At 46.3% G+C, this 72,089-nt stretch overlaps 5 protein-coding genes across 5 annotated transcripts; 3 read left to right on the top strand and 2 right to left on the bottom strand.

Moving 5' to 3' along the window:
• The first annotated feature begins 3,491 nt into the window (after window positions 1-3,491).
• On the top strand, window positions 3,492-3,884 carry LOC142663036 (histone H2A type 1-like). The gene has a single exon (XM_075841333.1). The coding sequence runs from the start codon at window positions 3,492-3,494 to the stop codon at window positions 3,882-3,884; it is 393 nt and encodes a 130-aa protein (XP_075697448.1).
• Window positions 3,885-28,855: 24,971 nt separating this feature from the next.
• On the bottom strand, window positions 28,856-29,275 carry LOC142663035 (histone H3-like; the record flags this gene model as incomplete). Its single annotated transcript, XM_075841332.1, has 1 exon — window positions 28,856-29,275. A coding segment is annotated over one exon (420 nt), but the record flags the coding sequence as incomplete, so codon positions are not given.
• Window positions 29,276-30,153: 878 nt separating this feature from the next.
• LOC142663034 (histone H1A-like) lies at window positions 30,154-30,806 on the bottom strand. Its single transcript, XM_075841331.1, has one exon. It carries the CDS (start codon window positions 30,804-30,806, stop codon window positions 30,174-30,176), a length of 633 nt encoding a protein of 210 aa, XP_075697446.1. The 3' UTR covers window positions 30,154-30,173.
• A 10,315-nt stretch (window positions 30,807-41,121) lies between these two features.
• On the top strand, window positions 41,122-41,502 carry LOC142663033 (histone H2B 1.1). The gene has a single exon (XM_075841329.1). The coding sequence runs from the start codon at window positions 41,122-41,124 to the stop codon at window positions 41,500-41,502; it is 381 nt and encodes a 126-aa protein (XP_075697444.1).
• A 1,480-nt stretch (window positions 41,503-42,982) lies between these two features.
• Window positions 42,983-43,375, top strand: LOC142663032 (histone H2A type 1-like). Its single transcript, XM_075841328.1, has one exon. It carries the CDS (start codon window positions 42,983-42,985, stop codon window positions 43,373-43,375), a length of 393 nt encoding a protein of 130 aa, XP_075697443.1.
• Window positions 43,376-72,089: the final 28,714 nt, after the last annotated feature.

The raw sequence follows: 72,089 nt of genomic DNA, 5'->3' as shown, positions 1-72,089 counted from the left end.
CCTGCCTATTCTTGTTAGAGGCTCGGAGCCGTGGGCCCCATAGTAGCAGCACTACCGCTGTACTAGCTATAATGGCTGCTAGCGGCGCCACCGAGCATATGGGGGGAGCGTGTCAGCTGGCGGCACTGGCCCCAACAAGCCGCGGGCCCCGTAGGTAGCAGCTGCTGTAGTTACGCCAAAGAGTCTGCTGCTACTCTTCTACAACAAACCAGCACAGACGAGACACCACAGTCTGCTAATCATGTGTAACAATAAGGATATGTTCACACGCAAAATACGTCTGAAATTACGGAGCTGTTTTCAGGCGAAAACAGCTCCTGAATTTCAGACGTAATTGCAAGTACTTGCGTTTTTCGCGGCGTCCTTTACAGATGTAATTGGAGCTGTTCTTCATTGGAGTCAATGAATAATGACTCCAAAAACGTCCCAAGAAGTGTCCTGCACTTGTTTGACGCGGGCGTATTTTTACGTGCCGTTTTTTGACAGCGACGTGTAAAATTACAGCTTGTCTGAACAGAACATCGTAAAACTCATTGCAAGCAACGGGCAGATGTTTGCAGACGTAATGGAGACGTCTTTTCAGGCTTAATTCGAGGCGTAATACGCCTGAATTACGTCTGAAAATAGGTCGTGTGACACCAGAGTCTGCTCCACTTGTATTACAATACCTGGCACAGAGGAGACACCAGAGTCTGCTCCACTTGTATTATAATACCCGGCACAGAGGAGACACCAGAGTCTGCTCCACTTGTATTACAATACCCGGCACAGACGAGACACCAGAGTCTGCTCCGCCTGTATTACAATACCCGGCACAGAGAAGACACCAGAGTCTGCTCCACTTGTATTACAACACCCGGCACAGAGGAGACACCAGAGTCTGCTCCACTTGTATTACAACACCCGGCACAGAGGAGACACCAGAGTCTGCTCCACTTGTATTACAACACCCGGCACAGACGAGACACCAGAGTCTGCTCCGCCTGTATTACAATACCCGGCACAGAGAAGACACCAGAGTCTGCTCCACTTGTATTACAACACCCGGCACAGACGAGACACCAGAGTCTGCTCCGCCTGTATTACAACACCCGGCACAGACGAGACACCAGAGTCTGCTCCACTTTTATTACAATACCCGGCACAGAGGAGACACCAGAGTCTGCTCCACTTGTATTACAACACCCGGCACAGACGAGACACCAGAGTCTGCTCCGCCTGTATTACAACATCCGGCACAGACGAGACACCAGAGTCTGCTCCGCCTGTATTACAATAACCAGTCAACCAGAGTTTGAGGCTACAAACAAGAACATAACTCCGGTAATATGAAGGAACAGGGACATAATGCCTGTAAGATGAGGTAGCAGGGACATAATGCCGGTAATATGAAGGAACAGGGACATAATGCCGGTAATATGAAGGAACAGGGACATAATGCCGGTAATATGAAGGAACAGGGACATAATGCCTGTAATAAGAAGAAACAGGGAAAAATGCCGGTAATATGAAGGAACAGGGACGTAATGGCAGTAATAGGAAGGAACAAGGACATAATGCCTGTCCCCGTTTGAAGGGCCCCGTTTGAAGCATTCATATTCTTCTACAATAAAGGATACACAAACAAAATTCAATGTATCATTATAAATTTTCCTTCGTACTTACCTATAAAACGAATGTTTACGATGTTTCCAGGGAGACATACTGGACTCGGGTGACGGCCCATCCGGCCTTCGTTGTCATGTGACACCTCCAAATAAAAAACTGAAATGAAAAAATATACCAATTAAAACATACAAACATATCAATCTATTTCAAACACACATCAAGGTACCATATAAACCACCCAATCCAAGAAAAAACAGCCCTTTAACAAGATCAATACTCACTCGCAAGTCCTTACAATCATAACACAGGACCGGACTACTACTTCCGGCTTGCGTTCCAACATACCACAACGATGATACGCACAGAACAATCATCTGACCACACTGACTCAGTACATAACCTGACAGCGCGCGCTATTCAAAATCATTACAGCCAAGTTTAAGGACGCGGCAGTCGTCCGAAACGCGTAGGCCCCGAGGACATTACCTACACTTCTTACCTACCCAGGACTATCCACAACTGGACTTCCTTTTAACATTATGTCATTAAACTTGGAACAGAAAATCCATTTTAAACATTGACTCAGCGCTGGATCCTACTCCTTCCCTTGTTTTTACATAATGCCGGTAATATGTTGGAACAGGGACATAATGCCTGTAATAAGAAGAAACAGGGACAAAATGCCTGTTATATGAAGGAACAGGGACATAATGCCTGTAATATGAAGGAACAGGGACATAATGCCGGTAATATGAAGGAACAGGGACATAATGCCGGTAATATGTAGGAACAGGGACATAATGCCTGTAATAAGAAAAAACAGGGACAAAATGCCGGTAATTTGAAGGAAGAGGGACATAATGCCTGTAAGATGAGGGAGCAGGGACATAATGCCGCTAATATGAAGGAACAGGGACATAATGCCTGTAATATGAAGGAACAGGGACGTAATGCCGGTAATATGAGGGAACAGGGACATAAAGCCAGTAATATGAAGGAACAGGGACATAATGTCTGGAAGATGAGGGAACAGGGACATAAAGCCGGTAATATGAAGGAACAGGGACAATGTCTGGAAGATGAGGGAACAGGGACATGTTACCGGCATTGTGTCCCTGTACCCTCCTACATAGGACATGCCGGTCACATGAGAGGACAGGGACATAATGCCGGTAATATGAGGGAACAGGGACATAATGCCGGTCACATGAGAGGACAGGGACATAATGCCGGTAATTCGGGAACGATACGGATGTAATAAAGACGTGTTACATGTTTGTACGTCACCCCCTTTATACTGGAGATTGGTACATTGGAATTGTGCGTTTCACGGTATCGTTGGATAGAGAAGAATCAGCCCGTGCAGCCCGCAGATAACAAGCCCCTAATGCAGCAGCAGCTCTGCGCTATCACACCCGGGAATGTCCCCCCATATCCTGCAGCATGAAGGAGCGGCTGCACGGACTGAACGACTCTTCCAGACATGGGAGACCAGCGGGAATAAAGACATGCGCACGAATAAGCACAAGATGGAGGCGGCAGCTCTGTTGTAGACTTGGTGGGGGGCTCTTAGAAGAGCCTTTGGGTCCTTCCTGCAGGGACGGGGCACATTACTTGGCGCCTAATGAGAAGAAGCCGCCGCTGCTGATTTATTCCTGCTCCATTCGAGTTCAGGCGGGAGATGTTCCTATTGGTAGAGACAGAGGAGGGGGCGTGGTGTTATCTGCGAGTCTATAGAAATATTCTACTTCCTCATTGGCTACAGTGTCTGGCGTTGAATACAAGTTTTAGATGCGGCCAATCAGAGAAGAAGCTCTCTGCTCCATCCGGGTATAAGAAGTGACGGTGGGAGCGCAGCCGTTAGATCTGATCAGATAATAGACATGTCTGGAAGAGGAAAGCAAGGAGGCAAAGTGCGGGCTAAAGCCAAGACCCGCTCATCCCGGGCAGGACTTCAGTTCCCTGTCGGTCGTGTGCACAGACTTCTCCGCAAGGGCAACTACGCTCAGAGGGTGGGTGCCGGCGCTCCGGTTTACATGGCCGCTGTGCTGGAATATCTGACCGCTGAGATCCTGGAACTGGCCAGAAATGCCGCCCGGGACAACAAGAAGACCCGAATCATCCCCCGTCACCTGCAGCTGGCCGTGCGCAATGACGAGGAGCTCAACAAGCTGCTGGGTGGTGTGACCATCGCTCAGGGAGGCGTCCTGCCCAACATCCAGGCCGTTCTGCTGCCCAAGAAGACCGAGAGCAGCAAAAGCGCCAAGAGCAAGTGAGCGCCGCTTATCCCACATTTAACCACAAAGGCTCTTTTAAGAGCCGCCCACATGGTCCATAGAACAGAGCTCACCGCTGATCTCCGATATGTAAACGTTCTGCGCCAGATAAGTGGCTCTGCTTGTACAGAGATCTACCCATATGAATTCATATACCGCGGGGATAAACATTGAAGAGGAAGCCGTACGGTGGGTGGGTGTAGAACTTCTGCGTTACTCATGACCTATACATTCACTACTGCCTCGTGCAGATGGTGGCGCTGTCCTCATTGGTGCACTAACTATACTGTACAGAACACATTAATAGTACAACTACTCCAGTGATTCATGTTCACGATCTACAACCCGCCCCCGACTACATAGTGTCTTAAATTATATCTTCCAGTCTCACTGGATTCTTCGAATGCGTCTCAGTAAATGTTACTCTGCAGCAACTTCATGCGTTAGTGGGATGAGGGGAGTCCTAAGTATAGACAACGCACAGTGTTAGTACGAAGTAGAAATAGGTGCATTCTGTTTCCTGTCATTGTAATGCCAGCAGCTCGATTATACCAGCAGTCTGGCAAAGTGACATACAAGACAATGCAAGTCCATACTTATGTGGAACTTGGTGCTGCAAATTGGTAGTTTGTTTTGAAAATCTCGTAACATTTGTAGCAATGAGAGCAGCTTGGAAAACACGGCCCCTCCAACATTGGGTTTTACTCTTGTAAAATGTCGTATCAGCTGCATCAGTTTCTTATGAAAAGTTCGGTTCGGCAGGTTCGCCGAATTTCATGAAAAAGTTTGATTCGGACCGAACCTGTAATACAAGAAAGCCCCTAAAAATTGTGTATAACACTGTTTTAAAGCCCTAGAAGCCCTGTATAACACTCTTAGGTCACCCATGAGTGTATCCAAGTACTTTTGAGCTGTCTTTAAGGTGTCAAAGTTACGCCAACATGTATGGCTCTAGGAAAACGGATGGGACACGGTGATAACTAACAGAAACCACTGCACTGGTGCATGTTGTATGCTTAATGCATTGTTAAAAAAGGTACACAAATTAACCATTTTAGGCGGCTGATGCCTGCCAGGGTTCATACCTATAAGGTGGTAAAAGAAGAAGCAATGGCTTTTGACAAGCCCTCCAAAAATTGACCCATTTTCTTGGCAGATGCGGCTTGCTCTCTGAGGAGAGAGGAGGTGCTTACTTTGGGTGTGGTGTTTTTTGCATACCTTCCCAGGGACTCTGCTCTGTTATCTGCCCAGGTATAGTACATCTGCCTGGGCTAGCAGTGTGCCCCGAGGGGGGCTCCATCTGGAGATGGAGTCCCGGGCCTCCACCCTCCGGAGCAGACCGGTGGGGGGTGGAGGGACATCCCAGTCGGCTGGGAAAGCTGAGCCAGCCCCAGGGGAGAGGAGGACATCGCGGGGCTGCATCAATGTGGCCTCACCCCCCCAGGCGGCTGGGGCATCGCAGCATGCCGCCAGGAGAGCAGAGGCAATGGAGCAAGGAGAAGCAGGACCGGAACACCATGGCTGCAGGGACCTCGTGGAGTGGGGGTCACTGAGGCCGGGAGAGGAGGCCACTACTTTTGGCTCCCGCCTGGTGGCCCACCTCGAGGAATATAAAGACCTGGGGAAGTCCCTGCAGCGGCTCCGAGGAGAAGTGACGGCGGCCCGGCAGAGAGCGGCAAAATCCTCCGGCAGCAGGCGGGCCAAATACTCGGCACAGGTCCGCTCCCTGCTGCTGGAGGTAAATGAGGTGGAAGACAGGAGAGACGTAATTCTGGAAAGGGGAGGAGCCTTCACAGAGAAATTACGTAACGACGACAGGTTCCAGCAAATGGAAGGATTAAACCAAAATGAAAACAAAGAAAAAAAAAACTGACAGCAAGCAAGGTGACAGCAAGCAGAGGAACTGCGGACGAGGAAAACCCTGGCAAGTCAGTACCGGTTCCTGTGCAGGAGGATTCGGGTCAGTCAGTTCTGGCGAGTTCTATCTTGCCAGGTGCAGCACAGCTGCCAGATTCGGGGAGCAGCTCCGTGTCCGAGGGGGAGCACCCCCCCCCCGGTATGATGACCCAGATACGTGACCAGGAATCCCCAGTATCGCTGGAGGGGTTCAGCTTCGGCACGGAGCTGCCCCCGGAGGAAGGTGAGAGAAGTACAGCAGCAGAGCGGAGGAGATGCAAAAAGCTGAGGAGACAGATGGAAGAAAGAAGAGAGGTGAGACTTGTATATGTGCACGGGTCTCCCCTGCACTCCGGGCCAGAAGAGATTCTGGTCCGACGTGCAGGACCCGCAAACCCCCCAGCCCCGGCTTCTGCAGTGGAGTCTGGGCGGGAAAGCGGGGAGATAGCATCGAGGGCGGGCAAGATGGCGCCGGAAGCCGCTCACTGTGAAGTGGGCGACGCTGGCTGTCAGAGCGCTGCAGGGGGCGTGGCCCCAGTCCCGGCTGATGGCGAGCCCCGGAGACCGGTGTGCGGTGTGAGCCGCATACCGGAGGAGGGGGCGGACCGGAAGTCGAGGGCACCGCTGTCCCGCGGGTCGGGTGCCTGCAACGAGGCCGGTCCGGTCGCACCGGGACCGGCCAGTGTGATAGGCCAGCGGGCTCCCGACGCCTCGGACAAGGGCGTAGCCAAAGCCTCTGCTGGAGGCGGAGCCGGCCACTCCAGAGTGGAGGAGGGGAGAGGCCTGGCTGGTAAACACGCGGAGCGGCCGCTGCTGTGCAGCCTGGCAGGTGAAAGGGGCGGAGCCGGACACTCCAGAGCGGAGGAGGGGAGTGGCCCGGCTGGCATATGCACAGAGCGGCCACTGCAAAGCAGCTCATCATGCGAAATGCTTATAGAAGCAGAAAGCAACATGATAAAGAATAGAGAAGCCAATAATACAGTGAATACAGTAAATACAGTGGAAAAAAAAAATATGAATAAAAATATGAATAAAAATGCAAATATGAATAAAAATGCAAATGTGAATAAAAATGCAAATGTGAATAAAAATGCAAATGTGAATAAAAATGTTAATGTAAATGCTAATGTAAATATAAATGAAGAAGTGCCTCTCCCTGCCCTGGCAAGTGACATGGACACCAATGATGCGGAGGGTTGCGTTGAGGTGCCGCTTATGTCCCCTCCATAGTTGCGCCTGATGATGCAGAGGTGGGGGTGGGGGTCAGGGCAGGGAAGGCTAAGGAAAAACGTAACAATGTGGAACCTCGCTTGGCCAAAAGGGTGTTAGGATCACGGGAGGATGTTTCAGCCGGAAGTGTGGGGGGACCTGGCGCTCCCCTTCCCAGCGCCCCAAGCAGGACTTATGCCGGGGTAGTGGGGGGGGGGACCGCCGGCCCGCCCACCCTCGTCCTCGGGCCCTGGCGAGGGTCACTTGCAACAGCGCCACCTGCAGGCCTTAAGGGAGGGGAAGCAGTCCCTAACCATAGAGGGTGTGCAGAGGGATCTATCCTTCTGGATAGATAGGTACGGGTTAGAGGCCTTCCGAGAGAAAAGAGGAGATCAGTGGTCGCTCCCGACAACCGGGCAGGCTGTGGTCAGGAGGAATGTGGTCCGTCTCCGGTGGCGTGGCAATGAAATCTGTCCCCCCAGAAAAACGGTGGTGGAGCTGCTTCTGGGGATGGGCTTCAGGGCGCGTGACAACTTCGCCCTGATACATCCTCATGGCTCAGCTGAGTTCGACATCAGCTTTGTTCAACCGGGAGGCCTAGAGGTCTTCTGGGGGAATTATGAGCTGGTGAAGGACGAGCCCGGCTGGCGGGATTTTGCTGCACAAGCAATATCCCGTCAGAATGGTCTCAAGAAGGTGACCGTTCTCACCCGTAACGAGTCACTTTCTTGCGTTGACATCATGACCTGGCTAAGTCGGTATGGGGAAGTAGCGGAGATGCCCAGGAAGAACCTGGACGAGTTTGGCATCTGGTCGGGGGCCTGGACGTTTATGGTGAAACTTAAACGTCTGGGGCAAACTGTGTCCCACATCCCATCCTCTGCTTTCCTTGGGAGGGATCGTATCCTGGTCTTCTACCAGGGGCAACCAAGGCTGTGTCACCGGTGCGGCGACCCCTCGCATTTGAGTGCAGCTTGCACAGTACAGAAGTGCGCTCATTGTGGGGGGATAGGTCATCTAGCTGCATCGTGTGACCAGATTAGGTGTCACCTGTGTGGTGACTTAGGTCACCCATTCAGTAGGTGTCCCCGCTCCGTGGTCAATGCCGTCGCCAAGCCTGCAGGAGGAGAGAGTGGGGTGGCTCCTGTGGGTGGGGAGGCGTGCAGAGAGGGCGGAGCAAAAGGGCAAGTGAAGACATCAAGGAAAGGGCTCCAGCCTTCCTACCATCGAAGGCTGGAGAAGAGGCAAAAGGAGAGGGAGCTGAGGGAAACCCAGGCAACTGGGCGGACCTCTGGCCTGAACCCGGAGCCTGCCCTGGAGACGGATGCCCTTGGGGACGCTGAATTGGATGAGGAGGTCAGGAGGATCCAGAGGGAGCAAGTGGCTGAGGACTCTCAATCCTCCCAATATGAAAGTGTTGGTGAGGAAGAGAGGGTACAGCCTAAAAAATCACCTGGGACACAGGGCAAGATCCTGAGCGGGCCAAAGTCATCTGGCCAAGCCCCGGCCACGGAAGGCAACATCTGCACCCCTCTGGTGCTCTCCCCCAACCGCTACCAAGTCCTCCATGGATTTTCCGGCTCTTCAGCAAAGTGAAGAGGAGGGTGAGGTAGGGGTCTCAGAGGGTGCTGGACCCCTTCCCCCGAGAGGTACAAAGGCCTCTGGGGCAGGGGTCAACCTGGGGCAGGGGGACGAGGATGGGAGTGTGAGTGAGGGGGGGGGAGGTCCGCCAGGAGGGAATGGACTCCACCACCTCAAAAAAACGTGTCAAGAAAGGAAGAGAGTCTGGGGGGTCCTCCTCAGACCATGACAGGGGTAGGAAGAAGAAAGCCATCTAATTTTATCATCCAGGATGGCGGTACCCATACCGTTGACGCTGGCTTCCATTAATGTCGCCAGCATTAAGTCAGATATGGCTAAATTTGCGGCCTTTGATTTTCTCAGCCGAGTTGAAGCTGACATTTTGTTTTTGTAGGAGACCAGGCTGTCACTTTTGGCAGACGTCGTAAAAGCCAGGAGGGATTGGCGACGCGGGCCCTCCTACTGGTCTCTTGCGGCCGAGCCATATAGCGGTGTGGCGGTTCTTTTCACCGCAGCGGTGAAATGCCGACGGATGATAGAATTAGAAATGGGGAGGTGCCTGATTTTAGATGTTCTCATAAAGGGACAAGAATTGTGATTAATCAACATCTATGGTCCCCAAACTAAGTGGGATCGAAAAAATCTCTTCATGAGGATTAAGCCTTTCCTTTTTTCTAGTCGACAGGTCATCTTTGGAGGGGATTTTAACACTGTCGTTAGACCCCGCGATAGAGGAGGTTCCATAGACAGACTGGCCCACGATAGTGTAGCCTTAAATAGCATAGCTAGCGAAGCTCGCCTGGTGGATATCCACATCAGGCATACCCCAGGTCACCCCGGGTTCACCTATCAAAGAGGAAGCTGTAGGTCTAGGATAGATAGTTTTTTTTTGAAGGAGGAAGCCATCTCTTCACCAGTGTCCGTTGTTGAGGTGGAATTCTCCGACCACTGTATGATTTTGTTTTCTCTGAACATTGCAGAATCCCTTCGGATGGGTCGAGGTATATGGAGGCTGAATTCCACTCTCCTGGAAGAAGCAGAAATAAGACAGGCCTTTGAAGATTTTCTCCAGGACCAGGTACCTTTGTTGGATCTAGGTGGCACTAAGTCTGAGTGGTGGGAGTTGATTAAATATCGGGTAGCAGGATTTTTCCGCCAGCTTTCAGGCCTCAGGTCCATGAGCAGGTACCGCCTGTATCAGGAACTGAGGAGGAAACTCGAACGTCTGGTCTCGGACGGAGGTAGTCAGGAGGAGATCTTCGGGGTGAAAGCGCTGCTCAAAAGGTGTCAGTATGATTGGCACGCATCTTTGGTTCTTGAGAGGGATTTCGGGAGGTACCGCTCGCCCGACCCCTACAGGAACTGTAAGATGTCAGTGAGTCGTAAAATAGTGACAGGACTAATAGACAGTACAGGGTCCCTGAGGAGATCCAAGTCAGGGATCCTGGAGGTCGTTAGATCCTTCTACTCTCACCTTTTGGGTAGGCAGGATCCAGACCGAGAGGAGATGTCGACTTTCCTGGCTGAAACTATCCCTGAGCCAGGAGAGGATTCCTCCCTTAATGTCTTGATAGATCCAATCAAAGAAGAGGAAGTAATGCTGGCGATTGACGGACTAGGTCTGAAAAAATCGCCAGGGCCGGGTGGCTTAACATCCGAGTTCTACAAGACCTTTAAAGGAACCCTAGTTCCTCTATTGACATCTGTATTTAATGAGTGTCTATCCTCGGGCACTCTGCCGAGGTCAATGAGGAGGTCAGCTTTGATTGTTCTATCAAAAGGTAAGGATTCGACTCGTATTGAGAATTGGCGTCCCATAGCGCTCCACAATACGGACAGAAAGGTTCTCGCAAAGGTGCTGTTTAATCGGTTGGTGAAATTTGCACCCCGGCTTCTTTCGCTGGTCCAGCATTGTTCCGTTCCAGGCCGCAGCACTTTTAGTGCTGTCCTCAGTGTCAGAGAGGCAGTGGAACGGGGAAATTCTGGCCAGTGGAAGGGGTACGTTCTGTCCTTGGACCAGGCCAAAGTGTTTGACCGAGTGAATCACAAGTATCTATGGTCGGTCCTTCTGAGGTATGGTCTGCCGGGAGGGTTTGTCAATTGGCTCCAGACCTTATACGCTGGGGCAGAGACTTTCGCACTGGTTAACGGTTGGGTTGGAACCCCCTTTGAGGTTGGGTCTGGTGTCCGCCAGGGCTGTCCTTTGAGTCCCCTGCTATATGTGTTTGCGATTGACCCTTTTTTAAGAAGGGTTGACCGTGGACCATTGGCGGGGATCGGGGTCGGCTTGGAAGGGCCGGAAGCCACTCAGAGGGTGGTTGCATACGCGGATGACATCTCCATTTTCGTCTCCTCGCAAGGGGAGGCGGAGTGGGTGATGTCAGAAGTGGAATGTTACTCACGGGCATCTGGATTCAGGGTTAACCGTGACAAGTGCGTAAGTCTCTGGCTAGTTTTGGTCTCCTGGGCACCCTTCCAGAACCTCAGGGGTCTGCAAAGATCTTAGGAGTGGAATTTGGCCCGGGTGATTATCCCAAGAAAAACTGGGATGACAGGCTAAAGTTAGTTGCCCAGAAGGTCGGCCAATGGAAGGGTTGGTCCTTAACCCTTAGAGAAAGGGTTCACTTGGCCAAAGCTTACCTGGTGCCCATGTTGCTATACCTCGGCAGTGTGTGCATCTTGCCAGAACCTCTCTGGGCTCGGGTCTATAGCCTGTTCTTCCAACTGTTATGGGGGAACAGGCTCAACCTAATTAAGAGAGAAGTTACGCATCTACCAAGGAAACTAGGAGGGTTAGGTATGGTTAACCCAGTGGTGTTCCTAGTGAACACCTTTGTTAAGATCAATATGGCAAACCTCTGGCAAGAGAGGGCTCCTTGGTGGATTCTCTCCTACAGGGAGTGGTTTCAGCCCTTCTTCCAGGAATGGGAGAGAGGAGGCCAAGTGAAAGACCTGCGTACACCCCATGGACATCTCCCGGCTTATGCCGCCCTGGTCTTGAAGATGGTACGCCGGTGGGGTCTCGAGGTGTGGGAGATCAGGACCATGCCGAGGAAATTCCTCGACAGAAGGGTTCTGATGACCCACTTCCGGAAGCCCCTGGCTCTCAAAGACTGCCCAAGTAGTGACCTCGGGGAGGGATTAAAACTTTTAAATTCAGTGAGGATTCCCCAGAAGTTTTGGGATCTGGCTTGGCGCTGCTTCCACGGGAGACTGTACGTAAGGGGCAATTTGAAGTACAGAAACACTGATGACAGAGGATGTCCTCGGGAGGAGTGTAGCGATACACTAGAGAGTATGGAGCATTTCCTGCTTCATTGCTCCTTTAATGCAGAGGTGTACAAAAGGGTGGGTGCCTCCATCGGCTGGCTCGGCTTAGCCAACCTCTCCTAGGCCGGGTGGGCTCATGGGATGTTCGGAGACCTAGGTGGTAGGGACCGTAACACTTCTTTTTTTAGTTAGCATAGTGGTTAGGCACTTTACCTGGAACGCATGGTGTTTAGTATCTACGCAGAGCAAAATCCTTCTGGTGGAAGAAGTTGTAGGGAACATCATCGGTGGCTTGGTGAAGGTACGTTCTTTGGAGGTTGATAGACTGGGAGCATCCAAAGCCTCTCGCCTATGGAGGGGCTTTTCTTTTGGGGTGCCTTAGGGTATTGACCTTAGGGGGGGGCTCATCTGGCTCATCTGGGGGGGGTCCGCCCTCGCTTAGGCACTAAAAAATTAAGCGATAGGGAAAACAATAGGGAAAGGAGGGCGAGTTTAGGGCTAGATCAAACAGAGGGTAAGAGAAGGGACAGCTTTAGGGGAAAGCGATAGGGGAAGCGATAGGGAAGGTGTCGGCGTGGGTGGATCCTATCCCTGGGGGGGTCGGGTGGGTCTCTTTCTCCTCTTTCTGGTGGTAGGCTGGGATTGTGCACGGCAGAGTTTTTTGTTTTCAGTACATAAAGGCAGAATAAAGGCTTACAGGAACCGAACTTGGTGCTTTCGGGTTGTGTTTTTTTGTTGTTATGTATATGCGAGGAAGCGTGACAGGGGTTTAGATAGGTTGGGTGGGGGAATGGGGGGGTGTGGGGAGGATTATATTGTTTTCAATTTTTTTCTCCCGCTCGGGCCCGGACTATGCAGAACATGAGAGGACATGGGGCGAGGGTCTGAGTGGGAGGTCTACGGTGTGGTGGCGGAGGCCAGCATCAGGACTAAGCGGACATGAGGCGGGGTGTTGGCCTGGTGTGGTGAAGGGTTAGGTTAGTTAGAGTTAGGCCTCATGCACACGACCGTGGTGTTTTTCTGGTCCGCAAATTCCAGGACCGTGTTCCGTGGAATGTCATCCGCAGTTCATCCGTATGTAATCCGCAGTTCATCCGTATGTAATCCGCAAAAATGCGGATGAAAAAAAAAAAAAGGACTTTTAAACAGGATGCCAAAAGCTTGGTCAAACCCCCTTTAGAAGGTCACATGATCGCTCTGGAGCCATTTCCTGCTGCATTTTTCCTGAACTTTGCTTTGTGCGAGTTCAGTGAGATTGCGCTGCTGATATAGCTGTGGTTTTTGTCAGTTACTCACTGCGAACATGTCTTCTGATAATGTGGATGATGTACTCCTGCACTGGCTCCTCTCCAGGCGATTTGGACAGCAACCACCAATGCTGGACGAAGAACCGAGGAGGAGGAGATATTGGGTTCACCCCATTATCTCACAACGGCTTAGGAAGGGGCATTTTAACATGCTGTACTCAGACCTGCGGCAGCACCCGGACAAGTTCCTCAGCTACTGCCGTATGTCCGTGCAAACTTTTGACTGTCTGCTGGCGGACCTTCGTCCTGGACTGATCTTCCAGGACACCACCATGAGACGTTGCATTTCTCCAGAGGAACGCCTGATCGTCACTCTGAGGTAAGAAAACCTAAATCCCCTTCTACGACATGTCTCTACCCTGCAAACAATATTAGTATACTTGTCCCCTGTGCATATTGCCGCCTTGCCACCGTGCTGCAGATATTTTTCCTGTATGTGCATATTTTGTTATATATGTTTTTTTTTTTTTACAGATTTCTTGCTACCGGCAACTCCTTTGCATCGCTACATTTCCAGTTTCTGCTGGGGTGCTCCACTATTTCGAAGATTGTCAAGCTTACCTGCGAAGTCATCTGGCAGCAACTTCGAGCAGCAGTTATGCCAAAGCCCAAGCCAGAGGACTGGATTCGGATTGCCGATGGCTTCTTCCAATCAGCACAGTTTCCCAACTGTGTTGGTGCGCTAGATGGTAAGCACATCCGCGTAAAAAAGCCTGCTCACTCAGGGTCTCAGTATTTCAATTATAAGCAGTTTTTCTCGGTGGTGCTGTTGGCCTTGGCTGACAGTGACTATCGGTTTATAATTGTCGATATTGGGGCCTATGGAAGCTCTGCGGATGCTGGCATCTTCAGGGCTTCCAGAATGGGTGAACGTCTAGCATCTAACCAGCTCGACCTTCCGGAACCTAGACAGCTTCCAGGATCTACAGGACCACCAGCACCCTTTGTCATTGTGGGTGATGAAGGTTTCGGACTGTCCCCTCACCTGATGCGTCCATTCCCTAGGCGTGGCTTAGATGAACAGAGGCGCATTTTTAACTACCGCCTTACACGTGCAAGACGGTATGTGGAGTGCGCCTTCGGAATTCTAAGCAGCAAGTGGCGTGTGTTCCAGAGCTCCATTCAGATGAATCCTGAAAATGTGACAAAGGTTATCCAAGCCTGTGTTGTCCTCCACAATTTTATGAGGATTCATGAGTCGGCAGTGGACGCAGAGCTGAACCATTTCTCTACTAATTACATCCCTTTGGACTACACACCACATGGAAGACCTGGAGTGTCTGGACTGGCAGTCCGTAATTTGCATACAGACTATTTTGTATCACCTGAGGGAGCAGTTCCTTGGCAAAGGGATGTGCTTCGTCTGCCAAATTAAAATTTTAGAGGGACTGTTGTATTTCCGGTTTATGTTACAAATGTTAGTAGTTAAAGTTGCAGTAGTAGAGTAGGGACTCGCAAGAGAATGAGGACCCTTGACGCGGGTTGCGAGCTAATAATCGCTTTTTTTTTTTTTTTAATTAATTAATAAAGAATTAAAAAAAAAAAAACAGAAATACATTTGCATTTGGCAGAAATGCAAACCAATACCTCATTATGTTTTGCAATAATAATAAAGACAAACACATAATTAACTATAAACTTATTTTATTTCTTGCATAAAATAGTGTCAACAAACATAAACAAAACTATGTTATATAACTAAATTATAAATTGTAAAAGGATTGCGAAGGTGCAGGTTCATGATGTGGTCGTGGAACTGCCTCCCCCTGCTGCATTTGCCCATACTGTTGTTGAGAAGGTCCTGGCATGCCATAAACTGAACGATCGTCACTGAATAGCGGCATTGAGTCTACATATGACGGATGCTGGATGCCTTGGGCGGTTGCTGCAGGTGCTGGAGGGACAGAGTTGAAGGTGCTTGCATCACACCCCCGTCTATGAAACTCGATGGCCTGATGCATTGCACGTGGGTCAGGATGTGTCGCAAATATTTCCACGACTTCCATTAGTGCTGTTTGGCACCTTATCTGTCTGGAAATTGGCACTCTTTTAAGAATATTAGAGAGAGCGCGACAGAAGGTGCCCTCTTCAGTTTCAGTAGCTCTTTTCTCCAAGTGCTCTAATACACGCAAGTCGACTTCCTGCCTTGGCTCTGTACGTGTTGGACCTTTGGCAGAACGTCGACGTTTACCTCGGGGTATAATTTCTTCGTCCGCGGCACAGACTGGATTATCCACTGTTGTTGGTTCCGCTGTCACAGGAGTGGAAGTGGACCTAGCAGTCCCCAAAGCTACGTCAGGCTCTTCAATTTGAGTCTCATCAGAGTCTTCTTCTTCCTCCAGATTATCCTTGGTTCTGTTTGAAAATGAAAACATAATGTTAGGGAATTTTTGTAGTAATTTAACGTCATGTCTACAGCTGGGCAAATACACTATGTATGCATCACTACATGCAGAGCCCTAACGCCATACAGGCCCCCCTCCCCGCCCCCCGGACAAATGCCACCTATAGTGTGTCCTACAAATACATGCGTTATCGCTGGCAGCGATAGGGTGAAGGGGGGACTGAAAGTCCCCTTAATTTCTGCCGTCTGCACAGCTCCAAAAAATTGAAAGGAGCGCTGGTTATGTATGCGCACAAGCACGACTTTGGCTCCATTCATTTTTACGGAGCTGGCGAAAGTACGAGGTTTGGGATGGAGAAGTTCAGGGTACTTTCTGTCCCCCGTTCTCCCTGTCAATGCCAGCGATCACACATGTATCCCCTATTCAGTGGTTAGGGGATACATGTCTGTTGTTTAATGTCAGAGCGGAGAGATACCTCCCTGCTCAGCCGTAGTGTTCAGTTGCGTCCCGCTGTAGCCGTCATAGCGGCTGCTAGCGGAGCCTCCGGACATGGTGGAGTCCCCTCATGCCGCGGTCCCCGTAGCAGTCGCTACGGCTGCTACAGCGGTACTTACACAACTGGCTACATGGGCAGACTACAATGATCAAAGTATATAAGCAATACTTACGGGCCAACCTGCATTACATCAAGAAGAAACGAAAGTTGTTTGGTGTACATGTATGGCTTTTTTTTCAGACGTCCGTCTCCGCTCTTCCCCTTGTCATTCATCTCACGCTTTAATTGGTCTCGGCACGTGTTCCAGCGTGTTTTGACGTTTTCGACTATGATATAAAATAAACCAATCACAGATCAACATTTTAGAAGAGTACATTACTAGATATTAGGAAATGTTGTTTATTATATGAAAATGATGCTGCAAATTTTTGTTGTTTACGCAACAAATCTGCACCTACATTTGCATATTTGACAGGTAATTCCGACGTTGCAGAAACTACAGCAGACTTGCCACGTTTTCCATGTGCCCACACGACAGCGTCCGTAACGGCTGAAATGACGTTGCTGGTTTCAGGAGAAAACATCACCCGTAATTTCAGCCGTAAAGGCATGTGCTGGCGCTTTAACGCAGCGTCCTTTACGGACGTAATTGATTTTCATAGGAGCCCATGAATAACGGCTCCAATTATGACACAAGAAGTGACAGGTCACTTCTTTGACGCGGGCGTCTATTGACGCGTAAATATACACGGCGCTTGAACACACAAACGTCAGCCCATTGCTTTCACTGGGCAGATGTTTGTCAACGCTATTGCGGCGTATTTAGCGTGCGTAATAGAGGTCAAACACCCCCGAATTACGTCCGTAATTAGTGTGTGGGAACATACCCTCATAGTGACATGTCACGTTTTGATCGGTGCTGTTCAGAGCCATGAGACCCCCACAATCTCACGTGCACTTCTGCAGCTTCATTTCAGCGATTGGTGGGTGTTTCAGTGATCCAACCGCCAACAATCAAAACGTCAGGCATGTCATTATGACATGACAGGAGTACTCAGAAACCGCATCAAGGTGTGAAACTTACCCATGCGCTTCTTTTGCACTTTAGTTGCCTTCTCCCACTCGGTAAGATGCACCTCACTGCAGACCTCCTGCCAGGCAAGATCTTTCAGATTCCTGTCTGCATATTCTTCCACCCGCTTATTCCACAGACAGGGCTTGTGCTGGACCAGGATGATTAGTTTCTCGACGTTTATTGAAGCCATGCTGCTCTCTGCTGCTCTCTGCTGCTCTCATGCACTGTCTCCAGACTTCACGACGACAGAAGTCATTCCCGGTCGTCGCCTAGCAACACTTCCGCAAATCCGCAAACTGCGGATGACACACGGCGGTGTATCCGCAATTTCCACGGGCCCATTGACTTCTATTGGCATGTCCGCACCGCATTTGCGGCCCATAATAAGACATGTCCGGAGTTTCTGCGGCACGGATGTGCGGACATGCGGAGAGCCGTGAAAACACGGATAGTGGGTATGGCCACATAGAAATGAATGGGTCCGCAATTAACCCGTGGATTTGCGGTTGAATTGCGGACGCAAAAACACGGTCGTGTGCATGAGGCCTTAGGGTTAGTATATATATTGAGGAAAAAATAAAAAAATAAAAAAAAAGGAAAAAAAATAAATAAAAAATAAATAAATATATATATATAAGTATATAGGTGGAGGTGTATATAGGTGTATATATATTCTTATGTATATGTGGGTGTAAAGATTAAAGTATGTTGTATATAAATATGGCTATGAACGTTGGGGGGTTTGACACATTCTGGCTGATTGTTTCAAATGAGTACGGAAGGGAGTGAGTGGGGGCAAATGGATACTGAGAGGTGGGGGGGATACGAAAAAAGTTGAATGTGGATGAGTGTAGCTGGTTGAGGAATTGGCCAAGTCCGGGAACATGGAGGAATACAGTGATGTATTAAAAATATGTATATAATGTCTTATGTTTATGTTCGTATATGTTGTATTTTGGTTATGGTTTACATCGGCTGATGCTGTTGTTATGTTTTTTTTTACTTTTATAATAAAAGAGTTCCATACATGGATGTAATAGCAGCAAGCAATGGCTTTTCACAAGCCCTCCAAAAATTGACCCTTTTTATTGGCAGATGCCTGCCGGGATTCTTCCATACATAGATGTAAAAGCATTAAAGCAACAAGCAATGGCTTTTCACAAGCCCTCCAAAAATTGACCCTTTTTTTTGGCAGATGCCTGCCGGGGTTCTTCCATACATGGATGTAAAAGCAACAAGCAATGGCTTTTCACAAGCCCTCCAAAAATTGACCCTTTTTTTTTGGCAGATGCCTGCCGGGGTTCTTCCATACATGGATGTAAAAGCAACAAGCAATGGCTTTTCACAAGCCCTCCAAAAATTTACCCTTTTTTTTTGGCAGATGCCTGCCGGGGTTCTTCCATACATGGATGTAATAGCAACAAGCAATGGCTTTTCACAAGCCCTCCAAAAATTTACCCTTTTTTTTTGGCAGATGCCTGCCGGGGTTCTTTCATACATGGATGTAAAAGCAACAAGCAATGGCTTTTCACAAGCCCTCCAAAAATTTACCCTTTTTTTGGCAGATGCCTGCCGGGGTTCTTCCATACATGGATGTAAAAGCAACAAGCAATGGCTTTTCACAAGCCCTCCAAAAATTTACCCTTTTTTTGGCAGATGCCTGCCGGGGTTCTTCCATACATGGATGTAAAAGCAACAAGCAATGGCTTTTCACAAGCCCTCCAAAAATTGACCCTTTTTATTGGCAGATGCCTGCCGGGGTTCTTCCATACATGGATGTAAAAGCAACAAGCAATGGCTTTTCACAAGCCCTCCAAAAATGGACCCTTTTTATTGGCAAGGGTGAGCAGTAGCAGCACATTAGAAGACACTGGACGACAGTCACAGGACAAAACCCTGTGGTGGGGCAGGCCTGCTTGTAGCAGACGGGCGGCAGTGGAGGTGTATTGGTGGTAGTAGAGGTACTAGCCAACACAGACAGCAAGGCGGGTGGTAGACTGGTAGTAGCAGCAGCACATTAAAAAAAGAGACTGGACAATCACAGGACAAAGCCCTGTGGTGGGGCAGGCCTGCTTGTAGCAGACGGCACTGGGGTGGATTGGTGGTAGAAGTAGTAGCAGCACCAACAGCGGCACATTAAAAAAAGAGTGGACAGGACAGAATCCCGTAGTAGCAGGCGGCAGTAGCAGGCGGCAGTAGCAGGCGGCAGTAGCAGGCGGCAGCGGCAGCAACAGCAGCAATGTCAGATCTAATCAGTGGCATCAGGCACAGGGGTTTTAAAATCCTCACCGATCCACGCTTGATTCATTTTCAGAAACGTGAGATTTTCCAAGCTGTTGGCGCACAATCTTGTTCGATTAGGGGTGACGAAGCCCCCTGCCGTGCTGAATACCCTCTCTGACGCTACACTGGAGGGTGGACAAGACAGTACACCCATGGCAAACTGGGCCAGTTCTTGCCAATGATCCAATCTGCTGACCCAGAAGTCCATGGGGTCTGGGATCAGCATTTCTGACGGAGAAAGGGCACAGTCCAGGTACGAGTGAACCTGGTTGTTTAGGTGCTGCACCTGGTGATGGTGAACATCCCTTTGGTGACTACGATGTGTGTCAGGTCGGGGTATTGGATGTAAAAATGTTGTCATCATATTTTCCAAACTGAATTGGCTGCTGCCGCCTATTGCAGAGGTAGCTCTGCCAGAGGCGGTGGAACGATGAGACAGTGGGGAGCGGAGAGTGGCCCCCCGGTCAGACATGCTTGCAGCAGGTGTTTGCCGTTTGAAAGCCGTGACAAGCTGGCTGCATAGCTTCTCTCGATAATAAGCCAATTTTGCCTCCCTCTCGGAAGGCGCAAAAAACTCCCCCATTCTGGCTTTATACCGAGGGTCTAAAAGTGTGGCTATCCAGTACTCATCTCTTTGCTTCATGCTAACAATACAACAGTAACGAAGCATACAGCTCGCCATCCTGGCCAGCGTTTCAGAGGGCCCGGTTGGTTCCATCTCCGCCCCATACTGCCATGGTTGTCCATCATCAAGGTCGTCGTCAGACTCGTCATCGCCACCATCACTGTCATGTTGTGCGGCTGCATCGTCCCCTATCCCTTCCTGTGATTCCATCTCCAAATCCAGCTCCTCTTCAGGTCCTGTTTCCTCCTCCTCCTCCTCCTCCTCCTCAACATCCATAGCCAGATGTGATCCTTCCTCCATCCTTTGCTGAATCATCGCTGTGAGCGTTTGCTCCATAATGAATATCAGCGGCATAACATCGTTCATTCCGGTAGCGTCACGGCTCACAAATCGTGTGGCCTCTTCAAAGGGCCTCAAAACGCGACATGCGTCTCTAACCAGCTGCCAGTGCCTGAGCTCGAAATTACAGTGGCTCCAAACGCTGCCCGTCTGCTGCATCAGGAAATCATTCACGGCTTTCCGTTGTTCGTACAGACGGTCCAACATGTGCAGGGTGGAATTCCAGCGTGTTGGAACGTCGCAAATCAGGCTGTGTTCTGGGAGATTGTCCAGGAGGGCGTGCTTAAATGCATACGAACGTCTAAAGCGAACGCAAACCCTCCTGGACATGGCCAGCACACCCTTCAAACCAACATATGACTTTAAGAAGCGTGTTCTGACCAGATTGATCACATGTGCCATGCAAGGAGCGTGTGTCAGGTGACCTAGACGCAGTGCAGCCACAACGTTCTTCCCGTTATCAGAGACAACATTGCCCAGTGTGAGTTTCAGAGGAGACAGCCAGCGTGCGATTTCCTCCTTGATGCACAGCAGCAGCTCCTGCCCTGTGTGGCTTTTCTCGCCCAGGCTCAGCAGGTGTAAGACAGCGTTGTGGCGCTTCACCTTGCACCTATGAAAAGAGGAGGGAGGAGGAGTGGAAGATACGCTGTGTCCTGTCGGGGACGGGAAGACCTCCAAGGAGGAAGGCAAGGAGGAGGAGGAGGAGTAGGAGGAGGAGGATGGTAGGCGCCTGGTGTCCGGAGTTGAACCAGAAAGATACAAGCGTGGAGGTGGTAATGCCTGGCATTGCTGCGGTGGTGCATCGGACTGCAAAATATTGACCCAGTGGGCCGTGAAAGACATGTACTGTCCCTGCCCATAGTTGCTGCTCCACGTGTCGACGGTGGCATGTACCCTGCTGCACATGGATAATTGCAAGGACTGGCACACCTTTTCCTCCACATGCTTGTGCAAGGCAGGGACAGCTGTTTTGGAGAAGTAATGTCGGCTAGGTATTCGCCACCTAGGCTGAGCGCACGCCATCAATTGCTTGAAGCCGGCGGAGTCGACCAGGTGGTACGGCAGCGACTGCACCACCAACAACTTAGCCAGGTGTGAATTAAGCCGCACGACAAGTGGATGACTGGGTATATATTGTTGCTTATTGGATAACGATTCCGTAATAGATAACTGACGGGACGTAGGAGGAGCACTAGATGACAGTGATGATGATGATGACAACGACATTGTGGATAAGGCCTCGCTACTACTTAGATGACAGGGACTCGGAGCAGCAGCAGCAGCGGCAGAGGGGTCTTCATTAGATGTACATGATGATGGTGGGGCATGTCGATTGTCCCACATGGCCTTGTGATGCCGCTCCATGTGTTTACGTAGCGGATGTGTTTACGAGCTAGACGGCGGATGGCAGGCTTGGTGATGCCCTGGATGTTATCACGGAGCACCTTCCTGTGCCGCTTAGCACCGCCCTTTCCGAGTCCTTTTCCTCCTTTACCACGACCAGACATCCTGTAAGCTGGAGCTAAAGAGAAATATTGTACCGAGAACCGCGGGGCGCGTCTTTATATAGACCTTGGGCGGACCAGAGAGAGAACTGTTATTCATGTCACTTCCGGGGCGTTTCTCTCAGCTAATTTACATTACCAATCCCTCCCCCTCCCGCTGATTGGCTTAACTCAGATTTTGAATTGCAAGCTCATTTTACAATACCGGCCGCTCTTTTCCCGCTTCGTACTTTCATATTACCGGCATTATGTCCCTGCTCCTTCATATTACCGGCATTATGTCCCTGTTCCTTCATATTACCGGCATTACGTCCCTGTTCCTTCATATTATCGGCATTATGTCCCTGTTCCTTCATATTACCGGCATTATGTCCCTGTTCCCTCATCTTACCAGCATTATGTCCCTATTCCCTCATCTGAACCGGCATTATGTGCCTGTTCCGTCATCTTACCGGCATTACGTCCCTGTTCCTTCATATTACTGGCATTATGTCCCTGTTCCTTCATATTTTTGGCATTATGTCCCTGTTCCCTCATCTTACCGGCATTTTGTCCCTGTTCCCTCATCTTACCGGCATTATGTCCCTGTTCCTTCATCTTACCGGCATTACGTCACTCTTCCTCCATATTACCGGCATTACGTCCCTGTTTCTTAATATTATCGGCATTACGTCCCTGTTCCTTCATATTACCGGCATTACGTCCCTGTTCCTTCATATTACAGGCATTATGACCCTGTTCCTTCATATTACAGGTATTATGTCCCTGTTCCTTCATATTACTGCCATTATGTCCACTGAAGGAGGGTACAGGGACATAATGCCGGTAATATGTCCCTGTTCCCTCATCTTACCGGCATTACGTCCATACTCCTTCATATTACCAGCAATATGTCCCTGTTCCTTCATATTACAGGCATTGTGTCCCTGTTCAATCATCTTACCAGCATTATGTCCCTGTTCCCTCACCTTACCGGCATTATGTCCCTGTTCCCTCATTTGAACCGGCATTAAGTCTCTGTTCCTCCATATTACCGGAATTCCGTCCCATTCCTTCATATTACAGGCATTATGTCTTTGTTCCTTCATATTACAGGCATTATGTCCCTGTTCGCTCATCTTACCGGCATTATGTCCCTGTTCCCTCATCTGAACCGGCATTATGTGCCTGTTCCGTCATCTTACCGGCATTACATCCCTGTTCCTTCATATTAATTGTATTATGTCCCTGTTCCCTCATCTTACCGCCATTGTGTCCCTGTTTCCTTATCTTACTGGCATTATGTCCCTGTTCCTTCACCTTACCGGCATTACGTCACTGTTCCTCCATATTACCGGCATTACGTCCCTGTTCCTTCATATTACCGGCATTAGGACCCTGTTTCTTAATATTATCGGCATTACGTCCCTGTTCCTTCATATTACCGGCATTAAGTCCCTGTTCCTTCATATTACAGGCATTATGTCCCTGTTCCTTCATATTACCGGCATTATTTCCCTGTTACTACATATTACCGGCATTATTTTCCTGTTCCTTCATATTACTGCCATTATGTCCACTGAAGGAGGGTACAGGGACTTAATGCCGGTAATATGTCCCTGTTCCCTCATCTCACAGGCATTATGTCCCTGTTCCTTCATATTACCGGCTTTATGTCCCTGTTCTCTCATATTACAGACATTATGTCCTTGTTCCTTCATATTACTGGCATTACGTCCCTGTTTCTTCATAATACCAGAATTGCGTCCCTATTCCTTCATATTACCGGCATTATGTCCCTGTTCCTTCATATTACCAGCATTATGTCCCTGTTTCTTCATATTACAGGCATTTTGTCCCTGTTCCTTCATATTACAGGCATTATGTCCTTGTTCTTTCATATTACCGCCATTATGTCCTTGTTTCTTCATATTACAGGCATTATGTCCCTGTTCCTTCATGTAACCGACATTAAGTCCCTGTTCAATCATCTTACCGGCATTATGTCCCTGTTCCCTCACCTTACCGGCATTATGTCCCTGTTCCCTCATTTGAACCGGCATTATGTCTCTGTTCCTCCATATTACCGGAATTCCGTACTATTCCTTCATATTACCGGCATTATGTCCTTGTTCCTTCATATTACAGGCATTATGTCCCTGTTCCTTCATATAACCGGCATTAAGTCCCTGTTCGCTCATCTTACCGACATTATGCCCCTGTTCCCTCATCTTACCGGCATTACGTCCCTGTTCCTTCATATTACCGGCATTATGTCCCTGTTCCTTCATCTTACCGGCATTACGTCCCTGTTCCTTCATATTAATGGCATTATGTCCCTGTTCCCATATCTTACCGGCATTACGTCTATGTTCTTTCATATTTTTGGCATTATGTCCCTGTTCCCTCATCTTACCGGAATTGTGTCCCTGTTCCCTCATCTTACCGGCATTATGTCCCTGTTCCTTCATCTTATCGGCATTATGTCCCTGTTCCTTCATCTTATCGGCATTACGTCCCTGTTCCTTCATATTACTGGCATTACGTCCCTGTTCCTTCATATTACCGGCATTAGGTCCCTATTCCTTCATATTACCGGCATTATGAACCTGTTCCTTCAGATTACCAGCATTATGTCCCTTTTCCTTCATGTTACAGGCATTTTGTCCTTGTTCTTTCATATTACCGCCATAATGTCCTTGTTCCTTCATATTACAGGCATTATGTCCCTGTTCCTTCATACTACCGAGATTATGTCCCTGTTCCCACATCTTACCGGCACTATGTCCCTGTTCCCTCATTTGAACCAGCATTATGTGCCTTTTCCTTCATATTACCGGCATTACGTCACTGTTCCTTCATATTACCGGCATTACGTCCCTGTTCCTTCATACTACCGAGATTATGTTCCTGTTCCCTCATCTTACCGGCATTTTGTCCCTGTTCCCTCATCTTTTTGGCATTATGTCACTGTTCCTCCATATTACCGGAATTACGTCCCTATTCCTTCATATTACCGGCATTACGTCCCTGTTCCTTCTTATTACCGGCAATACGTCCCTGTTCCTTCATATTACAGGCATTATGTCCCTGTTACTTCATATTACCGGCATTATTTCCCTGTTACTTCATATTACCGGCATTATTTTCCTGTTCCTTCATATTACTGCCATTATGTCCACTGTAGGAGGGTACAGGGACATAATGCCGGTAATATGTCCCTGTTCCCTCATAGTACCGGCATTACGTCCCTGGTCCCTCATATTATCGGCATTACGTCCCTGTTTCTTCATATTACCAGCAGTACGTCCCTGTTTCTTCATATTACCAGAATTGTGTCCCTATTCCTTCATATTACCGGCATTATGTCCCTGTTCCTTCATATTACCAGCATTATGTCCTGTTCCTTGATATTACAGGCATTTTGTCCCTGTTCCTTAAAATTACAGGCATTATGTCCCTGTTCCTTCATATAACCGGCAGTAAGTCCCTGTTCCGTCATTTTACCGGCATTACGCCCCTGTTCCTTCATATTACCGGCATTACGTCCCTGTTCCTTCATATTAATGGCATTATGTCCCTGTTCCCATATCTTACCGGCATTACGTCACTGTTCCTTCATATTACCGGCATTACGTCCCTTTTCCTTCATACTACCGGCATTACGTCCCTGTTCCCTCATTAACCGGCATTTTGTCCCTGTTCCCTCAACTTACTGCCATTATGTCCCTGTTCCTTCATCTTACCAGCATAACGTTCCTGTTCCTCCATATTACCGGAATTACGTCCCTATTCCTTCATATTACCGGCATTACGTCCCTGTTCCTTCATATTACCGGAATTACGTCCCTATTCCTTCATATTACCGCCATAATTTTCCTGTTCCTTCATATTACTGCCATTATGTCCACTGTAGGAGGGTACAGGGACATAATGCCGGTAATATGTCCCTGTTCCCTCATATTACCGGCATTAAGTCCCTGCTCCTTCATATTATCGGCATTACGTCCCTGTTTCTTCATATTGCCAGCATTACGTCCCTGTTCCTTCATATTACCAGAATTGCGTCCCTATTCCTTCATATTACCGGCATTATGTCCCTGTTCTTTCATATTACCGGCATTATGACCCTGTTCCTTCATATAACCGGCATTAAGTGCCTGCTCCCTCATCTTACCGTCATTATGTCCCTGTTCCCTCATCTTACCGGCTTTATGTCCCTGTTCCCTCATTTGAACCGGCATTATGTGCCTGTTCCTTCATATTACCGGCATTACGTCCCTGTTCCTTCATAATATCGGCATTACGTACCTGTTCCTTCATATTATCGGCATTACGTCCCTGTTCCTTCATATTATTGCCATCATGTCCCTGTTCCCTCATATTACAGGCATTATGTCCCTGTCCCCTCATCTTACCGGCATTATGTCCCTGTTCCCTCATCTTACCGGCATTATGTCCCTGTTCCTTCATATTACCGGGATTGTACGATCTACAAACCGCCCCCGACTACATAGTATCTTAAATTATATCTTCCAGTCTCACTGGATTCTTCGAATGCGTCTCAGTAAATGTTACTCTGCAGCAACTTCATGCGTTAGTGGGATGAGGTCAGTCCTCAGTATAGACAACGAACAGTGTTAGTACGAAGTAGAAATAGGTGCATTCTGTTTCCTGTCATTGTATTGCCAGCAGCTCGATTATACCAGCAGTCTGGCAAAGTGACATACAAGACAATGCAAGTCCATACTTATGTGGAACTTGGTGCTACAAATTGGTAGTTTGTTTTGAAAATCTCGTAACATTTGTAGCAATGAGAGCAGCTTGGAAAACACGGCCCCTCCAACATTGGGATTTGCTCTTGAAAAATGCCGTATCAGCTGCACCAGTTTTGTCCTTTTTCATTCATTGCATTCGTCTCACTAAATGTTGCTCTGCAAGAAACTGCACGCGTTACTGTAATAAAGTGAGTCCTATATCGGGACAGCAGACAGATTCATTATTAGTACTAGAGGTATTGCCAGCAGCCTTATTAATCCCAGCCGTCCGGCAGAATGAGATACGAGCCGAGCCGATACTTGTGTCAAAGTTGGTCCCAGTAACAGATTTATTGTTTGTTGTAAGAATCTGGTAACATTAGTAGCAGTGACAGCAGCTAAGAAAACACTGGCCCTCTCTCCAAGGATTGCGGAAAGCACGTTGCCCACCAGCAAGCTGGACGCCGAAGAAGCAACACCGCAAGTCAGCTGTTTGATCCACTGCTCGTGCGCTTATACAGCGCTATGAGCAACTGAGCGGATATTCAGCGGTGAGTTTCTGCCACTCCTGTACGTGCAGGCATCGGCACAAACGGCGTCCGGCAGCGCCGCTACGAGGATGTGTTTTCCTGCCGGAGGATCACTCGGCAGCAAGTATAGCACTAAGGTACTCTTTCCCTTCAGATTAACATTCCCTGGTCTAAGACCCAATTCAGTCAGCTGCTTCTAGGACGTTATTAGGGGACACACTGCAGTCCACATATCCAGCTCTTCACTGGAATACCGACGTGATACTGAAGCCCCTACCCCCGTGTATATAGAAGTAGAAGGTCACTGCTCAGATACACGAGTGGTCACCAGCAGACATCATAGCTGATCTATAGAGGAGGTGGCGGCTCTGAGAAGAGCCTTTTTTGTGTTGTGTAAGATGGAGCAGAACAGGAGCGGAATTAACCTCCGAAGCCGTAGAGAGTGCGGCCCTGGCGCTTGAGCGCGTACACCACGTCCATAGCGGTGACGGTCTTCCTCTTAGCGTGCTCGGTGTAGGTGACGGCGTCACGGATGACGTTCTCCAGGAAAACCTTCAGCACGCCGCGAGTCTCTTCATAGATGAGACCGGAGATGCGTTTGACGCCTCCCCTGCGAGCTAGACGGCGGATTGCAGGCTTGGTGATGCCCTGGATGTTATCACGGAGCACCTTCCTGTGCCGCTTAGCACCGCCCTTTCCGAGACCTTTTCCTCCTTTACCACGACCAGACATCCTGTCAGCTGAAGCTAAAGAGAAATATTGTACCCAGAACGGCGGGGCGCGTCTTTATATAGACCTTGGGCGGACCAGAGAGAAAACTGTTAAACATGTCACTTCCGGGGCGTTTCTTTCAGTGAATTCACATTACCAATCCCTCCCCCTCCTTTTGATTGGCTTAACTCAGATTTTGAATTTCACGTTCATTTTACAATACCGGCCGCTCTTTTCCCGTTTATAGCGCGACTGCTGTGTAATCTCTATCTGCCCCAAATCTAAAGAGTAATGTTAAGGGAAACAAGGAACAAGCGTGACGTCTTGGATTAGTATGGCGGCTGCTCGTTATCTGCCGTCAGGTTCAGGATTTGCGTGCACGCAGATCACCCCTCAGGCCACCAGCACCACAACGGCTTTATAGAATGAATAGGGAGGAGAAGACTCGGGCAGTGTTAATGCGTTTAGATCTCTGATTTACAACGGTGACCAGGACTACACCCGATGATCATGACCTCACAGAATAAGAGTAGAATTCCCCTGCGCTTGTGTTCACACCGGGCGGAGGATACCTGCTCCCCCACCCTACACGCTGCGCCTGGTTTGCCTTTACAAGGAGTAGGGAACAAGGACTCCGCACACACTGGTAAGCGGTGGATCATTAGCTGCACATAACGGCGTCATTCCTCGCAGCAGCAGCGGAGGTTATTATAGGAAGAGCGATGTGCAGTCATCAGTGAGGAGTGGGGCGGGTTATCACTGCGATACAGCCGGAGAGGGAGGTGATGAATACAGCGCAGACAACCGGCATAACACATGACAGGACTGCTGAAAGGGCCGGATAACGTGAGTGCTAGAGACGGGGACTGGCTATAGTGTAAATGGCGCTAACTAAGCACTGAAAGGGTTAACATGGCACCTCCACATATTAATAGCAGAGCACCGAGAAGCCAGCGGGAGAGTCGCGGTAGAATTAACGGAGGAAAAGGATTCAGCTCGTTTGAGGGAGGATTTGGTGGCTCTGAAAAGAGCCTTTGTGTTGTAGTCGGTGCCGGGTTCAGACCTAAGCCCTCTCCCCACGGATCCTGCGGGCCAGTTGAATGTCTTTGGGCATGATGGTGACCCTCTTGGCGTGGATGGCGCACAGGTTGGTATCCTCAAACAGTCCGACTAGATAAGCCTCGCTGGCCTCCTGCAGAGCCATGACTGCTGAGCTCTGGAAGCGCAGATCGGTCTTGAAGTCCTGAGCGATCTCTCGCACCAGGCGCTGGAAGGGCAGCTTACGGATAAGAAGCTCGGTGGACTTCTGGTAGCGGCGGATTTCACGGAGAGCGACTGTGCCCGGGCGGTAACGATGAGGCTTCTTCACTCCGCCGGTAGCGGGAGCGCTCTTCCGTGCAGCTTTAGTAGCCAGCTGCTTGCGGGGCGCTTTCCCGCCGGTGGATTTACGCGCAGTCTGCTTTGTTCTGGCCATAGCTCTATATCAACGTGCACACTAGTAGACTGATACGAGAAGAGGAAAGAGCAGAGTATTTATACACTTGAGCGTGTCCTCATTGGTCCATGAAAGGCACACCCCTACATTCTATTGGCTTCTTCATAAAAAAAATATGCGACCGACAAAGCAAATGTGATATTCACGACCAATCACCGTTCCGAAGAGGCGGACACCGGTTTACATGATGTCCAGACGCAGCTTGTACAGCAGGGGGCGTTAATAAGATCATTTCTCCAGCTCTCTGCGAATTAGTTATCATCAGTAACAGCTCACTGTATTTCCATGTCCGCAGATCACGTACACAGCGTTATATAAGAGACAACTTCCCCATCATCCCCCGCTGCAGTAGTTTTATAGATTACACAAAGGGACAATCCCCCACCCCATCCTTACACAGGACACTGTGCCCCGCATCCAGAGGCAGCGTATAAGGGTCACCATCCACCACGTGTAATGAGGAGCAGGGGACATTGTGCTCTATTTACACCGGAGAGAGTGTAATCCATCGGCCTCCTTCAGGTGGATCCTGAGCTGTAAGCTACAAGTCTATTGCTGCCCCGGTCCTTATTCACACATTACACCTGGTGGACTGTGACCTGATAAACTCTGCCTGGATGTTACACCATAGTGACGGGACGGACACTGTGGAGGTCCGGATACAGCAGCTATGGCGTCCAGCGCAATGACCAGAAATGACACTTGTCAGAGTAACAGGGACATGAAGCTCCTCCGTGCACACGCGATGATAGCGCCTCCTTTATCTCAGGATCGCGCTGCTGTCTGTACCGGAGGAAACAGCGGCCAGTGATCATACAGCTCTGCCGGGGAGAAGGTGGTGGCTCTGAAAAGAGCCTTTGTGGGACAAGAAACGGGCGGCTCTCGGTTATTTCTTCGTCACGGTCTTCCTGGACTTAGACGCCTTCTTAGCCGGACTCTTGGCAGCTTTCTTAGCCGGACTCTTGGCAGCTTTCTTAGCCGGACTCTTGGCAGCTTTGGGCTTGGCCGCCTTCTTTGCTGGGCTCTTTGTTATTTTCTTGGGGGCAGGTTTTGGCTTCTTGGGGCTCTTCGCCACCTTCTTGGCAGCGGCAGGCCTCTTGGCCTTTGTCAGGCTCTTGGCCGGAGTCTTCTTCGGGGATTTGGCAGCAGCCGCCGGCTTCTTCTTGACCGCTTTGTCCTTAGTCTCCAGCTGCTTCTTGTTCAGCTTGAAGGAGCCGGAGGCGCCGCTGCCTTTCACATGGAGCAGGGTTTCCTTGGTCACCAGAGTCTTGAGCGCCATCTTCAGGCGGCTGTTGTTCTTGTCTACATCGTATCCTCCAGCAGCCAGAGCCTTCTTCAGGGCGGCCAGAGACACCCCACTGCGCTCTTTGGAGGCGGACACGGCTTTCACGATGAGCTCGGACACGCTGGTACCGGAAGATTTCTTGGCGCACCCTGCTGCAGGTTTTTTCGGCTGCTTCTTGGATTTGGCGGCCGGCTCGGTGGGAGGAACAGCGGCGGTTGGTGCGGTCTCTGCCATCGTATAACACGGGAATCCACTAAAACAATTATTCTGCGAGGGAAAAACACTGAGAACAGAGTTGGGGGGCGCCTCTTATATGTACAGCGGCTGCTCGGTGATTGGCTGCTATTGTCCTGAGCGTCTATTGGCTGACACTGATCACATGTCCTTCCTTTCCTCATCTGACAGGAGTGAAGCTCCGCTCTCCCCTTGTGCTTCCCTGCCCGGGATAAGAGCCCTTTACCGACTAGAAGCGGCCGGGCGAGCGGGCTCTCTACGTGACTTCCCCCTCCCTGACATTCTCCCTACTCATTTCTAGCCTTCAATGGCAGAGATGCTGGGAAGGAGCCGGGAGGAGGCCCCGGGATCTCTGCCATAGTTCTGCCGATCTGCACGTCGCTGTGATCGGACAAGATAAATGTGTTTGCGGGAGCTCGTTCCCTCTATTCCCGGCCCTTGTCACTATCACAGGGTTCTTTACCACAATGTCTAACGTGCGGGAAGCTGATTGTCCGATGCGGGGGCGACCTGGAGCTGCAGAGAGCCCAGAAGGGTAACCCGGCACAGACGCGATGTCGGAGTGTCTTCCGCCTGTCTTACTGTAACTTGGCACAGAGGAGACACCAGAAACTGCTCCACCTGTGTTACAATAACCCAGCACAGAGGAAACACCAGAGTTTGCTCTACCTATGTTACAATAAGTCGTCAGAGGCAGGACACCAGCGTCTGCTCCACCTGTATTACAACTTCCCAGCACATAAAAGGCACAAGTCTGCTCCTCCTTTACTAAACTAACCTGACACAGGCCAGACCCCAGAACCTGCTCCTCCAGCAGCACATTACCCGGACACAGACAGGACACTAGAGACTTCTCCACCTGTATAACTATAACCTAGCACAGAGGAGGGAACAGACACTTTGTTTTCCTCTCGTACTACATTAAGCCGGCAAAAGACAAGACACCGTAGTATTGTCCCTGTCCCCTCATATTACTGCCATTATGTCCCCTGCAGGAGGGTACAGGGACACAATGCCGGTAATATGTCCCTGTTCCCTCATCTTCGAGGCATTATGTCCCTGTTCCTTCATATTACCGGCTTTATGTCCCTGTTCCCTCATCTACCAGGCATTATGCCACTGTTCCCTCATATTACAGGCATTATGTCCCTGTTCCTTCAAATTACAGGCTTTATGTCCCTGTTCCTTCATATTACCGTCTTTATGTCCCTATTCCCTCATCTACCAGGCATTATGCCCCTGTTCCCTCATATTACAGGCATTATGTCCCTGTTCCTTCATATTACAGGCATTATGTCCCTGATCCTTCATATTACAGGCTTCATGTCCCTGTTCCTTCATATTACAGGGTTTATGTCCCTGTTCCCTCATATTACAGGCATTATGTCCCTGATCCTTCATATTACAGGCTTCATGTCAATGTTCCTTCATATTACCGGCTTTATGCCCCTGTTCCCTCATATTACAGGCATTATGTCCCTGTTCCCTCATCTTACAGGCATGATGTCCCTGTTCCTTCATAATACCGGCATTATGTCCCTGTTCCTTCATAATACCGGCATTATGTCCCTGTTCACTCATAGTACCGGCATAATGTCCCTGTTTCCTCATCTTACAGGCATTATGTCCCTGTTCCTTCATATTACCAGCTTTATGTCCCTGCTTCCTCATTTTACAGACATTATGTCCCTGTTCCCTCATCTTACTGCCATTATCTCCCTGTTCCTTCTAATTACCGGCATTATTTCCCTGTTCCTTCATATTACCGGCATTATGTCCCTGTTCCTTCATATTACAGGCATTTTGTCCCTGTTCCTTCATATTACCGGCATTATGTCCTTGTTCTTTCATGTTACCGGTATTATGTCCCTGTTCCTTCATATTACAGGCATTATGTCCCTGTTCCCTCATCTGAACCGGCATTATGTGCCTTTATCTTACCGGAATTATATCTCTATTCCTTCATAATATTGGCATTACGTCCCGGGTTCCTTCATATTACCGGCATTACGTCCCTGTTTCTTCATATTACCGACATTACGTCCCGCCTCCTTCATATTATCCGCATTACGTCCCTGTTCCCTCATCTTACCGGCATTTTGTCCCTGCTCCCTCATCTTACCGGCATTATGTCCCTGTCCCCTCATATTACTGGCATTATGTCCAGTGTAGGAGGGCACAGGGACATAATGCCGGTAATATGTCCCTGTTCCCTCTTCTTCAAAGCATTATGTCCCTGTTTCTTCATATTACTGGCGTTACGTCCCTGTTCCTTCATATTAGTAGCATTATATCCCTGTTCCTTCGAGACAGGCATTATGTCCCTGTTTCTTCATATTACCGGAATTATGTCCCTGTTCCCTCATCTGAACCGACATTATGTGTCTGTTCCTTCATCTTACCGGCATTATATCTTTATTCCTTCATATTACCGGCATTACGTCCCTGTTTCTTCATATTACCGACATTACGTCCCGCCTCCTTTATATTATCGGCATTACGTCCCTGTTCCCTCATCTTACCGGCATTTTGTCCCTGTTCCCTCATCTTACCGACATTATGTCCTTGTACTTTCATATTACCGGCATTATGTCCCTGTTTCCTCATTTTACCGGCATTACCTCCCTGTTCCTTCATATAACAGGCATTACGTCCCTGATCCTTCATATTACAGCCTTTATGTCCCTGTTTGTTCAAATTACAGGCATTATTTCAATGTCCTCTCATATTACCGGCATAATGTCCCTGTCCCCTCATATTACTGGCATTATGTCCAGTGTAGGAGGGCACAGGGACATAATGCCGGTAATATGTCCCTGTTCCCTCATCTTCGAGCATTATGTCCCTGTTCCTTCATATTATTGGCGTTACGTCCCTGTTCCTTCATATTAGCAGCATTATATTCCTGTTCCTTCATATTACAGGCATTATGTCCCTATTCCTTCATATTACAGGCTTTATGTCCCTTTTCCCTCATATTACAGGCATTATGCAATATGTAGGAGGAAAAATGGACATAATGCCGGTAATATGAAGGTACAGGGACAAAATGCCTGTAATATGAAGAAACAGGGACATAAAGCCGGTTATATGAAGGAACAGGGATATAATGCTGTAAGATGAGGAAACAGGGACATGTCCCTGTTCCCTAAAATTACCAACATTATGTCCCTGTTCCTTCATATTACAGGCATTTTGTCCCTGTTCCTTCATATTACCGGCATTATGTCATTGTTCTTTCATATTACCGGTATTATGTCCTTGTTCCTTCATATTACAGGCATTATGTCCCTGTTACTTCATCTTACCGACATTATGTCCCTGTTCCCTCATCTGAACCGAAATTATGTGCCTGTTCTTTCATCTTACCGGCATTATGTCCCTGTTCCTTCATATTATCGGCATTACGTCCCTGTTACTTCGACCGGAATTACGTCCCGGTTTCTTCATATTATCGGCATTACATCACTGTTCCCTCATCTTACCGGCATTATGTCCCTGTTCCCTCATCTTACCGGCATTATGTCCCTGTTCCTTCATCTTACCGACATCATGCCGGTAATATGAAAGTACAAGGACATAATGTCCCTGTTCCCTCATCTTACCGGCATTATACCCCTGTTCCTTCATATTATCGGCATTACCTCCCTGTTCCTTCATATAACAGGCATTATGTCCCTATTCCTTCATATTAAAAGGCATTATGTCCCTGTTCCTTCATATTACAGGCATTATGTCCCTGTTCCTTCATATTACAGGTATTATGTCCCTGTTCCATCATATTAGCGGCATTATGTCCCTGTTCCTTCATATTACAGGCATTATCTCCCTGTTCCATCATATTACCGGCATTATGTCCCTGTTCCTTCATATTACAGGCATTATCTCCCTGTTCCCTCATCTTACAGGCATGATGTCCCTGTTCCTTCATAATAACGGCATTATGTCCCTGTTCTCTCATATTACCGGCATAATGTCCCTGTTCCCTCATATTACTGGCATTATATCTCCTCTAGGAGGGTACTGGGACATAATGCCGGTAATATAATGTCTGTAATATGAGGGAACAGGGACATAAACCCGGTAATATGAAGGAACAGGGATATAATGCCTGTAAGATGAGGAAACAGGGACATGTCCCTGTTCCTTCATATTACCGGCTTTATGTCCCTGTTCCCTCATATTACAGACATTATGTCCCTGTTCCCTCATATTACCGGCATTACGTCCCTGCTCCTTCATATTACCGGAATTACGTCCCTATTTCTTCAAATTACCGGCATTATGTCCTTGTTCCTTCATATTACAGGCATTATGTCCTTGTTCCCTCATCTTAACGGCATTTTGTCCCTATTCACTCATCTTACCGGCATTATGTCCCTGTTCCTTCCTTTTACCGGCATTATGTCCCTGTTCCTACTTATTACCGGCATTATGTCCCTGTTCCCTCCTATTACCGCATTATGTCCCTATTCTATTACAGTGTGTAGAAGAAACCAGAGACTGCTCCTCCAATAACCAGGCAATTACAATAACGACTAAACACACTAGAGTTTGCGGCTACAATAACCTTGCACCAAAAAAAAGAAACAACAAAGTTTGTATTACAATAACCCAGAACAGACTAGCAACTATAGTCTGCTCCACCTGTAATACAATAACCCGGAACAGACTAGCAACTATAGTCTGCTCCACCTGCAATACAATAACCCAGAACAGACTAGCAACTCTAGTCTACTTCACCTGTAATACAATATCCCGGCACAGACAAGAAGCTATAGTCTGCTCCACCTGTATTACAATAACCCGGAACAGACTAGCAACTATAGTCTACTTCACCTGCAATACAATTACCCGGCACAGACAAGAAGCTATAGTCTGCTCCACCTGTATTATAATAATCCGGAAAAGACAAGCAACTATAGTTTGATTCACATGTAATACAATAAACCCGCACAGAATAGACACCAGAGTCTACTTCACCTGTATAAATAAAACCCAGCACATACGTATTGATGTATTACAGATGGAACAGATTCTAGTGTACTGTAACAGACAAGACATTAGAGTACGCTCCACCTGTATTACAAGAAACCAAGTCCCAGCACATATAGTACAGGACAGGGACAGCCGGAATCAGAGAGACGGTCAGTAGCCAGGGACAGCCGAGTGCAGAGAGACGGTCAGGAGACAGGGACAGCCGAATGCAGAGAGACGGTCAGGAGTCAGGGAAAGCCGAGTATAGAGAGACGATCAGGAGTCCGGGACAGCCGAGTGCAGAGAGACGGTCAGGAGTCAGGGACAGCCGAGTGCAGAGAGACGGTCAGGAGACAGGGAAAGCCGACTGCAGAGAGACTGTCAGGAGTCAGGGACAGCAGAGTATAGAGAGACGGTCAGGAGCCTGGGACAGCCAAGTGCAGAGAAACGGTCAGGAGTCCGGGACAGCCGAGTATAGAGAGACGATCAGGAGTCAGGGACAGCCGAGTATAGACAGACGGTCAGGAGCCTGGGACAGCCGAGTGCAGAGAGACGGTCAGGAGACAGGGACAGCCGAGTGCAGAGAGACGGTCAGTAGCCAGGGACAGCCGAGTGCAGAGATACGGTCAGGAGACAGGGACTGCCGAGTGCAGAGAGACGGTCAGGAGCCAGGGACAGCTGAGAGCAGAGAGACGGTCAGTAGCCAAGTACAGCCAAGTGCAGAGAGACGGTCAGTAGCCAGGGACAGCCGGAAACAGAGAGACGGTCAGTAGCCAGGGACAGCCGAGTGCAGAGAGATTGTCAGGAGTCAGGGACAGTCGAGTATAGAGACACGGTCAGGAGCCTGGGACAGCCAAGTGCAGAGAAACGGTCAGGAGTCCGGGACAGCCGAGTGCAGAGAGACGGTCAGGAGTCAGGGACAGCCGAGTGCAGAGAGACGGTCAGGAGCCAGGGACAGCCAAGTATAGAGAGATGGTCAGGAGTCAGGGACAGCCGAGTATAGAGAGACTGTCAGGAGTCAGGGAAAGACGAGTATAGAGAGACGATCAGGAGTCCGGGACAGCCGAGTGCAGAGAGACGGTCAGGAGTCAGGGACAGCCGAGTGCAGAGAGACGGTCAGGAGACAGGGATAGCCGACTGCAGAGAGACAGTCAGGAGTCAGGGACAGCCGAGTATAGAGAGACGGTCAGGAGCCTGGGACAGCCAAGTGCAGAGAAACGGTCAGGATTCCGGGACAGCCGAGTATAGAGAGACGATCAGGAGTCAGGGACAGCCGAGTATAGACAGACGGTCAGGAGCCTGGGACAGCCAAGTGCAGAGAAACGGTCAGGAGTCCGGGACAGCCGAGTGCAGAGAGACGGTCAGGAGCCAGGGACAGCCAAGTATAGAGAGATGGTCAGGAGTCAGGGACAGCCGAGTATAGAGAGACTGTCAGGAGTCAGGGAAAGCCGAGTATAGAGAGACGATCAGGAGCCAGGGACAGTCGAGTGCAGAGAGACCGTCAGGAGCCAGGGACAGCCGAGTGCAGAGAGACCGTCAGCAGACAGGGACAGCCGGAAACAGAGAGACGGTCAGAAGCCAGGGACAGCCGAGTGCAGAGAGACGGCCAGGAGCCAGGGACAGACAAGTATAGAGAGATGGTCAGGAGTCAGGGACAGCCGAGTATAGAGAGACTGTCAGGAGTCAGGGAAAGCCGAGTATAGAGAGACGATCAGGAGCCAGGGACAGTCGAGTGCAGAGAGACCGTCAGGAGCCAGGGATAGCCGAGTGCAGAGAGACGGTCAGGAGCCAGGGACAGCCGAGGGCAGAGAGTGGGTCAGGAGACAGGAACAGCCAAGTGCAGAGAGACGGACATGAGTCAGGGACAGCCGATTGCCAAGAGGCGGTCAGGAGACAGGGACATGGCATAATGTCCCTGTTCCCTCATATTACCGGCATTATGTCCCTGTTCCCTCATATTACAGACATTATGTCCCTGTTCCCTCATATTACCGGCATTACGTCCCTGCTCCTTCATATTACCGGAATTACGTCCCTATTTCTTCAAATTACCGGCATTATGTCCTTGTTCCTTCATATTACAGGCATTATGTCCTTGTTCCCTCATCTTAACGGCATTTTGTCCCTATTCACTCATCTTACCGGCATTATGTCCCTGTTCCTTCCTTTTACCGGCATTATGTCCCTGTTCCTACTTATTACCGGCATTATGTCCCTGTTCCCTCCTATTACCGCATTATGTCCCTATTCTATTACAGTGTGTAGAAGAAACCAGAGACTGCTCCTCCAATAACCAGGCAATTACAATAACGACTAAACACACTAGAGTTTGCGGCTACAATAACCTTGCACCAAAAAAAAGAAACAACAAAGTTTGTATTACAATAACCCAGAACAGACTAGCAACTATAGTCTGCTCCACCTGTAATACAATAACCCGGAACAGACTAGCAACTAGGAACAGCCAAGTGCAGAGAGACGGACATGAGTCAGGGACAGCCGATTGCCAAGAGGCGGTCAGGAGACAGGGACACGGCATAATGTCCCTGTTCCCTCATATTACCGGCATTATGTCCCTGTTCCCTCATCTTACAGGCATTATGTCCCTGTTCCTTCATATTACAGGCATTATGTCCTTGTTCCTTCATATTGCAGGCATTATATCCGTGTCCCTTCATATTACCGGCATTATGTCCCTGTTCCCTCATCTTACCGGCATTATGTCCCTGTTCCCTCATCTTACAGGCATTATGTCCCTATTCCTTCATATTACCGGCATTACGTCCCTGTTCCTTCATATTATCGGCATTACGTCCCTGTTCCTTCATATTACAGGCATCACGTCCCTGTTCCTTCATATTACCGGCATTACGTCCCTGTTCCTTCATATTACAGGCATTATGTCCCTGTTCCCTCATCTTACAAGCATTATTTCCCTGTTCCTTCATTTTACCGGCATTATGTCCTTGTTCCTTCATCTTACAGGCATTATGTCCCTGTTCCTTTATATTACAGGCATTTTGTACCTGTTCCTTCTTATTACAGGCATTATGTCCCTGTTCCTTCATATTACCGGCATTATGTCCCTGTTCCCTCATCTTACAGGCATTATGTCCCTGTCCCTTAATATTACCGGCATTATGTCCCTGCTCCCTCATCTTACCGGAATTACGTCCGTATTCCTTCATATCACCGACATTATGTCCCTGTTCCTTCATCTTACAGCCATTATGACCCTGTTCCTTCATCTTTACAGGCATTATGTCCCTGTTCCTTAATATTACAGCCATTTTGTACCTGTTCCTTCTTATTACAGGCAGTGATCTTCTACTTCTATATACACGGGGGTAGGGGCTTCAGTATCACGTCGGTATTCCAGTGAGGAGCCAGATATGTGGACTGCAGTGTGTCCCCTAATAGCGTCCTAGAAGCAGCTGACTGAATTGGGTCTTAGACTTGGGAATGTTAATCTGAAGGGAAAGAGGATCACTCGCCAGCAAGTGTAGCAGTAAGGTACTCAAGGCAGGAAAACACATCCTCGTAGCGGCGCTGCCGGACGCCGTTTGTGCCGATGCCTGCACGTACACGAGTGGCAGAAACTCACCGCTGAATATCCGCTCAGTTGCTCATAGCGCTGTATAAGCGCACGAGCAGTGGATCAAACAGCGGACTTGCGGTGTTGCTTCTTCGGCGTCCAGCTTGCTGCTGGGCAACGTGCTTTCCGCAATCCTTGGAGAGAGGGCCAGTGTTTTCTTAGCTGCTGTCACTGCTACTAATGTTACCAGATTCTCACAACAAACAATAAATCTGTTACTGGGACCAACTTTGACACAAGTATCGGCTCGGCCCGTATCTCATTCTGCCGGACGGCTGGGATTAATAAGGCTGCTGGCAATAAATCTGTTAACCTCTAGTACTAATAATGAATCTGTCTGCGGTCCCTATATAGGACTCACTTTATTACAGTAACGCGTGCAGTTTCTTGCAGAGCAACGTTTAGTGAGACGCATTCAATGAATGAAAAAGGACAAAACTGATGCAGCTGATACGGCATTTTTCAAGAGCAAAACCCAATGTTGGAGGGGCCGTGTTTTCCAAGCTGCTCTCATTGCTACAAATGTTACGAGATTTTCAAAACAAACTACCAATTTGTAGCACCAAGTTCCACATAAGTATGGACTTGCATTGTCTTGTATCTCACTTTGCCAGACTGCTGGTATAATCGAGCTGCTGGCAATACAATGACAGGAAACAGAATGCACCTATTTCTACTTCGTACTAACACTGTGCGTTGTCTATACTTAGGACTCCCCTCATCCCACTAACGCATGAAGTTGCCTGCAGACATTTACTGAGACGCATTCAGAGAATGAAAAGGACAAATTGATGCAGCTCTATTCAGGAGTAAAATCTAATATCAGAGCTCCAATAGTGCGGTACTTGAGGGAGACAAACATTACAGCCCAGTTTGTCCCCTTTATGCCCCCACTTTTGATATTTGATTTATGTACCTTTCCCTTTTATTCCCCTTCATCTACGTTAAGTCACAATGCTGAATGGGATTTGTTCATTAAATGGGGTGTTCTCTACATAGGGACCGTTCACCCCTTCCCTGTTAGGTAGAATATACCTCTAAGCTCGTTGTTTTATTGATCGATATTTTTTCTTAATTCAAGAGATCCTTTGATCCGTGTGCTTCTTGCCCTTCTCTTCCCCTCTCTTTTTCATTTGTTCACATTTAGTTGGTGGTGTAGACCAGGGCAGAATTAGAAGCAATAAGAGTCCTTGAGAGGAAGGGTTTGTTACCCTAATAGCGTCTCCTGTATATATAAAGCATTGCCGCAGACCCCTCGTAGGACTTCTCCTTTGTAGTTTAGGAACTGCTCTTATCCGTACATGACGCGGGGATGGAATCTTACCTAAACACCTGGGATGATGGTGGTTATACTTCAGGGGGACCGAATTGTGACAAAGCTCTTGAGACTGGAAGATAGAATTTAAGACACTATGTAGTCGGGGGCAAGTTGTAGATCATGAACACGAATCACTGGAGTAGTTGTACTATTAATGTGTTCTGTACAGTATAGTTAGTGCATCAATGAGGACTGCGCCACCATCTACCCGAGGCAGTAGTTAACTACTGCACCGCTCACCAGCTCCTGTGATCGGATAGATTTAAATCCACCAACAGAGAACAGACTCGTGGGAACCACCAATTAGCTGCACTGGGAGTGGCTTATGACGATGCTCATTTGCATAGCCCGTGTATAAATACAGCAGCGGTGGGAGGGTAAAGCATTCCATTATTTCAGTTGTGAGCAGATCTCAGTGTGTTATCATGCCTGAGCCCGCCAAGTCTGCCCCGGCGCCCAAGAAGGGCTCCAAGAAAGCCGTGACCAAGACACAGAAGAAGGACGGCAAGAAGCGGAGAAAGAGCAGGAAGGAGAGCTACGCCATTTACGTGTACAAGGTGCTCAAGCAGGTCCACCCCGACACCGGCATCTCGTCCAAGGCTATGGGCATCATGAACTCCTTCGTCAATGACATCTTCGAGCGCATCGCAGGGGAAGCCTCCCGCCTGGCTCACTACAACAAGCGCTCCACCATCACCTCCCGGGAGATCCAGACTGCCGTGCGCCTGCTGCTGCCTGGAGAGCTGGCCAAGCACGCCGTGTCCGAGGGCACCAAAGCCGTCACCAAGTACACCAGCGCCAAGTAATGTGCCCCGTCCCTGCAGTAAGAACACAAAGGCTCTTCTAAGAGCCACCCACCTTGTCTACAACAGAGCTGTGCCTGCTATTGTCTGGCCTCCCGCTAGTCTCCCTGTTCTATGTGCGGTCGTGTCGGTGCAGATGCTGCTTCATACATTATGTGGCTGCCGGACAGGGAGGGACATTGCCGCGTGTGAGGAAGCCGGCACACGGATCCTGCGGGCAGATGACCCGTCATAATATCACACTGTCCAGAAGAAACGGAACATTGTACATTAGGAGACGGGAGGAAGCATGGGACATCTGTAAATAACAATGATGAGGGTAGTAGTCAGATTTATAACATAGATGCCAGGGAAACTGCTTGACGCCGATCGAGAACAAGCAATCACACTGGCGAGGACTGGGTAAAGGGTGGTTATTGTAATACAGGTGGAGCAGACTCTGGTGTATCCTCTGTACCGGGTATTGTAATACAGGTGGAACAGCCTCTATTTCTTGTCTGTGAGGGCTTCTTTTAATACAGGTGGAGCAGACTCTGGTGTCTATGCCTGGTTATTGGAGCAGTCTCTGGTTTCTTCTACACGTTGTAATAGAATAGGGACATAATGCGGTAATATGAAGGAACAGGGACAGGGACATAATGCCGGTAATAAGTAGGAACAGGGACGTAATGCCGGTAATAGGAAGGAACAGGGACGTAATGCCGGTAATAATAAGTAACAAGGACATAATGTCTGGAAGATAAGGTAACAGGGACATGTTACCGGCATTGTGTCCCTGTACCCTCCTACAGGGGACATAATGGCACTAATATTAGGGAACGGACATAATGCCGGTAATTCGGGAACGATACGGATGTAATAAAGACGTGTTACATGTTTGTACGTCACCCCCTTTATACTGGAGATTGGTACATTGGAATTGTGCGTTTCACGGTATCGTTGGATAGAGAAGAATCAGCCCGTGCAGCCCGCAGATAACAAGCCCCTAATGCAGCAGCAGCTCTGCGCTATCACACCCGGGAATGTTCCCCCATATCCTGCAGCATGAAGGAGCGGCTGCACGGACTGAACGACTCTTCCAGACATGGGAGACCAGCGGGAATAAAGACATGCGCACGAATAAGCACAAGATGGAGGCGGCAGCTCTGTTGTAGACTTGGTGGGGGCTCTTAGAAGAGCCTTTGGGTCCTTCCTGCAGGGACGGGGCACATTACTTGGCGCCTAATCAGAAGAAGCCGCCGCTGCTGCTTTATTCCTGCTCCATTCGAGTTCAGGCGGGAGATGTTCCTGTTGGTAGAGACAGAGGAGGGGGCGTGGTGTTATCTGCGAGTCTATAGAAATATTCTACTTCCTCATTGGCTACAGTGTCTGGCGTTGAATATCAGTTTTAGATGCGGCCAATCAGAGAAGAAGCTCTCTGCTCCATCCGGGTATAAGAAGTGACGGTGGGAGCGCAGCCGTTAGATCTGATCAGATAATAGACATGTCTGGAAGAGGAAAGCAAGGAGGCAAAGTGCGGGCTAAAGCCAAGACCCGCTCATCCCGGGCAGGACTTCAGTTTCCTGTCGGTCGTGTGCACAGACTTCTCCGCAAGGGCAACTACGCTCAGAGGGTGGGTGCCGGCGCTCCGGTTTACATGGCCGCTGTGCTGGAATATCTGACCGCTGAGATCCTGGAACTGGCCGGAAATGCCGCCCGGGACAACAAGAAGACCCGAATCATCCCCCGTCACCTGCAGCTGGCCGTGCGCAATGACGAGGAGCTCAACAAGCTGCTGGGTGGTGTGACCATCGCTCAGGGAGGCGTCCTGCCCAACATCCAGGCCGTTCTGCTGCCCAAGAAGACCGAGAGCAGCAAAAGCGCCAAGAGCAAGTGAGCGCCGCTTATCCCACATTTAACCACAAAGGCTCTTTTAAGAGCCGCCCACGTGGTCCTTAGAACAGAGCTCACCGCTGATCTCCGATATGTAAACGTTCTGCGCCAGATAAGTGGCTCTGCTTGTACAGAGATCTAGCCATATGAATTCATATACCGCGGGGATAAACATTGAAGAGGAAGCCGTAGGGTGGGTGGGTGTAGAACTGCGTTACTCATGACCTACACATTCACTACTGCCTCGTGCAGATGGTGGCGCTGTCCTCGTTGGTGCACTAACTATACTGTACAGAACACATTAATAGTACAACTACTCCAGTGATTCATGTTCACGATCTACAACCCGCCCCCGACTACATAGTATCTTAAATTCTATCTTCCAGTCTCACTGGATTCTTTGAATGCGTCTCAGTAAATGTTACTCTGCAGCAACTTCATGCGTTAGTGGGATGAGGGGAGTCCTAAGTATAGACAACGCACAGTGTTAGTACGAAGTAGAAATAGGTGCTCTCTGTTTCCTGTCATTGTATTGCCAGCAGCTCGATTATACCAGCAGTCTGGCAAAGTGACATACAAGACAATGCAAGTCGATACTTATGTGGAACTTGGTGCTACAAATTGGTAGTTTGTTTTGAAAATCTCGTAACATTTGTAGCAATGAGAGCAGCTTGGAAAACACGGCCCCTCCAACATTGGGTTTTGATCTTGAAAAATGCCGTATCAGCTGCATCAGTTTTGTCCTTTTTCATTCATTGAATGCGTCTCACTAAATGTTGCTCTGCAAGAAACTGCACGCGTTACTGTAATAAAGTGAGTCCTATATAGGGACAGCAGACAGTCATTATTAGTACTAGAGGTTAACAGATTTATTGCCAGCAGCCTTATTAATCCCAGCCGTCCGGCAGAATGAGATACGAGCCGAGCCGATACTTGTGTCAAAGTTGGTCCCAACAGATTTATTGTTTGTTGTAAGAATCTCGTAACATTAATAGCAGTGACAGCAGCTAAGAAAACACTGGCCCTCTCTCCAAGGATTGCGGAAAGCACGTTGCCCAGCAGCAAGCTGGACGCCGAAGAAGCAACACCGCAAGTCAGCTGTTTGATCCACTGCTCGTGCGCTTATACAGCGCTATGAGCAACTGAGCGGATATTCAGCGGTGAGTTTCTGCCACTCCTGTACGTGCAGGCATCGGCACAAACGGCGTCCGGCAGCGCCGCTACGAGGTGTATTCCTGCCGGAGGATCACTCGCCAGCAAGTATAGCACTAAGGTACTCTTTCCCTTCAGATTAACATTCCCTGGTCTAAGACCCAATTCAGTCTGCTGCTTCTAGGACGCTATTATGTCCCTGTTCCCTCACCTTACCGGCATTATGTCCCTGTTCCCTCATTTGAACCGGAATTATCTGCCTGTTCCTCTATATTACCGGAATTACGTCCCTATTCCTTCATATTACCGGCATTACGTCCCTGTTCCTTCATATTACCGGCAATACGTCCCTGTTCCTTAATATTACAGGCATTATGTCCCTGTTCCTTAATATTACAGACATTATGTCCCAGTTCCCTCATATTACCGGCATTACGTCCCTGCTCCTTCATATTATCGGCATTACGTCCCTGTTTCTTCATATTACCAGCATTACGTCACTGTTACTTAATATTACCGAAATTGCGTCCTTATAACTTCATATTACCGGCATTATGTCCCTGTTCCTTCATATTACCAGCATTATGTCCCTGTTCCTTCATATTACAGGCATTTTGTCCCTGTTCCTTCATATTACAGGCATTATGTCCTTGTTCTTTCATATTACCGGCATAATGTACTTGTTCCTTCATATTACAGGCATTATGTCCCTGTTCCTTCATCTTACCGGCATTATGTCCCTGTTCCCTTATCTTACCGGCATTATTTCACTGTTCCCTCATCTGAAACGGCATTATGTGCCTGTTCCTAGATCTTACCGGCATTACGTCACTGTTCCTTCATACTACCGAGATTATGTCCCTGTTCCCTCATCTTACCGGCATTTTGTCCCTGTTCCTTCATCTTACCGGCATTACGTTCCTGTTCCTCCATATTACCGGAATTACGTCCCTATTCCTTCATATTACCGGCATTACGTCCCTGTTCCTTCATATTACCGGCAATACGTCCCTGTTCCTTCATATTACAGGCATTATGTCCCTGTTCCTTCATATTACAGGTATTATGTCCCTGTTCCCTCATATTACCGGCATTACGTCCCTGCTCCCTCATTTGAACCGGCATTATGTGCCTGTTCCTTCATCTTACCGGCATTACGTCACTGTTCCTTCATATTACCGGCATTAGGTCCCTGTTCCTTCATAATGAGATTATGTCCCTGTTCCCTCATCTTACCGCCATTTTGTCCCTGTTCACTCATCTTTTTGGCATTATGTCCCTGTTCCTTCATCTTACCGGCATTACGTTCCTGTTCCGCCATATTACCGGAACTACGTCCCTATTCCTTCATATTACCGGCATTACGTCCCTGTTCCTTCATATTACAGGTATTATGTCCCTGTTCCTTTATATTACAGGCATTATGTCCTTGTTCTTTCATATTACCGGCATTATGTCCCTGTTCCTTCATATAACCGGCATTAAGTCCCTGTACCTTCATCTTACCGGCATTATGTCCCTGTTCCCTCATCTTACCGGCATTATGTCCCTGTTCCCTCATCTTACCGGCATTATGTCCCTGTTCCCTCATCTTACCGGCATTATGTCCCTGTTCCTTCATATTATCGGCATTACGTCCCCGTTCCTTCATATTATCGGCATTATGTCCCTGTTCGTTCATATTATCGGCATTACGTCCCTGTTCCTTCATATTATCGGCATTACGTCCCTGTTCCTTCATATTATCTGCATTATGTCCCTACTCCTTCATATTATCTGCATTACGTCCCTGTTCCCTCATCTTACCGGCATTATGTCCCTGTTCCCTCATCTTACCGGCATTTTGTCCCTGTTCCTTCATCTTACCCACATTATGTCCTTGTACTTTCATATTACCGGCATTATGTCCCTATTCCCTGTTCGTTCATATTATCGGCATTACGTCCCTGTTCCTTCATATTATCGGCATTACGTCCCTGTTCCTTCATATTATCGGCATTATGTCCCTACTCCTTCATATTATCTGCATTACGTCCCTGTTGCCTCATCTTACCGGCATTATGTCCCTGTTCCCTCATCTTACCGGCATTATGTCCCTGTTCCTTCATATTACAGGCATTATGTCCCTGTTCCCTCATATTACCGGCATTACGTCCCTGCTCCTTCATATTATCGGCATTACGTCCCTGTTTCTTCATATTACCAGCATTACGTCTCTGTTCCTTCATATTACCAGAATTGCGTCCCTATTCCTTCATATTACCGGCATTATGTCCTGTTCCTTCATATTACAGGAATATGTTGTCCCTGTTCCTTCATCTTACCGGCATTACGTCACTGTTCCTTCATATTACCGGCATTACGTCCCTGTTCCTTCATACTACCGAAATAATGTCCCTGTTCCCTCATCTTACCGGCATTTTGTCCCTGTTCCCTCATCTTTTTGCCATTATGTCCCTGTTCCTTCATCTTACCGGCATTACGTCCCTATTCCTTCATATTACCGGCATTACGTCCCTGTTCAATCATATTACAGGCATTATGTCCCTGTTCCTTCATATTACAGGCATTATGTCCCTGTTCCTTCATATTACAGGCATTATTTCCCTGTTACTTTATATTACCGGCATTATTTTCCTGTTCCTTTATATTACTGCCATTATGTCCACTTTAGGAGGATACAGGGACATAATGCCGGTAATATGTCCCTGTTCCCTCATATTACCGGCATTACGTCGCTGCTCCTTCATATTATCGGCATTAAGTCCCTGTTTCTTCATATTACCAGCATTACGTCCCTGTTCCTTCATATTACCAGAATTGCGTCCCTATTCCTTCATATTACTGGCATTATGTCCCTGTTCCTTCATATTACAGGCATTATGTCCTTGTTCTTTCATATTACCGGCATTATGTCCCTGTTCCTTCATATAACCGGCATTAAGTCCCTGTTCCCTCATCGTACCGGCATTATGTCCCTGTTCCCTCATTTGAACCGGCATTATGTGCCTGTTCCTTCATATTATCGGCATTACGTCCCTGTTCCTTCATATTACCAGCATTACGTCCCAGTTCCTTCATATTACCGGAATTGCGTCCCTATTCCTTCATATTACTGGCATTATGTCCCTGTTCCTTCATATTACCAGCATTATGTCCTGTTCCTTCATATTACAGGCATTTTGTCCCTGTTCCTTCATATTACCGGCATTATGTCCCTGTTTCCTCATATTACCGGCATTATGTCCCTGTTCCTTCATATAACCGGCATTAAGTCCCTGTTTCCTCATATTACCGGCATTATGTCCCTGTTCCCTCAGCTAACCGGCATTATGTCCCTGTTCCCTCATTTGAACCGGTATTATGTGCCTGTTCCTCCATATTACCGGAATTACGTCCCTATTCCTTCATATTACCGACAATACGTCCCTGTTCCTTCATATTACCGTCATTATTTCCCTGTTCCTTCATATTACCGACAATACGTCCCTGTTCCCTCATCTTACAGGCATTATGTCCTTGTTCCTTCATATTACAGGCATTAGGTCCCTGTTCCTTCATCGTACCGGCATTATGTCCCTGTTCCCTCATCTTACCGGCATTATGTCCCTGTACCCTCATTTGAACCGGCATTACGTCCCTGTTCCTTCATATTAACGGCATTATGTCCCTGTTCCCTTATCTTACCGGCATTACGTCCCTGTTCCTTCATACTACCGGCATTACGTCCCTGTTCCCTCATCTTACCGGCATTTTGTACCTGTTCCCTTATCTTACCGACATTATGTCCCTGTTCTTTCATCTTACCGGCATTACGTTCCTGTTCCTCCATATTACCGGAATTACGTCCCTATTCCTTCATATTACCGGCATTACGTCCCTGTTCCTTCATATTACCGGCAATACGTCCCTGTTCCTTCATATTACAGGCATTATTTCCCTGTTCCTTCATATTACAGGCATTTTGTCTCTGTTCCTTCATATAATAAGCATTATGTCCTTGTTCTTTCATATTATCGGCATTATGTCCCTGTTCCTTCTATAACTGGCATTATGTCCCTGTTCCCTCATCTTAACGGCATTATGTCCCTGTTCCCTCATTTGAACCGGCATTATGTGCCTGTTCCTTCATATTACCGGAATTACGTCCCTGTTCCTTCATATTAACGGCATTACGTCCCTGCTCCTTCATATTATCGGCATTACGTCCCAGTTCCTTCATATTATCGGCATTATGTCCCTGCTCCTTCATATTACCGGCATTACGTCCCTGTTCCTTCATATTATCGGCATTATGTCCCTGCTCCTTCATATTATCTGCATTACGTCCCTGTTCCCTCATCTTACCGGCATTTTGTCCCTGTTCCCTCATCTTACCGGCATTTTGTCCCTGTTCCTTCATCTTACCCACATTATGTCCTTGTACTTTCATATTACAGGAATTATGTCCCTGTTCCTTCTTATCACAGGCATTACGTCCCTGTTCCTTCATATTACAGGCTTTTTTTGTGTCCCGGTTCCCTCATCTTACCGGCATTATGTCCCTGTTCCTTCATATTACAGGCATTATGTCCCTGTTCCTTCATTTTACCGGCATTATGTCCCTGGTCCTTCATATTACCGGCATAATGTCCCTGCCCCCTCATATTACAGGCATTATGTCCCTGATCCTTCATATTACAGGCTTCATGTCCCTGTTCCTTCATATTACAGGCATTATGTCCCGTGTAGGAGGGCACAGGGACATAATGCCGGTAATATGTCCCTGTTCCCTCATCTTACAGGCATAATGTCCCTGTTCCTTCATATTACCGGCTTTATGTCCCTGTTCTCTCATATTACAGACATTATGTCCCTGTTCCTTCATATTATCGGCATTACGTCCCTGTTCCTTCATATTACAGGCATTTTGTCCCTGTTCCTTCATATTACAGGCATTATGTCCCTGTTCCTTCATATAACCGGCATTAAGTCCCTGTTCCCTCATATTACCGGCATTTTGTCCCTGTTCCCTCACCTAACCGGCATTATGTCCCTGTTCCCTCATTTGAACCGGCATTATGTGCCTGTTCCTCCATATTACCGGAATTACGTCCCTATTCCTTCATATTACCGGCAATACGTCCCTGTTCCTTCATATTACAGACATTATGTCCCTGTTCCTTCATATTACCGGCATTATTTTCCTGTTCCTTCATATTACAGGCATTATGTCCACTGTAGGAGGGTACAGGGACATAATGCCGGTAATATGTCCCTGTTCCCTCATCTTACAGGCATTATGTCCCTGTTCCTTAATATTACCGGCGTTACCTCCCTGCTATTTCATATTATCGGCATTACGTCCCTGTTTCTTCATATTACCGGTATTACTTCCCTGCTCCTTCATATTACCGAAATTGCGTCCCTATTCCTTCATATTACCGGCATTATGTCCCTGTTCCTTCATATTACCAGCATTATGTCCCTGTTCCTTCATATTACAGGCATTTTGTCCCTGTGCCTTCATATTACAGGCATTATGTCCCTGTTCCTTCATCTTACCGGCATTATGTCCCTGTTCCCTCATCTTACCGGCATTATGTCCCTGTTCCCACATTTGAACCGGCATTACGTCCCTGTTCCTTCATTTTACCGGCATTACGTCCCTGTTCCTTCATATTAAAGGCATTATGTCCCTGTTCCCTTATCTTACCGGCATTACGTCACTGTTCCTTCATATTACCGGCATTACGTCCCTGTTCCTTCATTCTACCGTCATTGCGTCCCTGTTCCCTCATCTTACCGGCATTTTGTCCCTGTTCCCTCATCTTACCGGCATTATGTCCCTGTTCCTTCATCTTACCGGCATTACGTTCCTGTTCCTCCATATTACCGGAATTACGTCCCTATTCCTTCATATTACCAGCATTACGTCCCTGTTCCTTCATATTACCAGAATTGCGTCCCTATTCCTTCATAATACCGGCTTTATGTCCTGTTCCTTCATATTACAGGCATTTTGTCCCTGTTCCTTCATATTATAGGCATTATGTCCTTGTTCTTTCATATTATCGGCATTATGTCCCTGTTCCTTCATATAACCGGCATTAAGTCCCTGTTCCCTCATCTTACCGGCATTATGTCGCTGTTCCTTCATATTATCGGCATTACGTCCCTGTTCCTTCATATTATCGGCATTATGTCCCAGTTCCTTCATATTATCGGCATTACGTCCCTGTTCCTTCATATTGTCGGCATTATGTCCCTGCTCCTTCATAATATCGGCATTACGTCCCTGTTCCCTCATTTTACCGGCATTTTGTCCCTGCTCCTTCATAATATCGGCATTACGTCCCTGTTCCTTCATATTACCGGCGTTACGTCCCTGTTCCCTCATCTTTTTGGCATTATGTCCCTGTTCCTTCATCTTACCTGCATTACGTTCCTGTTCCTCCATATTACCGGAATTACGTCCCTATTCCTTCATATTACCACAATACGTCCCTGTTCCTTCATATTACAGGCATTATGTCCCTGTTCCTTCATATTACCGGCATTATTTCCCTGTTGCTTCATATTACTGCCATTATGTCCACTGCAGGAGGGTACAGGGACATAATGCCGGTAATATGTCCCTGTTCCCTCATATTACCGGCATTACGTCCCTGCTCCTTCATATTATCGGCATTACGTCTCTGTTTCTTCATATTACCAGAATTGCGTCCCTATTCCTTCATATTACCGGCATTATGACCCTGTTCCTTCATATTACCAGCATTATGTCCTGTTCCTTCATATTATTGGCATTACGTCTCTGTTCCTTCATATTATCGGCATTATGTCCCTGCTCCTTCATATTATCGACATTACGTCCCTGTTCCTTCATATTATTGGCATTACGTCTCTGTTCCTTCATATTATCGGCATTATGTCCCTGTTCCTTCATATTATCGGCATTACGTCCCTGTTCCTTCATATTATCCTTTTCCCTCATCTTACCGGCATTTTGTCCCTGTTCCCTCATCTTACTGGCATTATGTCCCTGTTCCCTCATCTTACCGGCATTTTGTCCCTGTTCCCTCATTTTACCGGCATTATGTCCCTGTTCTCTCATCTTACCGCCATTATGTCCCTGTTCCTTCATATTACAAGCATTATTTCCCTGCTCCTTCATATTACCGGCATTATTTCCCTGTTCCTCCATATTATCGGCATTATGTCCCTGTTCCTTTATATTACCGGCATTATTTCCCTGTTCCTCCATATTATCGGCATTATGTCCCTGTTCCTTCATATTATCGGAATTATGTCCCTGTTCCTTTATATTACCGGCATTATTTCCCTGTTCCCTCATATTACCGGCATTACGTCCCTGCTCCTTCATATTATCTGCATTACGTCCCTGTTTCTTCATATTACCAGCATTACGTCCCTGTTCCTTCATATTACCAGAATTGCGTCCCTATTCCTTCATATTACCGGCATTATGTCCCTGTTACCAGCATTATGTCCTGTTTCCTTCATATTACAGGCATTTTGTCCCTGTTCCTTAATATTACAGGCATTATGTCCTTCTTTCATATTACCGGCATTATGTCCCTGTTCCTTCATATAACCGACATTAAGTCCCTGTTCCCTCATCTTACCGGCATTATGTCCCTTTTCCCTCATCTTACCGGCATTATGTCCCTGTTCCTTCATATTACAGGCATTATTTCCCTGTTCCTTCATATTACAGGCATTATGTCCCTGTTCCTTCATATTACCGCCATTATTTCCCTGTTCCTTCATATTATCGGCATTATGTCCCTGTTCCTTCATATTATCGGCATTACGTCTCTGTTCCTTCATATTATCGGCATTACGTCTCTGTTCCTTCATATTATCGGCATTACGTCCCTGCTCCTTCCTATTATCGGCATTAAGTCCCTGTTCCTTCATATTATCGGCATTATGTCCCTGCTCCTTCATATTACAAACATGATTTCCCTGTTCCTTCATATTATCGGCATTATGTCCCTTTTCCCTCATCTTACCGGCATTACGTCCCTGTTCCTTCATATTACAGGCTTAATGTCCCTGTCCCCTCATATTACTAGCATTATGTCCCGTGTAGGAGGGCACAGGGACATAATGCCGGTAATATGTCCCTGTTCCCTCATCTTTGAGGCATTATGTCCCTGTTTCTTCGTCTTACAGGCATTATCTCCCTGTTCCTTAATATTACCGGCATCATGTCCCTATTCCTTCATATTACCGGCAACATGTCCCTGTTCCTTCATATTACAGGCATTCTGTCCCTGTTCCTTCATATTACCGGCATTATGTCCCTGTTCCTTCATATTACCGGCATTACGTCCCTGTTCTTTCATATTACAGGCATTTTGTCCCTGTTCCTTCATATTACAGGCATTATGTCCTTGTTCTTTCATATTACCGGCATTATGTCCCTGTTCCTTCATATAACCGGCATTAATTCCCTTTCCCCTCATCTTACCGGCATTATGTCCCTGTTCCCTCATTTGAACCGGCATTATGTGCCTGTTCCTTCATATTATCGGCATTACGTCCCTGTTCCTTCATATTATCGGCATTATGTCCCAGTTCCTTCATATTATCGGCATTACGTCCCTGTTCCTTCATATTATCGGCATTATGTCCCTGCTCCTTCATAATATCGGCATTACGTCCCTGTTCCCTCATCTTACCGGCATTTTGTCCCTGTTCCTTCATCTTACCCACATTTAGTCCCTGTTCCCTCATCTTACCGGCATTATGTCCCTGTTCCCTCATCTTACCGGCATTATGTGCCTGTTTCTTCATATTATCGGCATTACGTCCCTGTTCCTTCATATTACCAGCATTACGTCCCTGTTCCTTCATATTACCTGCATTATGTCCCTGTTCCTTCATATTATCGACATTACGTCCCTGTTCCTTCATATTATCGGCATTATGTCCCTGCTACTTCATATTATCGGCATTATGTCCCTGCTCCTTCATATTACAGACATTATGTCCCTGTTCCCTCATCTTACAGACATTTTGTACCTGTTCCTTGTTATTACCGGCATTATGTCCCTGTTCCTTCATCTTACAGGCATTATGTCCCTGTTCCTTCATCTTACAGGCATTATGTCCCTATTCCTTCATATTACCAGCATTATGTCCCTGTTCATTCATCTTACAGCCATTATGTCCCTGTTCCTTCATATTACAGGTATTATTTCCCTTTTCCTTCATATTACCGGCATTATGTCCCTGTTCCTTCTTATTACAGGCATTATGTCCCTGTTCCTTCATAATACCGGCATTGTGTCCCTATTCCTTCATATTACCGGCATTTTGTCCCTGTTCCTTCATCTTACAGGCATTATGTCCCTGTTCCTTTATATTACAGGCATTTTGTACTTATTCCTTCATATTACCGGCATTATGTCCCTGTTCCTTCATCTTACAGGCATTATGTCCCTGTTCCTTCTTATTACAGGCATTATGTCCCTGTTCCTTCTTATTACAGCCATTTTGTACCTGTTCCTTCATCTTACAAGCATTATGTCCCTGTTCCTTCATATTACAGGCATTATGTCCCTGTTCCTTCTTATTACCGGCATTATGTCTCTGTTCCTTCATCTTACAGGCATTATGTCCCCGTTCCTTTATATTACAGGCATTATGTACCTGTTCCTTCTTATTACAGGCATTATGTCCCTGTTCCTTCATCTTACATGCATTATGTCCCTGTTCCTTCATCTTACAGGCATTATGTCCCTATTCCTTCATATTACCGGCATTATGTCCCTGTTCATTCATCTTACAGCCATTATGTCCCTGTTCCTTCATATTACAGGCATTATTTCCCTGTTCCTTCATATTACCGGCATTATGTCCCTGTTCCTTCTTATTACAGGCATTATGTCCCTGTTCCTTCATATTACCGGTATTATGTCCCTGTTCCTTCATATTACCGGCATTATGTCCCTATTCCTTCATCTTACAGGCATTATGTCCCTGTTCCTTCATCTTACAGGCATTATGTCCCTATTCCTTCATATTACAGGCATTATGTCCCTGTTCCCTCATCTTACAGGCATCATGTCCCTGTTTCTTCATATAACAGGCATTATGTCCCTATTCCTTCATATTACCGGCATTATGTCCCCGCTCCCTCATCTTACAGGCATTACCTCCCTATTCCTTCATATTACCGGCATTATGTCCCTGTTCCTTCATATTACCGGCATTATGTCCCTGCTCCCTCATCTTACCGGCATTACGTCCCTATTCCTTCTTATTACAGGCATTATGTCCCTGTTCCTTCATATTACCGGCATTATGTCCCTGTTCCCTCATCTTACAGGCATTATGTCCCTGTTCCTTCATATTACCGGCATTATGTCCCTGTTTCTTCATCTTACAGCCATTATGTCCCTGTTCCTTCATCTTACAGGCATTTTGTACCTGTTCCTTCTTATTACCGGCATTATGTCCCAGTTCCTTCATCTTACTGGCATTATGTCCATATTCCTTCATATTACCAGCATTATGTCCCTGTTCATTCATCTTACAGTCATTATGTCCCTGTTCCTTCATCTTACAGGCATTATGTCCCTGTTCCTTAATATTACAGGCATTTTGTACCTGTTCCTTCTTATTACTGGCATTATGTCCCTGTTCCTTCATATTACAGGCATTATGTCCCTGTTTCCTCATCTTACAGGCATTATGTCCCTATTCCTTCATATTACCTGCATTATGTCCCTGTTCCTTCATCTTACAGGCATTATGTCCCTGTTCCTTTATATTACAGGCATTTTGTACCTATTCCTTCATATTACCGGCATTATGTCCCTGTTCCTTCATATTACAGGCATTATGTCCCTGTTCCTTTATATTACAGGCATTTTGTACCTATTCCTTCATATTACCAGCATTATGTCCCTGTTCATTCATCTTACAGCCATTATGTCCCTGTTCCTTCATCTTACAGGCATTATGTCCCTATTCCTTCATATTACAGGCATTATGTCCCTGTTCCCTCAACTTACAGGCATCATGTCCCTGTTTCTTCATATAACAGGCATTATGTCCCTATTCCTTCATATTACCGGCATTATGTCCCTGTTCCCTCATCTTACAGGCATTATGTCCCTGTTCCTTCATATTACCGGCATTATGTCCCCGCTCCCTCATCTTACAGGCATTACCTCCCTATTCCTTCATATTACCGGCATTATGTCCCTGTTCCTTCATCTTACAGGCATTATGTCCCTGTTCCTTTATATTACAGGCATTTTGTACCTATTCCTTCATATTACCGGCATTATGTCCCTGTTCCCTCATCTTACAGGCATTATGTCCCTGTTCCTTCATATTACCGGCATTATGTCCCTGTTCCCTCATCTTACAGGCATTATGTCCCTGTTCCTTCATATTACCGGCATTATGTCCCCGCTCCCTCATCTTACAGGCATTACCTCCCTATTCCTTCATACTACCGGCATTATGTCCCTGTTCCTTCATCTTACAGGCATTATGTCCCTGTTCCTTTATATTACAGGCATTTTGTACCTATTCCTTCATATTACCGGCATTATGTCCCTGTTCCCTCATCTTACAGGCATTATGTCCCTGTTCCTTCATATTACCGGCATTATGTCCCTGCTCCCTCATCTTACCGGCATTACGTCCCTATTCCTTCATATTAATGGGATTATGTCCCTGTTCCTTCATCTTGCAGGCATTATGTCCCTGTTCCTTTATATTACAGGCATTTTGTACCTGTTCCTTCTTATTACAGGCATTATGTCCCTGTTCCTTCATATTACCGGCATTATGTCCCTGTTCCCTCATCTTACAGGCATTATGTCCCTGTTCCTTCATATTACCGGCATTATGTCCCTGTTCCTTCATCTTACAGCCATTATGTCCCTGTTCCTTAATCTTACAGGCATTATGTCCCTGTTCCTTAATATTACAGGCATTTTGTACCTGTTCCTTCTTATTACTGGCATTATGTCCCTGTTCCTTCATATTACAGGCATTATGTCCCTGTTTCCTCATCTTACAGGCATTATGTCCCTATTCCTTCATATTACCGGCATTATGTCCCTGTTCCTTCATCTTACAGGCATTATGTCCCTGTTCCTTTATATTACCGGCATTTTGTATCTATTCCTTCATATTACCGGCATTATGTCCCTGTTCCTTCATATTACAGGCATTATGTCCCTGTTTCCTCATCTTACAGGCATTATGTCCCTATTCCTTCATATTACCGGCATTATGTCCCAGTTCCTTAATCTTACAGGCATTATGTCCCTGTTCCTTTATATTACAGGCATTTTGTACCTATTCCTTCATATTACCGGCATTATGTCCCTGTTCCTTCATATTACCGGCATCATGTTCCTGTTCCTTCATCTTACAGGAATTTTGTCCCTGTTCTTTCATATTACCGGCATTATGTCCCTGTTCCCTCATCTTACAGGCATTATGTCCCTATTCCTTCATATTACCGGCATTATGTCCCCGCTCCCTCATCTTACAGGCATTACCTCCCTATTCCTTCATATTACCGGCATTATGTCCCTGTTCCTTCATATTACCGGCATTATGTCCCTGCTCCCTCATCTTACCGGCATTACGTCCCTATTCCTTCTTATTACAGGCATTATGTCCCTGTTCCTTCATATTACCGGCATTATGTCCCTGTTCCCTCATCTTACAGGCATTATGTCCCTGTTCCTTCATATTACCGGCATTATGTCCCTGTTCCTTCATCTTACAGCCATTATGTCCCTGTTCCTTCATCTTACAGGCATTTTGTACCTGTTCCTTCTTATTACCGGCATTATGTCCCAGTTCCTTCATCTTACTGGCATTATGTCCATATTCCTTCATATTACCAGCATTATGTCCCTGTTCATTCATCTTACAGCCATTATGTCCCTGTTCCTTCATCTTACAGGCATTATGTCCCTGTTCCTTAATATTACAGGCATTTTGTACCTGTTCCTTCTTATTACTGGCATTATGTCCCTGTTCCTTCATATTACAGGCATTATGTCCCTGTTTCCTCATCTTACAGGCATTATGTCCCTATTCCTTCATATTACCTGCATTATGTCCCTGTTCCTTCATCTTACAGGCATTATGTCCCTGTTCCTTTATATTACAGGCATTTTGTACCTATTCCTTCATATTACCGGCATTATGTCCCTGTTCCTTCATATTACAGGCATTATGTCCCTGTTCCTTTATATTACAGGCATTTTGTACCTATTCCTTCATATTACCAGCATTATGTCCCTGTTCATTCATCTTACAGCCATTATGTCCCTGTTCCTTCATCTTACAGGCATTATGTCCCTATTCCTTCATATTACAGGCATTATGTCCCTGTTCCCTCAACTTACAGGCATCATGTCCCTGTTTCTTCATATAACAGGCATTATGTCCCTATTCCTTCATATTACCGGCATTATGTCCCTGTTCCCTCATCTTACAGGCATTATGTCCCTGTTCCTTCATATTACCGGCATTATGTCCCCGCTCCCTCATCTTACAGGCATTACCTCCCTATTCCTTCATATTACCGGCATTATGTCCCTGTTCCTTCATCTTACAGGCATTATGTCCCTGTTCCTTTATATTACAGGCATTTTGTACCTATTCCTTCATATTACCGGCATTATGTCCCTGTTCCCTCATCTTACAGGCATTATGTCCCTGTTCCTTCATATTACCGGCATTATGTCCCTGCTCCCTCATCTTACCGGCATTACGTCCCTATTCCTTCATATTAATGGGATTATGTCCCTGTTCCTTCATCTTGCAGGCATTATGTCCCTGTTCCTTTATATTACAGGCATTTTGTACCTGTTCCTTCTTATTACAGGCATTATGTCCCTGTTCCTTCATCTTACAGCCATTATGTCCCTGTTCCTTAATCTTACAGGCATTATGTCCCTGTTCCTTAATATTACAGGCATTTTGTACCTGTTCCTTCTTATTACTGGCATTATGTCCCTGTTCCTTCATATTACAGGCATTATGTCCCTGTTTCCTCATCTTACAGGCATTATGTCCCTATTCCTTCATATTACCGGCATTATGTCCCTGTTCCTTCATCTTACAGGCATTATGTCCCTGTTCCTTTATATTACCGGCATTTTGTATCTATTCCTTCATATTACCGGCATTATGTCCCTGTTCCTTCATATTACAGGCATTATGTCCCTGTTTCCTCATCTTACAGGCATTATGTCCCTATTCCTTCATATTACCGGCATTATGTCCCTGTTCCTTAATCTTACAGGCATTATGTCCCTGTACCTTTATATTACAGGCATTTTGTACCTATTCCTTCATATTACCGGCATTATGTCCCTGTTCCTTCATATTACCGGCATCATGTCCCTGTTCCTTCATCTTACAGGAATTTTGTCCCTGTTCTTTCATATTACCGGCATTATGTCCCTGTTCCCTCATCTTACAGGCATTATGTCCCTATTCCTTCATATTACCGGCATTATGTCCCTGTTCCCTCATCTTACAGGCATTATGTCCCTGTTCCTTCTTATTACAGGCATTATGTCCCTGTTCCTTCTTATTACAGGCATTATGTCCCTGTTCCTTCATATTACCGGTATTATGTCCCTGTTCCTTCATATTACAGGCATTATGTCCCTGTTCCCTCATCTTACAGGCATTATGTCCCTGTTCCTTAATATTACAGGCATGTTGTACCTGTTCCTTCTTATTACAGGCATTATGTCCCTGTTCCTTCATATTACAGGCATTATGTCCCTGTTTCCTCATCTTACAGGCATTATGTCCCTATTCCTTCATATTACCGGCATTATGTCCCTGTTCCTTCATCTTACAGGCATTATGTCCCTGTTCCTTTATATTACAGGCATTTTGTACCTATTCCTTCATATTACCGGCATTATGTCCCTGTTCCTTCATCTTACAGGAATTTTGTCCCTGTTCTTTCATATTACCGGCATTATGTCCCTGTTCCCTCATCTTACAGGCATTTTGTCCCTATTCCTTCATATTACAGGCATTATGTCCCTGTTCCCTCATCTTACAGGCATCATGTCCCTGTTTCTTCATATAACAGGCATTATGTCCCTATTCCTTCATAATACCGGCATTATGTCCCTGTTCCCTCATCTTACAGGCATTATTTCCCTGTTCCTTCATATTACCGGCATTATGTCCCCGCTCCCTCATCTTACAGGCATTACCTCCCTATTCCTTCATATTACCGGCATTATGTCCCTGTTCCTTCATCTTACAGGCATTATGTCCCTGTTCCTTTATATTACCGGCATTTTGTACCTATTCCTTCATATTACCGGCATTATGTCCCTGTTCCTTCATCTTACAGGCATTATGTCCCTGTTCCTTTATATTACAGGCATTTTGTACCTATTCCTTCATATTACCGGCATTATGTCCCTGTTCCTTCATATTACCGGCATCATGTCCCTGTTCCTTCATCTTACAGGAATTTTGTCCCTGTTCCTTCATGTTACCGGCATTATGTCCTTGCTCCCTCATCTTACCGGCATTACGTCCCTATTCCTTCATATTAATGGGATTATGTCCCTGTTCCTTCATCTTGCATGCATTATGTCCCTGTTCCTTTATATTACAGGCATTTTGTACCTGTTCCTTCTTATTACAGGCATTATGTCCCTGTTCCTTCATATTACCGGCATTATGTCCCTGTTCCCTCATCTTACAGGCATTATGTCCCTGTTCCTTCATATTACCGGCATTATGTCCCTGTTCCTTCATCTTACAGCCATTATGTCCCTGTTCCTTCATCTTACAGGCATTATGTCCCTGTTCCTTAATATTACAGGCATTTTGTACCTGTTCCTTCTTATTACAGGCATTATGTCCCTGTTCCTTCATATTACAGGCATTATGTCCCTGTTTCCTCATCTTACAGGCATTATGTCCCTATTCCTTCATATTACCGGCATTATGTCCCTGTTCCTTCATCTTACAGGCATTATGTCCCTGTTCCTTTATATTACAGGCATTTTGTACCTATTCCTTCATATTACAGGCATTATGTCCCTGTTCCTTCATATTACAGGCATTATGTCCCTGTTTCCTCATCTTACAGGCATTATGTCCCTATTCCTTCATATTACCGGCATTTTGTCCCTGTTCCTTCATCTTACAGGCATTATGTCCCTGTTCCTTTATATTACAGGCATTTTGTACCTATTCCTTCATATTACCGGCATTATGTCCCTGTTCCTTCATATTACCGGCATCATGTCCCTGTTCCTTCATCTTACAGGAATTTTGTCCCTGTTCTTTCATATTACCGGCATTATGTCCCTGTTCCCTCATCTTACAGGCATTTTGTACCTGTTCCTTCTTATTACCGGCATTATGTCCCTGTTCCTTCATCTTACTGGCATTATGTCCCTATTCCTTCATATTACCAGCATTATGTCCCTGTTCATTCATCTTACAGCCATTATGTCCCTGTTCCTTCATATTACAGGCATTATTTCCTTGTTCCTTCATATTACCGGCATTATGTCCCTGTTCCTTCTAACTACAGGCATTATGTCCCTGTTCCTTCATATTACCGGCATTATATCCCTATTCCTTCATATTACCGGCATTATGTCCCTGTTCCTTCATATTACCGGCATTATGTCCCTGTTCCTTCATCTTACAGGCATTATGTCCCTGTTCCTTAATATTACAGGCATTTTGTACCTGTTCCTTCTTATTACAGGCATTATGTCCCTGTTCCTTCATATTACAGGCATTATGTCCCTGTTTCCTCATCTTACAGGCATTGTGTCCCTATTCCTTCATATTACCGGCATTATGTCCCTGTTCCTTCATCTTACAGGCATTATGTCCCTGTTCCTTTATATTACAGGCATTTTGTACCTATTCCTTCATATTACCGGCATTATGTCCCTGTTCCTTCATATTACAGGCATTATGTCCCTGTTTCCTCATCTTACAGGCATTATGTCCCTATTCCTTCATATTACCGGCATTATGTCCCTGTTCCTTCATCTTACAGGCATTATGTCCCTGTTCCTTTATATTACAGGCATTTTGTACCTATTCCTTCATATTACCGGCATTATGTCCCTGTTCCTTCATATTACCGGCATCATGTCCCTGTTCCTTCATCTTACAGGAATTTTGTCCCTGTTCTTTCATATTACCGGCATTATGTCCCTGTTCCCTCATCTTACAGGCATTTTGTACCTGTTCCTTCTTATTACCGGCATTATGTCCCTGTTCCTTCATCTTACTGGCATTATGTCCCTATTCCTTTATATTACCAGCATTATGTCCCTGTTCATTCATCTTACAGCTATTATGTCCCTGTTCCTTCATATTACAGGCATTATTTCCTTGTTCCTTCATATTACCGGCATTATGTCCCTGTTCCTTCTAACTACAGGCATTATGTCCCTGTTCCTTCATATTACCGGCATTATATCCCTGTTCCTTCATATTACCGGCATTATGTCCCTATTCCTTCATCTTACAGGCATTATGTCCCAGTTCCTTCATCTTACAGGCATTATGTCCCTGTTCCCTCATCTTACAGGCATTATGTCCCTGTTCATTCATCTTACAGGCATTATGTCCCTGTTCCTTCATCTTACAGGCATTATGTCCCTGTTCCTTAATATTACAGGCATTTTGTACCTGTTCCTTCTTATTACAGGCTTTATGTCCCTATTCCTTCATATTACCGGCATTTCGTCCCTGTTCCTTCTTATTACAGGCATTATGTCCCTGTTCCTTCATATTACCGGCATTATGTCCCTATTCCTTCATCTTACAGGCATTATGTCCCAGTTCCTTCATCTTACAGGCATTATGTCCCTATTCCTTCATATTACAGGCATTATGTCCCTGTTCCTTCTTATTACAGGCATTATGTCCCTGTTCCTTCTTATTACAGGCATTATGGCCCTGTTCCTTCTTATTACAGGCATTATTTCCCTGTTCCTTCTTATTACCGGCATTATGTCCCTGTTCCCTCATCTTACAGGCATCATGTCCCTGTTTCTTCATATAACAGGCATTATGTCCCTATTCCTTCATATTAGCGGCATTATGTCCCTGTTCCTTCATCTTACAGGCATTATGTCCCTGTTCCTTTATATTACAGGCATTTCGTACCTATTCCTTCATATTACCGGCATTATGTCCCTGTTCCCTCATCTTACAGGCATTATGTCCCTGTTCCTTCATATTACCGGCATTATGTCCCTGCTCCCTCATCTTACCGGCATTACGTCCCTATTCCTTCATATTACCGGCATTATGTCCCTGTTCCTTCATCTTACAGGCATTATGTCCCTTTTCCTTCATATTACCGACATTATGTCCCTGCTCCCTCATCTTACCGGCATTACGTCCCTATTCCTTCATATTACTGGGATTATGTCCCTGTTCCTTCATCTTGCAGGCATTATGTCCCTGTTCCTTCATATTACAGCCATTTTATACCTGTTCCTTCTTATTACTGGCATTATGTCCTTGTTCCTTCATATTACCGGCATTATGTCCCTGTTCCTTCATATTACCGGCATTATGTCCCTGTTCCCTCATCTTACAGGCATTATGTCCCTGTTCCTTCATATTTCCGGCATTATGTCCTTGCTCCCTCATCTTACCGGCATTACGTCCCTATTCCTTCATATTACCGGCATTATGTCCCTGCTCCTTCATCTTACAGGCATTATGTCCCTGTTCCTTAATATTACAGGCATTTTGTACCTCTTCCTTCTTATTACAGGCTTTATGTCCCTATTCCTTCATATTACCGGCATTTTGTCCCTGTTCCTTCTTATTACAGGCATTATGTCCCTGTTCCTTCATATTACAGGCATTATGACCCTGTTTGCTCATCATACAGCCATTATGTCCCTGTTCCTTCATATTACAGGCATTATGTCCCTATTCCTTCATATTACCGGCATTATGTCCCTGTTCCTTCATTTTACAGGAATTTTGTCCCTGTTCGTTCATATTACCGTCATTATGTCCCTCTTCCCTCATCTTACAGGCATTTTGTACCTGTTCCTTCTTATTACCGGCATTATGTCCCTGTTCCTTCATCTTACAGGCATTATGTCCCTATTCCTTCATATTACCAGCATTATGTCCCTGTTCATTCATCTTACAGCCATTATGTCCCTGTTCCTTCTTAATACAGGCATTATTTCCCTGTTCCTTCATATTACCGGCATTATGTCCCTGTTCCTTCTTATTACAGGCATTATGTCCCTGTTCCTTCTTATTACAGGCATTATGTCCCTGTAACTGGGATTATGTCCCTGTTCCTTCATCTTGCAGGCATTATGTCCCTGTTCCTTTATATTACAGGCATTTTGTACCTGTTCCTTCTTATTACAGGCATTATGTCCCTGTTCCTTCATATTACCGGCATTATGTCCCTGTTCCCTCATCTTACAGGCATTATGTCCCTGTTCCTTCATATTACCGGCATTATGTCCCTGTTCCTTCATCTTACAGGCATTATGTCTCTGTTCCTTCATATTACCGGCATCATGTCCCTGTTCCTTCATCTTACAGGAATTTTGTCCCTGTTCGTTCATATTACCAGCATTATGTCCCTGTTCCCTCATCTTACAGGCATTTTGTACCTGTTCCTTCTTATTACCGGCATTATGTCCCTGTTCCTTCATCTTACCGGCATTATGTCCCTGTTCCTTCATCTTACAGGCATTATGTCCCTATTCCTTCATATTACCAGCATTATGTCCCTGTTCATTCATCTTACAGCCATTATGTCCCTGTTCCTTCATATTACCGGCATTATTTCCCTGTTCCTTCATATTACCGGCATTATGTCCCTGTTCCTTCTTATTACAGGCATTATGTCCCTGTTCCTTCATATTACCGGCATTATGTCCCTGTTCCTTCATATTACCGGCATTATGTCCCTGTTCCTTCATCTTACATGCATTATGTCCCTGTTCCTTCATCTTACAGGCATTATGTCCCTGTTCCTTCTTATTACAGGCATTATGTCCCTGTTCCTTCTTATTACAGGCATTATGGCCCTGTTCCTTCTAATTACAGGCATTATTTCCCTGTTCCGTCTTATTACCGGCATTATGTCCCTGTTCCCTCATCTTACAGGCATCATGTCCCTGTTTCTTCATATAACAGGCATTATGTCCCTATTCCTTCATATTAGCGGCATTATGTCCCTGTTCCTTCATCTTACAGGCATTATGTCCCTGTTCCTTTATATTACAGGCATTTCGTACCTATTCCTTCATATTACCGGCATTATGTCCCTGTTCCCTCATCTTACAGGCATTATGTCCCTGTTCCTTCATATTACCGGCATTATGTCCCTGCTCCCTCATCTTACCGGCATTACGTCCCTATTCCTTCATATTACCGGCATTATGTCCCTGTTCCTTCATCTTACAGGCATTATGTCCCTTTTCCTTCATATTACCAACATTATGTCCCTGCTCCCTCATCTTACCGGCATTACGTCCCTATTCCTTCATATTACTGGGATTATGTCCCTGTTCCTTCATATTACAGGCATTTTATACCTGTTCCTTCTTATTACTGGCATTATGTCCTTGTTCCTTCATATTACCGGCATTATGTCCCTGTTCCTTCATATTACCGGCATTATGTCCCTGTTCCCTCATCTTACAGGCATTACGTCCCTATTCCTTCATATTACCGGCATTATGTCCCTGCTCCTTCATCTTACAGGCATTATGTCCCTGTTCCTTAATATTACAGGCATTTTGTACCTGTTCCTTCTTATTACAGGCATTATGTCCCTGTTCCTTCATATTACAGGCATTATGACCCTGTTTGCTCATCATACAGCCATTATGTCCCTGTTCCTTCATATTACAGGCATTATGTCCCTATTCCTTCATATTACCGGCATTTTGTCCCTGTTCCTTCTTATTACAGGCATTATGTCCCTGTTCCTTCATATTACAGGCATTATGACCCTGTTTGCTCATCATACAGCCATTATGTCCCTGTTCCTTCATATTACAGGCATTATGTCCCTATTCCTTCATATTACCGGCATTATGTCCCTGTTCCTTCATCTTACAGGAATTTTGTCCCTGTTCGTTCATATTACCGTCATTATGTCCCTCTTCCCTCATCTTACAGGCATTTTGTACCTGTTCCTTCTTATTACCGGCATTATGTCCCTGTTCCTTCATCTTACAGGCATTATGTCCCTATTCCTTCATATTACCAGCATTATGTCCCTGTTCATTCATCTTACAGCCATTATGTCCCTGTTCCTTCTTAATACAGGCATTATTTCCCTGTTCCTTCATATTATCGGCATTATGTCCCTGTTCCTTCTTAATACAGGCATTATGTCCCTGTTCCTTCTTATTACAGGCATTATGTCCCTGTAACTGGGATTATGTCCCTGTTCCTTCATCTTGCAGGCATTATGTCCCTGTTCCTTTATATTACAGGCATTTTGTACCTGTTCCTTCTTATTACAGGCATTATGTCCCTGTTCCTTCATATTACCGGCATTATGTCCCTGTTCCCTCATCTTACAGGCATTATGTCCCTGTTCCTTCATATTACCGGCATTATGTCCCTGTTCCTTCATCTTACAGGCATTATGTCCCTGTTCCTTCATATTACCGGCATCATGTCCCTGTTCCTTCATCTTACAGGAATTTTGTCCCTGTTCGTTCATATTACCGGCATTATGTCCCTGTTCCCTCATCTTACAGGCATTTTGTACCTGTTCCTTCTTATTACCGGCATTATGTCCCTGTTCCTTCATCTTACCGGCATTATGTCCCTGTTCCTTCATCTTACAGGCATTATGTCCCTATTCCTTCATATTCCCAGCATTATGTCCCTGTTCATTCATCTTACAGCCATTATGTCCCTGTTCCTTCATATTACCGGCATTATTTCCCTGTTCCTTCATATTACCGGCATTATGTCCCTGTTCCTTCTTATTACAGGCATTATGTCCCTGTTCCTTCATATTACCGGCATTATGTCCTTATTCCTTCATCTTACAGGCATTATGTCCCAGTTCCTTCATCTTACAGGCATTATGTCCCTATTCCTTCATATTACAGGCATTATGTCCCTGTTCCTTCTTATTACAGGCATTATGTCCCTGTTCCCTCACATTACCGGCATTATGTCCCTGTTCCTTCATATTACCGGCATTATGTCCCTGTTCATTCATCTTACAGCCATTATGTCCCTGTTCCTTCATATTACAGGCATTATTTCCCTGTTCCTTCATATTACCGACATTATGTCCCTGTTCCTTCTTATTACAGGCATTATGTCCCTGTTCCTTCATATTACCGGCATTATGTCCCTGTTCCTTCATATTACCGGCATTATGTCCCTATTCCTTCATATTAATGGGATTATGTCCCTGTTCCTTTATATTACAGGCATTTTGTACCTGTTCCTTCTTATTACAGGCATTATGTCCCTGTTCCTTCATATTACCGGCATTATGTCCCTGTTCCCTCATCTTACAGGCATTATGTCCCTGTTCCTTCATATTACCGGCATTATGTCCCTGTTCCTTCATCTTACAGGCATTATGTTCCTGTTCCTTAATATTACAGGCATTTTGTACCTGTTCCTTCTTATTACAGGCATTATGTCCCTGTTCCTTCATATTACAGGCATTATGTCCCTGTTTCCTCATCTTACAGGCATTATGTCCCTATTCCTTCATATTACCGGCATTATGTCCCTGTTCCTTCATCTTACAGGCATTATGTCCCTGTTCCTTTATATTACAGGCATTTTGTACCTATTCCTTCATATTACCGGCATTATGTCCCTGTTCCTTCATATTACAGGCATTATGTCCCTGTTTCCTCATCTTACAGGCATTATGTCCCTATTCCTTCATATTACCGGCATTATGTCCCTGTTCCTTCATCTTACAGGCATTATGTCCCTGTTCCTTTATATTACAGGCATTTTGTACCTATTCCTTCATATTACCGGCATTATGTCCCTGTTCCTTCATATTACCGGCATCATGTCCCTGTTCCTTCATCTTACAGGAATTTTGTCCCTGTTCTTTCATATTACCGGCATTATGTCCCTGTTCCCTCATCTTACAGGCATTTTGTACCTGTTCCTTCTTATTACCGGCATTATGTCCCTGTTCCTTCATCTTACTGGCATTATGTCCCTATTCCTTTATATTACCAGCATTATGTCCCTGTTCATTCATCTTACAGCCATTATGTCCCTGTTCCTTCATATTACAGGCATTATTTCCTTGTTCCTTCATATTACCGGCATTATGTCCCTGTTCCTTCTAACTACAGGCATTATGTCCCTGTTCCTTCATATTACCGGCATTATGTCCCTATTCCTTCATCTTACAGGCATTATGTCCCAGTTCCTTCATCTTACAGGCATTATGTCCCTGTTCCCTCATCTTACAGGCATTATGTCCCTGTTCATTCATCTTACAGGCATTATGTCCCTGTTCCTTCATCTTACAGGCATTATGTCCCTGTTCCTTAATATTACAGGCATTTTGTACCTGTTCCTTCTTATTACAGGCTTTATGTCCCTATTCCTTCATATTACCGGCATTTTGTCCCTGTTCCTTCTTATTACAGGCATTATGTCCCTGTTGCTTCATATTACCGGCATTATGTCCCTATTCCTTCATCTTACAGGCATTATGTCCCAGTTCCTTCATCTTACAGGCATTATGTCCCTATTCCTTCATATTACAGGCATTATGTCCCTGTTCCTTCTTATTACAGGCATTATGTCCCTGTTCCTTCTTATTACAGGCATTATGGCCCTGTTCCTTCTTATTACAGGCATTATTTCCCTGTTCCTTCTTATTACCGGCATTATGTCCCTGTTCCCTCATCTTACAGGCATCATGTCCCTGTTTCTTCATATAACAGGCATTATGTCCCTATTCCTTCATATTAGCGGCATTATGTCCCTGTTCCTTCATCTTACAGGCATTATGTCCCTGTTCCTTTATATTACAGGCATTTCGTACCTATTCCTTCATATTACCGGCATTATGTCCCTGTTCCCTCATCTTACAGGCATTATGTCCCTGTTCCTTCATATTACCGGCATTATGTCCCTGCTCCCTCATATTACCGGCATTACGTCCCTATTCCTTCATATTACCGGCATTATGTCCCTGTTCCTTTATCTTACAGGCATTATGTCCCTTTTCCTTCATATTACCGACATTATGTCCCTGCTCCCTCATCTTACCGGCATTACGTCCCTATTCCTTCATATTACTGGGATTATGTCCCTGTTCCTTCATCTTGCAGGCATTATGTCCCTGTTCCTTCATATTACAGGCATTTTATACCTGTTCCTTCTTATTACTGGCATTATGTCCTTGTTCCTTCATATTACCGGCATTATGTCCCTGTTCCTTCATATTACCGGTATTATGTCCCTGTTCCCTCATCTTACAGGCATTATGTCCCTGTTCCTTCATATTTCCGGCATTATGTCCTTGCTCCCTCATCTTACCGGCATTACGTCCCTATTCCTTCATATTACCGGCATTATGTCCCTGCTCCTTCTTATTACAGGCATTATGTCCCTGTTCCTTCATATTACAGGCATTATGACCCTGTTTGCTCATCATACAGCCATTATGTCCCTGTTCCTTCATATTACAGGCATTATGTCCCTATTCCTTCATATTACCGGCATTATGTCCCTGTTCCTTCATCTTACAGGAATTTTGTCCCTGTTCGTTCATATTACCGTCATTATGTCCCTCTTCCCTCATCTTACAGGCATTTTGTACCTGTTCCTTCTTATTACCGGCATTATGTCCCTGTTCCTTCATCTTACAGGCATTATGTCCCTATTCCTTCATATTACCAGCATTATGTCCCTGTTCATTCATCTTACAGCCATTATGTCCCTGTTCCTTCTTAATACAGGCATTATTTCCCTGTTCCTTCATATTACCGGCATTATGTCCCTGTTCCTTCTTATTACAGGCATTATGTCCCTGTAACTGAGATTATGTCCCTGTTCCTTCATCTTGCAGGCATTATGTCCCTGTTCCTTTATATTACAGGCATTTTGTACCTGTTCCTTCTTATTACAGGCATTATGTCCCTGTTCCTTCATATTACCGGCATTATGTCCCTGTTCCCTCATCTTACAGGCATTATGTCCCTGTTCCTTCATATTACCGGCATTATGTCCCTGTTCCTTCATCTTACAGGCATTATGTCCCTGTTCCTTCATATTACCGGCATCATGTCCCTGTTCCTTCATCTTACAGGAATTTTGTCCCTGTTCGTTCATATTACCGGCATTATGTCCCTGTTCCCTCATCTTACAGGCATTTTGTACCTGTTCCTTCTTATTACCGGCATTATGTCCCTGTTCCTTCATCTTACCGGCATTATGTCCCTGTTCCTTCATCTTACATGCATTATGTCCCTGTTCCTTCATCTTACAGGCATTATGTCCCTGTTCCTTCTTATTACAGGCATTATGTCCCTGTTCCTTCTTATTACAGGCATTATGTCCCTGTTCCCTCACATTACCGGCATTATGTCCCTGTTCCTTCATATTACCGGCATTATGTCTCTATTCCTTCATATTACCGGCATTATGTCCCTGTTCATTCATCTTACAGCCATTATGTCCCTGTTCCTTCATATTACAGGCATTATTTCCCTGTTCCTTCATATTACCGGCATTATGTCCCTGTTCCTTCTTATTACAGGCATTATGTCCCTGTTCCTTCATATTACCGGCATTATGTCCCTGTTCCTTCATATTACCGGCATTATGTCCCTATTCCTTCATCTTACAGGCATTATGTCCCTGTTCCTTGATCTTACAGGCATTATGTCCCTATTCCTTCATCTTACAGGCATTATGTCCCTATTCCTTCATATTACCGGCATTTTGTCCCTGTTCCTTCTTATTACAGGCATTATGTCCCTGTTCCTTCATATTACAGGCATTATGACCCTGTTTGCTCATCATACAGCCATTATGTCCCTGTTCCTTCATATTACAGGCATTATGTCCCTATTCCTTCATATTACCGGCATTATGTCCCTGTTCCTTCATCTTACAGGAATTTTGTCCCTGTTCGTTCATATTACCGTCATTATGTCCCTCTTCCCTCATCTTACAGGCATTTTGTACCTGTTCCTTCTTATTACCGGCATTATGTCCCTGTTCCTTCATCTTACAGGCATTATGTCCCTATTCCTTCATATTACCAGCATTATGTCCCTGTTCATTCATCTTACAGCCATTATGTCCCTGTTCCTTCTTAATACAGCCATTATGTCCCTGTTCCTTCATATTACAGGCATTATTTCCCTGTTCCTTCATATTACCGGCATTATGTCCCTGTTCCTTCTTATTACAGGCATTATGTCCCTGTTCCTTCATATTACCGGCATTATGTCCCTATTCCTTCATCTTACAGGCATTATGTCCCTGTTCCTTGATCTTACAGGCATTATGTCCCTATTCCTTCATCTTACAGGCATTATGTCCCTATTCCTTCTTATTACAGGCATTATGTCCCTGTTCCTTCATATTACAGGCATTATGTCCCTGTTCCTTCTTATTACAGGCATTATGTCCCTGTTCCTTCTTATTACAGGTATTATTTCCCTGTTCCTTCTTATTACCGGCATTGTGTCCCTATTCCTTCATATTACCGGCATTTTGTCCCTGTTCCTTTATATTACAGGCATTTTGTACCTGTTCCTTCTTATTACAGGCTTTATGTCCCTATTCCTTCATATTACCGGCATTTTGTCCCTGTTCCTTCTTATTACAGGCATTATGTCCCTGTTCCTTCATATTACCGGCATTATGTCCCTATTCCTTCATCTTACAGGCATTATGTCCCAGTTCCTTCATCTTACAGGCATTATGTCCCTATTCCTTCATATTACAGGCATTATGTCCCTGTTCCTTCTTATTACAGGCATTATGTCCCTGTTCCCTCACATTACCGGCATTATGTCCCTGTTCCTTCATATTACCGGCATTATGTCTCTATTCCTTCATATTACCGGCATTATGTCCCTGTTCATTCATCTTACAGCCATTATGTCCCTGTTCCTTCATATTACAGGCATTATTTCCCTGTTCCTTCATATTACCGGCATTATGTCCCTGTTCCTTCTTATTACAGGCATTATGTCCCTGTTCCTTCATATTACAGGCATTATGTCCCTGTTCCTTCATATTATCGGCATTAAGTCCCTATTCATCTTACAGGCATTATGTCCCTGTTCCTTCATCTTACAGGCATTATGTCCCTATTCCTTCATCTTACAGGCATTATGTCCCTATTCCTTCTTATTACAGGCATTATGTCCCTGTTCCTTCATATTACAGGCATTATGTCCCTGTTCCTTCTTATTACAGGCATTATGTCCCTGTTCCTTCTTATTACAGGCATTATTTCCCTGTTCCTTCTTATTACCGGCATTGTGTCCCTATTCCTTCATATTACCCGCATTTTG

The sequence above is a fragment of the Rhinoderma darwinii genome, chromosome 11, assembly GCF_050947455.1.
Source record: "Rhinoderma darwinii isolate aRhiDar2 chromosome 11, aRhiDar2.hap1, whole genome shotgun sequence".
NCBI classification, from domain to species: Eukaryota; Metazoa; Chordata; class Amphibia; order Anura; family Rhinodermatidae; genus Rhinoderma; species Rhinoderma darwinii.
Note: the sequence above shows the minus strand (reverse complement) of the source record. Positions and strands in the feature narration are given on the sequence as shown.

Bases quoted from the DNA above. Each gene is read 5' to 3' on its own strand.
- LOC142663036 (XM_075841333.1), top strand. From the start codon at position 3,492: ATGTCTGGAAGAGGAAAGCAAGGAGGCAAAGTGCGGGCTAAAGCCAAG.
- LOC142663034 (XM_075841331.1), bottom strand. From the start codon at position 30,806: ATGGCAGAGACCGCACCAACCGCCGCTGTTCCTCCCACCGAGCCGGCC.
- LOC142663033 (XM_075841329.1), top strand. From the start codon at position 41,122: ATGCCTGAGCCCGCCAAGTCTGCCCCGGCGCCCAAGAAGGGCTCCAAG.
- LOC142663032 (XM_075841328.1), top strand. From the start codon at position 42,983: ATGTCTGGAAGAGGAAAGCAAGGAGGCAAAGTGCGGGCTAAAGCCAAG.